General features: G+C 38.3%; 6 protein-coding genes across 9 annotated transcripts in view; 2 read left to right on the top strand and 4 right to left on the bottom strand.

Moving 5' to 3' along the window:
• Positions 1 to 1166, top strand: part of LOC128605536 (E3 ubiquitin-protein ligase MARCHF8) — an 87314-nt gene extending 86148 nt beyond the window's left edge. For all 4 annotated transcript variants that reach the window (XM_053621078.1, XM_053621080.1, XM_053621079.1 and 1 more), the window contains one exon: positions 1 to 1166. This exon is cut by the window's left edge and continues 2059 nt beyond it. The gene's annotated coding sequence lies outside the window, so the exon portion shown is untranslated.
• Positions 1167 to 8753: 7587 nt separating this feature from the next.
• Positions 8754 to 15234, bottom strand: LOC128605538 (creatine kinase B-type). Its single transcript, XM_053621083.1, has 8 exons — positions 15075 to 15234; positions 14350 to 14564; positions 13108 to 13262; positions 12870 to 13002; positions 11850 to 12021; positions 9517 to 9640; positions 9216 to 9405; positions 8754 to 9086 (listed from the first exon to the last, which is right to left on the bottom strand). The coding sequence occupies exons 2-8, from the start codon at positions 14561 to 14563 to the stop codon at positions 8908 to 8910; spliced, it is 1167 nt and encodes a 388-aa protein (XP_053477058.1). The 5' UTR covers position 14564; positions 15075 to 15234; the 3' UTR covers positions 8754 to 8907.
• Positions 15235 to 27480: 12246 nt separating this feature from the next.
• Positions 27481 to 36632, top strand: vdac2 (voltage-dependent anion channel 2). The gene is made up of 9 exons (XM_053621084.1): positions 27481 to 27638; positions 29549 to 29618; positions 29710 to 29759; positions 30096 to 30248; positions 30339 to 30391; positions 34379 to 34606; positions 34859 to 35009; positions 35434 to 35491; positions 35723 to 36632. The coding sequence occupies exons 2-9, from the start codon at positions 29552 to 29554 to the stop codon at positions 35812 to 35814; spliced, it is 852 nt and encodes a 283-aa protein (XP_053477059.1). The 5' UTR covers positions 27481 to 27638; positions 29549 to 29551; the 3' UTR covers positions 35815 to 36632.
• Positions 36633 to 40525: 3893 nt separating this feature from the next.
• On the bottom strand, positions 40526 to 44881 carry LOC128605059 (neurofilament medium polypeptide). The gene is made up of 3 exons (XM_053620170.1): positions 43916 to 44881; positions 42635 to 42759; positions 40526 to 42542 (listed from the first exon to the last, which is right to left on the bottom strand). Exons 1-3 carry the CDS (start codon positions 44879 to 44881, stop codon positions 40526 to 40528), a joined length of 3108 nt encoding a protein of 1035 aa, XP_053476145.1.
• A 3816-nt stretch (positions 44882 to 48697) lies between these two features.
• ifit8 (interferon-induced protein with tetratricopeptide repeats 8) lies at positions 48698 to 53648 on the bottom strand. Its single transcript, XM_053621085.1, has 2 exons — positions 53540 to 53648; positions 48698 to 52804 (listed from the first exon to the last, which is right to left on the bottom strand). The coding sequence occupies exon 2, from the start codon at positions 52798 to 52800 to the stop codon at positions 51502 to 51504; it is 1299 nt and encodes a 432-aa protein (XP_053477060.1). The 5' UTR covers positions 52801 to 52804; positions 53540 to 53648; the 3' UTR covers positions 48698 to 51501.
• Positions 53649 to 56231: 2583 nt separating this feature from the next.
• Positions 56232 to 58977, bottom strand: comtd1 (catechol-O-methyltransferase domain containing 1). The gene is made up of 7 exons (XM_053621086.1): positions 58829 to 58977; positions 58053 to 58165; positions 57685 to 57790; positions 57475 to 57593; positions 56912 to 56966; positions 56680 to 56813; positions 56232 to 56545 (listed from the first exon to the last, which is right to left on the bottom strand). Exons 1-7 carry the CDS (start codon positions 58875 to 58877, stop codon positions 56393 to 56395), a joined length of 729 nt encoding a protein of 242 aa, XP_053477061.1. The 5' UTR covers positions 58878 to 58977; the 3' UTR covers positions 56232 to 56392.
• Between the last annotated feature and the right edge of the window lie 12803 nt (positions 58978 to 71780).

Raw genomic sequence — 71780 nt, forward strand, 5'->3', positions numbered from 1 at the left:
TCGAGAGCGGATCTCAACTATCTATCGCTTTGCTATGTTATGACTGTGGGAATGCCCTTTACAAGCTTGTAAATCCTAACAAGCGCAGTTTTACACAACTGCAGCCTGGCGTCCTGTATGATTTGATTCATTTTACTTTAGAAATCAGTGTACAGATGGATTTTCGTTAGATAAACAGGAGCTGGCTCCTTTAAGTCTCTGGCAGTGTGGGACCGCTGACAATTTATGGAATGAAGTTCAAACTGTAATATTTTTGGACAAGGTATGATTTGGAAAAATGTCTGGATTGTAATACTGCATATGCCTTGTCAGGTGTCAGCTTTGCTGAATTGCTGCACTGCGTCTGCTTTGTTTAGCGTTGCTCTGTTGCAGTAATTGTATTGTTTGTCTCTTGACTCTTCATTGCTGCAGGTTGCTAGTAGTCGAGCTCTGACGATCATGTGATCGATCACGCTTACTAACAAACAGATGACACGTGCTTAAAAAGTGTTTCTTGCAAACTGCAATTTATTACTACTGAATCAACTTGAATGTGGTCAACATGACTGTTTCCTAGCCCTCTCTTATTTCATTCTTCTCTCTGCGATTTTTTTCTTTGAATAGTAAAAGTAGTTTTTCATAATGTTTTTAATGAAATCTTGATGTGCTTTGTTTTCGTTTGATTTCCCATATTTGAGTATATAGACTGTAAAACAACCAAATAAAATGAAGTAAACCTATACATTGTTGCAAATGAGACATTTTTGTTTTTGCCACACTCTGTGCTGCTGTTATAAAGCGGTGGTTCTTTGACACAACACTGCCTAAAGAATTGAAACTGTCATGTTTTTTTTTTTTTGGAATATCCATTTCCTCGGTTTCCACACGGCTACTAAATGTCATCAAGGCCTTTTTGCAAGCACTGTGTCAAACTAGAGAAGCAGTGGACCTGATTGAAAACATTGCCGTGGCTTTCTCAGTAGCTAAATATGGTTTTGTGAATCTGAGAAGACTGTAATTTACATGTATAGTTTTGTATTTTATGTATCTGTACTTTTTTTTCCTCAGTATTATTACGCTTTTAAGACGTTGACTTTAAGTTTCTTAATTGACATGTAAGTGATGTTGTTTCGTGTTTTTAAGGGGAGATTAAATGGAGCAATAAAATAAAACCTTGATGAAGCCAGCAGCTGGTTGCCTATTTAAGATGCTCCTAAAGCTGTTGAACTGCAAAAAAAAAAAACACACACAAAAAAAAAACTGGAAAGCACTGCATTCAAATTCACAGTAGCTTTGGGAGATGTGTATTTTACAGACAACTCTGAAAGATTGATACTTGTTTAATAGCTGCATGAGACTTCAACTAGAAAAAAAAAAACGTCAATTAGACCTTATTTTTATTGGCCTTTGGCTCTCATTTTGGCTTAAACGATGCTGTCAGCCAATCATGCGGCAGCAGCACAATTAAATCATGCAGATACAGGTTAAGAGCTTCAGTTAATGTTCATCAAACATCAGACAGGAAGTCTATGGTAACACTGACAGGAAAGCTGACAGGAAGTCTATGGTAACACAAGTGGCTACTATTTACAACTGTTGTGAGCAAAAAAAAACAGTATCTCCGAATGCTCAGCACATCAAACCTTGAGGTGGATAGCCTACAACAGCAGATCACATCAAGTTCCACTCCTGTCAGCCAAGAACGGGAATCTGAGGCTACAGTGAACACGAGCTCACCAAAAATCTACAGTTGGGATTAGAAAAACATCTTCAGCTGTCCAGTCCAAATCATACCTCAGAGTCTGCAGAATTATACTGATTAATTATTATTATTTTTTTTAAATTACATGCATAGATATGAGTGTAAATCATGGCTCTTTTGTGCCAATCCTAAATTTCAACACAAAATGGAGGATATTTATTTATTTATTCAATAGGATATTTATTTATTTATTCAATATTTATTTATTTGTTTATTTATTCAAGTTTATTTTACAATCTTAAAATAAAACCCCCATGTTTCACCTGTAGAAAGCTATACTAACTCCCCTGGACTTTTGGCGGAAGCTTCCTCTGCTTCAGAAGCATTTTCCACACCTAACACACTGTGTCTGCTGGATATGACCATCGCGCAGGAGTCATGTTGTTCACAGCCCTCAAACATGAGCTGTGATGAAGTGAGAGGCATCTGAAAGTCTTTGCTGAATGCAATGTTTAAAAAAAAAAAAAAGCATCCTCAGCCATAAAGGCATTTACAACCACAGGGATGAAATTGCTGTTCAAATGCTGATAAATGATGATCTACAACTTTAATCTACAGTGGGTTTCTCCTTGTAAGCAGTTTCCAATTGTGCACAGTTTGATTTTGGTTATAGCAGGCTACAACACACAATCTTAACTGTAGCTCCACTGAGGCTTGATGAAGTTCAGGAGCAGCATTTTGTGGGTTTCTCTCAGGAACAGTTTATTTCGTGCAAACCTTCAAAACAACTTCTTGTTATGGAAGTGACGTCTAATCATTTTAAAACTGTGTATCTCATCTACACTCTCGGAACTTGTGACACCATGTAATGACGGTCAATAAATGCATCTGCTGGTTTGGAAATTCAACTAGTTTCACATCCTATAGCTTCAGAAGGTCTTTGCTTGCACAGATGTCTGAAATATCCTGTTTCTCAGGAAATTCTGTGTAACTGCACTACAATCTGCACTCGCTTTCATTCTGATTTGATTTTTATTTTTAAGTACACAGGACCTAGCATATAGAGTGCAGCAAAAATGATCAATTTTTGTTGGCCAACCCGGAAATTAGCCTCACCCCGTTTCCCTCGACAAAAAAGCCAATAGGATTTTCCCCCGGCTTTTGGATAATTGCAGAAAATAAACTCTGTGACCAACAAAAGTTCACAATTCTGATATGTTTTGTACATCAAGATAATCTTTACAACTGAACACAACTTTTATGAATTTTGAAGCCTAAATACAAATTGTCAGAAGTAAAAAGCTAATGTTAGGCTATAAATGAACTACTTCAACGTCAAAACCATTAAGCTTTATAGCACTATAATTTGAAAAAAAAAAGAAAAAAGCAATACAATTGGAAAATACTATAAATTGATCAATCTACAAGCACGAGTATAAACACAATGAGGCTGTAGTAGATGAGTTTTCCTGTTCGGCATGATGTCGTTTAATGTCCCTAACAACCTCTGTACTCCCATTTAGCCACTTGTTAGCAACCGCCTTTTTCAAGACACGTAAAAGCTTAACAAAATCCTGAGTGGGGTATTACTGATTTATTTTATGTGGTAGAATAAAACATGAAATTATTTTGAGCTTGTGTTAACCACAGACCTTATTTCAGGCATTTAACCAAAAACCCCATTCAATAATCCCATTGATTTCGGACGCTGGAACTGGAAATGCAAAAACGCTAACTCATTTTCAGGTTTTAGGACTCATTTTTACAGCACTTTATACACACTCCAATCTTTAGGCATACAGCATTTTAGTGTTAAATCTTCACCAAGTTTTATACATGAGGCCAAAGGAGAGGCCAAACAAAGTGCAGCCTGTAGTGTTTGGACGTGTTGAGCAAGCATCTATTCTAGATCTAGTCTGTTTATGTCTTCCTCTGACAGGCTTGGAAGACTTTCTGTGGGAAAGTGAATAAAGTGAGGATTTCCTGACCACCATGTCATAGTCTAGTACAGGGGTGGGCAATCTTATCCGGAAAAGGCCGGTGTGGGTGCAGGTTTTCATTCCAACTAAGCAGGAGGCCCTTTCCGGAAAAGATTGCCCACCCCTGGTCTAGGTTTACCAGACCACATACTTTCCACCATGGCCAGCTTGACCTGAAGCTTGAGTAACCAGGTCTTGAGTGTAGAGGACAGGGTCTTAAATTTATTTCACTTTTGTATTCTTCTTGTCTCTGAGATTGTGGTCGGCCCCTATGCTGTACAGTCACATTAATTCTACATTGTGAATAGTCTTAGGGAACCGTATACCCTGTAATGACATGCAAATGCACCAGGCCCTAATCACCACAAAAATGACGATTTCCCCATTAAAAAAATAAATTAATAAATTAAACAACTGTATTGTAGGTTTCCTCCTATAATATGTAATTATCCTTTTGAGGGGAAACTGCTTTTTGTTTTCCTAGCCACTCTAATGATATGTGTTAATATCATAATGAGTCTTTGTATATCACATACACATTACAGCACAGCACAATTGTTTTCTTCACATACCCCAGCATGTTAGGAGATTGGGGTCAGCCATGATACATAGCCCCCGGAGCAGAGAGAGAGAGGGTTAAGGGCCCACCAGTGGCAGCCTGGTATAGCTGAGGCTTGAACCCCTGACTTTCTGATCAGTAACCCAGAGCCTTAACCACCAAGCCACCACTGCCTAGCATGTGGTTTGAAATGTATACTGAAAGGTCTGCAACTTATGTCCTGCCTTCTGTGTAGACAATTATAATTTGTTTGTTTTTTTGTTTATATCTCTACAATTTTTTTGTTTGTTCTTTACCTCTGTATTTCAGATGTGCTTTTTATAGCTTACACTGGAATGGCCTGTCATTTAAAGAGCGTCTCAAGCTATGATTTCCAACAGGAAATCAACATGTTCTCCCCAATGTGTATTTATTTTGGAATATTCAACCTCACACAACCAGAAATCCTGTAGTTAGAGCTTCAGAGCATGATCTGATGTTAGTGCCCCTAGCAGGAAGCAGCGCCGTTGTAAAAGAGAGTTGCGACACGCTTTGATTGCGTTGCAGCGAGGTCACGTCGTTCACGTAGCTCTCAATGGTTCCTAATAAGTCCTGTTTGAATGGGTTTAAACGGGACAGACAGCAGCAGAGACTATATCTGCAGCAAGTTTCTGTAAATATTAACAAACAATGTGCTTTTATTACCACATCGACTACATTTATTTATGTATGTATTACATGTATGCATTTTTTTCTGGGGAGTGATGGAGAGACAGAGAATTGATCAGTTCTTCTGTGTTCACTTTTGGACTAAAGGGGGATTGCTCCCATAACATAGTATGTATGCATTTACAGTATGTATGCATTCATATTTTTTTTCGTGCTTCTATGGTCATAATTACTTACATCCTAATGCTATCTTATGTTAAGACATTCACATAAGTGAATATCAATGAAAGCAAGTAACTGCTCAATTTAACCCATGAAAGAAGGTTGGTCAGTAGTGCAAAATAAATAAAGCAAACAACTGCATTCAGCAAAACATTTGATTATATAATATATCCAGGGAGAGGGTAGATAACTATCTCCTTGAATGGACAACCTTCATAGAAACTCATTCGATCTCCGAGAGAGAGAGAGAGAAAGCAGGCCACTTTTATGAAATTCCTGGAAAGTTAGGTTGAAAATTACGGGAGCCCTAAGCGGCCATGCATTATAATTTAAAATTTTTTGGTTTTCTCGTGATCTTGGCATAAAACAAAGTTCTTTTCTCACAATGTAATTTTATACTGGAATAAAGTTGGTTTGACGGACGTGTGATAGTCGCAAATTAAGAGACCGTCTCTAAAGTTACATACATTGTTAAACACGTTTCTAACTTCAATAGCATTTGAAGGGAATGACTTACAGTCATATAACCAACTGGAAAGTGTTCATCTAGGTGTCAGGTATGACACACCTTTTAGTTTTTGATATTTAACAAAATAAGCTATTAAATCTTATGTAAATTGGATATGAATTTCACTACAGCACAAAATATATCATAATTTAGAGCTCAATAGCATTTGAAGGGAATGATGTACAGTAATGAAGCCAACTGTAAAGTGTTCATCTAGGTGTCAGCTTCTGTACATTTGGATATTTTACTCTTCTTCCTTTTCACTTTCATTGCAATCCCTCCTCCTCTCATTTTCCTTTTTCCCCTGCTCTAACCGATGATGTTACACTTAGCTCAAATGTGCTGTCCTTCTCTCCTTCCTTTTTGTTTTCTAATCAAATAACAGAGTCTCAACCGAGTTTGAGAGAAGCGGGAGATTTGAGGGCACAAGGTGAGGAGTTTCTGAGATCCTCTACCCTCCACTTGGTTCATATATGTTTGATCTCTACCTCAATTGTGTCTGACTTGACCCATAGTGTATTATCACATCGTGCTTGAATGGTCATTAATGGGGCCTGTGAGACCTTTGCACTTCTGGAAACAGAACTAGTACAGTCTCATTATGGTCATTTCAATTGCATGTGGCTTTTTATGTACTGGTGTGATTACTGTTTGTTTATTTTGTAATGTGGGTTGTTGTGGGGGTTACGTGCTTAAACAGTTGTGGGTTGCTGTCTAATATATGTATTTAATTTACTGTTCTGTGGATTTACTATCTCCCTTTCCCTTCAAATATGTAATATATCATTTATTACTAGAGGTAGGGCTTGGGTGAAGATATATATATATATATATATATATATATATATATATATATATATATATATATATATATATATATATATATAAACTAATATATATAAACATATATTAGTGTGTGTGTATTTAATTTCTTAGAAAATAAAAAATAAAAATCCCACAATACATTTTGGATTTGGGGAGAAAAATAATATTGACTGATAAACTGATCAACTCATAACACGTAGCACACTGAGCAATAAAAATATATTTTAGTACTGAATGTTTCCCGCTTTTCTGTTACATAATATAAGATTACACAAAATGTCACAGGAGACACTGATTAAAATTTTTTCTAATTATTGTTTTGCTAGCCCATAATGTCATGATTATATTGTATAAAAATGTCTGCACATATTCCAAAAATAATATTGCCATATCACCCAACCCAACCCAACCAATCCTTTTTTCTTTCTTTCCCACCCATTTCTCTTTGCATATTCCCTTCTTACATTGTTCTTTCTTTCTCTAAGTCGCCATGTACCTGGGGATCAGCAAAAAGATGAAGGGAAAGATGGAAAAGACGGGAAACCCACGCTCTCTCCGTTTCACCTGGAGTATGAACACCACCAGCAGCATGGAGCCAGCCGCCATCATGAACGAAATCTGCAAAGTTCTAGACGCCAACAACTGCGACTATGAACAGCGTGAACACTTCCTGCTTCTCTGTGTCCATGATGATGGACATGCTGACAGCCTTGTCCAGTGGGAGATGGAGGTCTGCAACTGCCCCGCCTCTCACTCAACGGTGTCCGTTTTAAGAGGGTCTCTGGGATATCCATCGCTTTTAAAAACATTGCTTCTAAAGTTGCCAGTGAGCTCAAGCTATGAATGTCTATAATCTATTCATGTAGAAGAAAAATGAAACTTAAATCCTATATAGAGAAACAAAGCTGTACAATCACAAACGTAGCAGTTTGCAAAATGTATGGGTTTAACAAACCACTTACTCTATGTATTTCAAGTGTATAGACTTTAACATTGCTAAAAGCAATAATTTAAGTGTCACAAGTTGTTACACACTGTAAAAGAGAATTTATTTGAATCTTTTGCTCAAGAATGTGCACGCCTAGGCACACTCACTCTATATCCCTTACAGAGTGACAATGTCAAGATGTGGCATAAAAATGTAAAACCAGAGATATACTTTATTCCTCTTCAGTGTTAATGCTATAGGTATTTGGTGTTTTGAGCAGCCTGTGTGTAAAGGCTATATAAAATCTTTGAAGAGCCAAAATGCTTTTAAATTGCTTCAGTTATTCTGCACCTCAGTCAGGTTTGTTGTCAAGGTTTTGTGCTTGTACTTGAATGTGATCCAGCAACCCAGTTTGAGTTCACTTTCACTGGGTGAATGCTGCAAGACCGGAGTGAAAAGTTTTATTTATTTTATGTCCATTACCCATTTGTAAATAATGCACCTTTTGATTTTAATTATTACATTGTTGCTATTCCTCATACTCTCAAGAGCTCTAATATTTTAATGAGCTACTTGTAATTGCTCACAGTTATGGATTCTATTAAATCAGCTGTACATGACTGACTTTATTTGCTAGCTTAAATTGCTCTTTCAGTCTACACTCATTACTCATTCATAAACCAGCCTTTCTTCTAAAAAGTGCAGGGGTGTATCCCATAGTTCATCCATCCATCCATCTTCTACCGCTTACTCCTTCTTCAGGGTCACAGGGAACCTGGAGCCAATCCCAGGGAGCATTGGGCACAAGGCGGGGTACACCCTGGACAGGGTGCCAGTCCATCGCAGGGCACAATCACATACACACTCACACACCCATTCATAGACTACGGACACTTTAGACATGCCAATCTGCCTACCATCCATGTCTTTGGACTGGGGGAGGAAACTGGAGTACCCAGAGTAACTGGAGTGAGGAAACCCCCGCAGCACGGGGAGAACATGCAAACTCCGCACACACACGGCCCCGGCGGGAATCGAACCCCGGACCCTGGAGGTGTGAGGCGAACATGCTAACCTCTAAGCCTATCCCATAGTTGTGAATGTAAAATACATGATTTAGCTTGACTTGGTTGTGGGAAGGCAGACAAGCGCACTCAAAGCAAGCGTATACCAAGGGGATTGTTCAACATCGTCCCAGAATGACAAATGTTCTGAACACTTTAGATACCTTATGTTAAATAATTGCTAACGTGAATGCTGATTTATGATAAATACAATTGTGTTTGTTTTATCGTTAACTTTAAAACAATTGCAGATAATAGTTAGATTTTATACCATTTAACAGGTCCATATGTTATGGGTTCAACCACTACTGATTTTTGAGACAATACAATAGACAGGTGTAAACTGGCAGAGCATTTAATTCATTTGTCACCATATTAAGGGCATCTTAAATATAATATACATCCTTTTATTAATCTCATAGGAGTGGGATGTGGTGGGGGGGAATGAAGAGGGTAATTTTGGATGAGTGAAGTAGAAGGATAGTTGCTGGAGTTACTTTTGATCAGGTATGAGGTCATCAATGGCCTGGCCTTTCTCCAATCGCTTCTCCATCTCCACCAGCAGCTTGACTCCATCTACCACCATCTGAACGAGCTCCACCTCAGAGAAGCCCAGCCGGTCAGCATTAGAGATATCAAACACACCGCCCACTGCAGCAGTGTCCACACCACCTGACACATTGAATACAGCATTAGTGCCAGAACAGTCAGCTTATATTCACTACCAACAGCCTATAGAGGGCAGCACTGAGCTTCAGACAAACAGCTTGCCTTGTTATATGGGTCATTTGTAACATTTACCTGTTCCACGCTTCTGCAGACGTAATTTCTTGAGCACCTCCTTAAACTTTTTGTGCTTGCTCATATTCGGGAGTTTGACATGCACACCTCCACGCAGCCCTGTACCCAGGTTAGACGGGCAGGTGAGGATATAGCCCAGGTGCTCGTTCCACATGAACTCATGTCCCTTACTCTTGAACAGCTCCTCAATCTGAAAAGGGTACGAGTCAGTAAGCAGCAGTAATTTACAGCACAGTTCATTAGACTCACAGTTTCTCCTCAACAACTTTAAATCACTCTTGAATGTTGATGAACAGATTACCTTGGTGAGGCCTGTGCAGAAACGAGTAAACACTTCTTTCATGTTGCCACCTTTCTGCATGGAGATGACACGCAAGTGATCCTCCTCATTCACCCACACGAGGAATGTTTTGTTGTCATTGTGCCTGACAAACATTAAAAGGAATGATTAGTTAATGGAACTGCTTGGTCCCAAATTTCTTTTACATTTTTCTTTTTTTTAAAGCCCGAGTTATCAAAAATGATCCAAGTCATGTGGTGTGAATAGTTCTCTGAATAGAGAAATGATATGAACATGACCACTAAACTGGGACAACAAGTTAGCACACAGTCTCCAGTGTGGAAGGGGTTACCAGAAGGCCAAGTAGTATTGCTAAGAACTTGAACAACTTTACTCAATTCATAAATGTAGCTCTAAAACTGTCAGCATGGCTCAAATGTCACTCGTGTTAACATGATTACTGAATTGAACAACCCCCCCACAAGCACCATAAATTCCCAGTGGTATAAACCAGGGCTGCTGCCCTCAGTACCAGTAAGTACTACTGTTCACAGTTTTCAGGGAAGCAGCATTTCCTTTAGGTCACAAGTGTTAGCATCTATACTATTGGTAGAGGCATAGAATCCAGGTAAACCCACTCTATTTGTCATGACACATATTAAATGTAAAGCACAATATTACCACTAACAGACATTTAATATCCACCACTCAGTGGCAATATTCAAATACTATTATTAGTGTCTAATAGTACCTGCATCCTGTCAGAACACACAAGCATACACACAGAAAAAGGCTGTTGAGCTTCACAAAATGGGAAGTGGCTGTAAGAAAATAGCACAAGCATTGAAAATGCCCATTTCCACCATCAGGGCAATAATTAAGAAGTTCCAGTCAACTGGAAATGTTATGAATCAACCTGGAATTGGATGAGTGTATTGTCTCAACACACTGAAGATGTTCAAGTGGTCAAAAAGTCTCCAAGGATCACAGCTGGAGAACTGCAGAAGTTAGTTGCGTCTTGGGGTCAGAGAGTCTCCAAAACTACAATCTAAAATCACCTACATCACCACCAGTTGTTTGGAAGGGTTTCAAGGGGGACAGGAAAAAAAAAAGAAAAAAGAACCCTCTACTCGCATCTAAAAACAAACTCAAGCATCTTCAGTTTGCCAGACACTACTGGAACTTCAAATGGGATCGGGTTCTATGATCAGATGAAACCAAAATAAAGCTTTTTGGCAATAAAGACCAGATGTGGTTTTGCTGCACACAGAGGGAGCCATATGGAAAAGTACCTCATGCCCACCGTTAAATATAGTGGTGGATCTTTAATGTTTTGGGCTGTTTTTCTGCCAGAGGACCTGGATATTTTGTTAGGATACATGGCATCATGGACTCTATCAAATATGAAAAATGAAAACCTGACTGCCTCTCCAGAAAGCTTAAAATAGGCCGTGGTTGGATCTTCCAGCAGAACAATGATCCAAAACATACATCAAGATCAACACAAATAATTTACTGCCCAAAAAATCAAGGTCCTGCCATGGCCATCCCAGTCCCCCAACGTGAAACCCATAGAAAACCTGTGGGGTGAACTGAAGAGGAGAGACCACCAACGTGGACCTGGAAATTTGAAGGATCTGGAGAGATTCTGTATGGAGGAATGGTCTCAGATCCCTTGCCATGTATTCTCCAACCTCATCAGGGATTATAGGAGAAGACTCAGAGCTGTTGTCTTGGCAAAGGGAGGTAGCACAAAGTATTGAAAAAGGGTGCCAATAATTGTTGCACACTTTTTTTTGGATAAAACTGCAATTGCAATTGTTTGATATCCATGAGTGTTTTATTTATTTATTTATTTATTTAACCAAAATGTTAAACAATAAAGACAATTTTTCACAGCCTTCTTTGCTCATATTTACCAAGGGTGCCAATATTAGTGGAGGGAACCGTGTGTGTAGTGTAGTTATATATATAAATAAAATATTTGTAAAAATTATTATATCTCATTTTGCGGCTCATTGATAATTCTTTGCCTAAACAGAACTAAACATCTGATCAACTAATTATTATATTATATAATTTAAAATTTTTTTTAAACAGTGTCTGTATTCTCTGTAAACATGAGCCCTCAATTTTATGAGCAATCAATGCACAATTTCATTAAAATGTAGGATTTTTTTACTTAAATCTCACACGGTCATACTTCCATACATAAATGTAGAATTAAATACTAGGTGTGCGCAGATATGTTTATAGGATATAAAGCATATTAGTGTAGGTTTTGGCAATTCTACCTTCACATAAGTGGTGGAACCCCAGTACAAATGCTGTATTGTGGGTGCTCCAACACTTACCATATTCCCCTGGCATCAGGCCAATCACGGGCCATTCCAGAGGCCAACAGCAGGGGAGACACAGGCTTGTCAAAGAGGAAGTGGTCATCAATCAGCTGCTGCTGTTCTGCTTCTGACATATTTTTCAGAGCATAGTATTTACCTTTCAGATCACCACTCAGGGCACCTAAAGCTACAAAACAGACAGAAAAATTCAGTGCATGGTCAATTTTAAACCTTTCCCTTTTGCTACTATTACAGCAATGGGTATGCATTACTATCTTTTACAGCAACAATCTTTTTAAAATAAATCAATAAATTAAAAAGCATGCTGGGAAAAGTAAGAGATTATACACATTCTGTAGCTTAATCACCACAACAGATTTAAAAAAATGTTAGTTGCAAAAGATGTGGTTTAGTATCCCCAATAAATACTGACATTTAATTTTTAGTCAGGTGGTTTTAGTTGTAAGCATCATTCATGACCGCTTGGTAAATAAAGCTCCAAATACATAAAATTCACAGAAACCCGATTTGGTCTATGCAATATCTCAACTCAAGAGCACTGCAACAATCACAAGGGGAGAACTGGAAAAATAAATAAATTAATACAAAAATAAAAATAAAATAAAAATAAAATAAAAACCAGCAACCACTGGGGTTGCAATCAGAAGCAAAGTGAAGGTTAAATTAGTAACTGATTGATGGTTGTGCCAGTTTTTAAAATGGGTCTTAGCATACCCAGATGAATTTGTAGGTTTATGCTCAAAATGATGGAATGGTAAGAAAGTGGTCCATATGTACCATTAAAAATTTGAATCTAGCAGTTTGTTTATTCATAGAAATTTCAGATACTCACTGTGGATAGCACTTGAAGTGCAACAATGAAAGTAACTTGGATTAGTGCCACTATTTCCACATTTCATTCTTAGAATTGCTACAACCTCTGAAAGTTCTCAAATCATAACTTGCACCCTTAGCTCCCCCACATGCCCAGAAGATTGCCACTAGATGGAGTCCTGCCCTGCTGTAGAACTATACCTTCCACAGAGAGTTTTTCAACAGCTCTCCTCTCGCCACGACTGCAGTGTGGTGGCAGGCAAAATCCACGAATGCTCCGGCCTGTTCGCACACGAGAACTCAACACGTAGTTGGGATCCAGATCATCCCCACCCTTCACAAAAAAATTAATTAGCGTGAATACTTCAACTAGTAAAGCCTATAATCAAGAAGATTGCACATATTGCAGTAGCCGGCACACTGCAAGTCATAACTGTACCTTGAGGTTGGCTGGGTTCAGGTCAGTTTTGTGTTTATCAGTGGGTTTGTATCCACCATGTCTGTCCTTGATAACAGGGTCCAGCAGCTCCTTAAACACCTCATAGGTCTCCTCATCTCCCGCCACACAGCCCACAGTCATAATGAAGGGGTGGCCTAGGATGGAGAAATGGATAAAATCAGCTCTACGCGCAAATAGATGTCGTTTCACTACAAAAAAAACCTAGAGTACACAAGGCACAATTACACCAATATGAAAAATATTATGACTGGAAAAAACATTTTCTTGCTAATCTAATTTAAGCTTTCACTGGAAGAAAAAACAAAAAACAACAACCCTCTTCACTGAAGATGAAATTCAGTCCTGGACTCTGATTCACTTCTTTTTGTGAAAACAGAAAGACTTATTCTAACCGGAGAGTGTTCTACCAGGATTATCTACACCAGTTTGAATGGCTATGTATGGTGAAGCCACTGGGAGTGGAATGCTCTTGGAGCTTTTTGTACACATATCCAGTGTCAAAACTTTGGCCCATATGGCTGCTGTGCTGGCTGAAGTTTGGGCATTCATCCTCAGCAGAGAGTTTATTGATAGTAAGAGCTAATTTTTTTTTTTTTTTTTTTGCTGGCTACACAACTACAAGACAAAACACAAGAACACAATTTAGGGAGAAGTCATCTGGAATTCATCTCACAATACAGAGTATAATCACCCTGGATTCATAAAAAGTGTTTGTTACTATAACTCAATCAGCTTTTATCTGCAACACTCTACTACTGTTGGAGAGCCAAGACTAATAATAAGGCCTTTACTCTTGTCTTTATTATTTATTTATTTATTTAAACTCAGCCAGGTTCCAGTACAGCATGCCTTTTATGGATTTAGTAGTTATAGATCTGTTATAGATCATCATCAATTTGTATTCACAATCTGAAACCGGCCAGCTAAGCCTGGCTCTAAAACAAACTATTTGAAGTGTTCGGCCAACATGCCACCGGGAAAACCAACTTTAATATTAGAGTTGAATCTTTTTGGATTTTGTAATGCAAGACACTGGTTTCCAACTCCAGTAACTTTCCCTACTCCCTACACACCTGAAGATCTCAATCTATTGGGCTGAACCTGGTTTACTGGGATAAAAGACCTAATAAGGGAGTTATGCACTCTTTATTAAACTGTGATGATTTGGAGCAGATGATTTCAGCTTTGTGTTCCGGTAAAAAGACATTTAAGCAGCTTTACCTGGGTTATCGACTCCAGTCTGAATCACATCATCCAGCGTGAAGCCACTCGGTGTCTGTTCGCTGCGCAGGCGCTCGTATAAATCAGGGGTGAGCACTTTGGCCATGTGGTTGTTGTGCTTGGTCAGGTCGGGATACTCTGCTTCAGACGAGTACTTCATCTTCAGCTGGTTGTGAGTGTTTCCGGAAGGCATGGTGGAGACTCCGGAACCCATACTAAAACACGTCAGTTTTTCCACACAAACCGGACAATACAATCATCCAAACAAGGACTTGATTCTGTTTAATAAATAATGCCGACAGTTTACCGCTATAAAAATTCAACGCACATTACGAGGGTACAGCCTATTGTTCGTTTATTAAAATAGAATAAACTTAGCTTGACTCAATATATTATAAATATAAACGCCATGAATGTATTGATTACACAGACGGCTGAATGATTGCGTGTTTATTAGATATCAAATACTCCTTACCGTAAAGTCAGATTAAACACGCATCCTGTAACATTTGGCCAGACGCGAAAAACAAAACAAAACAAAAAACCTCCCCGAATACTAAGCCGCGAATGCATTGTTAAAACAAGCTTAAATGTACAGTCTGGATAAAGGATGATGGACAGCATGCTTTCTGTAAAGTCGTCTAGTCAAGTTAGAAATATGTAACTTCACAGAAAACAATGTGTGGTTTTAACACTTGGACATTAGGGCAGTTGTCTATACTTACGTTGCAGGATAAATTTGACTTCTAGAAGTAAATGGGAAGCAGGAAAAGTTGCTCGCTGTAAACTGATAAACCAAGACTCAGTACAGTTACACAGTTTGTGTATAGACATACACTTTTTTCCGTGTTAACCTTGTCCTCGAATGTTTCTTGGAACATAGAATTCGAATAATAACGGGTATTCGCGCATATGCGGAAATTAAGGGACCGTCTCTAAAGTTACATACGACATTGTTAAACACGTTTCTAACTTCAATAGCATTTGAAGGGAATGACTTACAGTCATATAACCCACTGTAATGTGTTCATCTAGGTGTCAGGTAAGACGCACATATCAAAAATCTAAAAAATCTAAAAGGTGTGCGTCATACCTGACACCCAGTCGAACACTGTACAGTCGGTTTTTGTGACTGTACGTCGTTCCCTTCAAATGCTATTGAGCCTTAAATTATGGTATATTTTGTGTATGGGCCTGTTCAGTAGTGAAATTCATGTCACATTTACATATGAGTTAATAGCTTATTTTGTTATATATAAAAAATGTAAAAGGTACATATCACATATCAAAAATATAAAAAATCTAAAAGGTATGCGTCATACCTGACACCTAGTCGAACATTTTACAGTTGGTTGTGTGACTGTGTCATTCCCTTCAATTGCTATTGAAGTTAGAATCGTGTTTAACAATGTCGTATGTAACTTTAGATACGGTCCCTTAATTTCCGCATATGGAACGTCCAATGTCAAGCCAACTTTATGACAGTTAATTTTATCCTGAGAAAATCTGGCTCTTTGTGAATGCGGCTGGTGTTACATGCACGTTGGCATTATCGCCATCATAAATGTAATAACTGCTCGCTGTAGAGATGGAGTATCTCTGCATTATGAGAGACAGGTGTCCCCTTCTCAAGTGTCAAACACTAACGTGGAAGTCGTCAATCCTGCAGGGATGAGGTATTTTTGTAGGCCACCCTGGAAGTTAGCATCACCTTGATTCCCTCGACAAAAATCCAACAGGATTTTTCCATTATCTTTTGGATTATTGCAGAAAATAAACTCTATGACAAACAAAAGTTTGTGATTCTTCCATGTTTTGTTCATTAAGACAAGATTCATAAGATTTTGAAGCCTAAATACAATCGCCAGAAGTAAAAGCTAATGTTAGGCTATAAATGAACTACGCGATGTCGCATGACTTCAACGTCACCACCACTAAGTTTCCTCAAGCTTTATAAAAACAAAAACAAACAAAAAACAATACAATTGGAAAATACTATAAATTGATAAATCTGCAAGTTGGAAAGTTTGAGTTGCAAGAGCGCGAGTATTAACACAATGAGGCTGTAGTAGACGAGAATTCCTGTTCGGCATGATGAAGTTTAATGTCCCCGACAAGCTCTGTGGTCACATTTAGCCATGTGTTAGCAACCGTCTTTTTCATATAAAAGCGTCGTCTTCTTTTATTTTTGTAAAATCCTGAGTTGGGTATTACTGATGTATTTTATGGCGTAGTATAAAACGTGAACATGTCTTGAGCTTGTGTTAACCACAGACCTTATTTTAGGCATTTAAGCAAAAAACCCATTCAAAAACCCCACTGACTTCGGGATGATGTCCAGTACACAGGAAAATTAAGTCTGATATGTGTAGAGGCGTGTGTGTGGTTATGTTTTATTATTTGCCTGTATTGAATAAATAAAAGAAAATAATAATAATAATAATAATAATAATAATAATAATAATAATAAAAGAAGAAGAAGATTAAGAAGAAAACAATAAGAAGTATAATAATAATAATAATAATAATAATAATAATAAGAAGAAGAAGAAGAAGAAGAAGAAAATCCCATCTGTTCAACAGCTGGAACTTGAGATTTACTGAATCACTGACTATTGGGATATCTCTTGCTTTACACGTCTCTATCACCTCCCAAAAGAGAGACAAATAAGGTGTTATATTAAGATAATGTAAAATTAAAAGTCATCCAAATACTTTGATGTTGGTCCAATAAGTACACTGTAATGTTCTCTTGAGGTTGCATGCAACAAAATCTTTATATAAACATATAAAATGTTTCATCAGTCTCATCAAAGTTGGGCTGCAGAAGAACCAGAAGAACAGAGCATCAACAAAGCAGGAAAGATAGATATATAGAATTTAATATATGTCATGGTATGTAATATTCTGTTACACAGGACTGTATCGCTTATTGCCTGCATTGTAGCAGAATTGATGACAGACCTACAGCTGCCGTTCTTCTTCTATATATTTTACTGTGCAACAGTAATTTTTTAAAAATAAATAAATAAATAAATCCTTATCTGTTGAGTCATTTCTGTTGCTTGAGTAATGCATTTACTTACAAAGCAGTTCCCTGAACATATCTTTATCTATTGAGAACTAGATCCCCCCACCCCCACATACAGTATATCCACCATAAGTGCTGTAGTTTTTCTAAATTTTGCATCTACCTCCAAGGTGGCATTGCATTCAGAAGGGGTTTTCCACAGCATTTGTCTGGAAAATCACCTTAGCCAAAGTAAAAATCTCTCAGAGTCAAAGGGTTTAATGCCAAAAATCAGACTTTTATTAAAGAATCATAAAAGTCTACAGATCATCTGATGAGTACAATCAATGTTCATGCTTTTATACAATGCTTAAACAATGATCTCATTAGGTGGGGGTTTTCCCATATTTGATCACACTTCTGATGGCAATTACGTTTCTTTCTTCATATCTTATTTATAATAGTGACGTTAGTTCAATCAGTTTAATTTCTAAGAAGCTTTTATTTTACTGACTTATATCATGGATTTTAACAACACATCTTAAGAAATCACTTTACATCAAACTGGTAACTTAAAAAGAAAGTAGAAATGCATTGTCTTCAAAGATACAGACTTAAAAAGATAGAGTACAAACTGTGTTTTATATACAGGTGCAGGTGATTTTTCTGAGAAATAACAGAGCAAGCCTACAAGAAAAGATACATTTGTAACTGAAGAATGGGCGCTCAGTGATATCAATGGTTTTAGCTTCTTTGATAAACAAATTCTCTCTTATGATCTCATATATTACACATGATTGGATCTTACTTTTGATTGCTTAACCTTAACATACTGATCTATTCAATGATTTCTTTAATATATAACATTAACATACTGATTTATTCAGTGATTTCTTTAATATATACCATTAACATACTGATTTATTCAGTGATTTCTTTAACATATACCATTTGCTTTAAAAAATATACCATACATTCACACTGGGAAATCTTGCCACAGAGCCCACTGCTTCATCGCTGTAAGACATGAGTATGTATGTTTACACCAGTTGTATGGATGGTTACATTTTATACTTTGGTCAGTGTCCCTTTAATGAATTTAGATAATACTACATTAGCCCACAAAAATACACAAGAACACATTTACTTATAGTGAAGCTAGGTTTGTGTGATGTAAGTATACATCACACAATGTATAATGTAATGTATAGTAGGAATGCACTAACTGCAAATCCAATGAAATGTATTTATGCAGTCTTACTTTGTTTTGTGTGTATTGCTGCTCTTGAATATATTTCACCTATTCTACAATTTGACCCTTTGACCAGTAGATGGCAAGCGAGTTTTCTGATGAGTAGTTCTATTTTTAACAGCAGACAGACAGCCATGTGACGATTTTCATTTCCGGTGGGGAATACCAGCCTCCCAAACAGATGTTTTAGGAACTGGTGCTTCACATTTCTTATTTCCTTTCCTCGCTTCCTTTCCTTGCATCTTAGCTCCACCCCCTTTGGATATGAGGGAAGGATGCAAGGATGAGATGTGAGGAGAGAGAAATCGAAGCAAATGGAATATCCTCGCTCTCTTAAGCGTCACTTAAAAGCGATGTCAATTAATGATGACTGTGCTCAGCTGGATGACCTCACTGCGCTTCAGGGATCTGCTGTTGTGCTTATTTTTGATGTGCTGTTATGTTGTTTGAGCTTGGTTAATAACAACATTCTTAATAAAGCAAAATGCTTTGCTAGTATGTGAAATGGCTGGGTTATTCAACAACGAATGAATAAACAATACATAAATTATTGCATATTTTGTACAGTTTTGCATATCCAAACATGCAAGGATCAATTAATTACAATACTCATTGTAAGTATATTATTATTATTTAATTATATTTCACACAAAATAACATCACATCATCAAAGGACCTTTTGTTTGAGATTGTGGCAGATGTAAAGCAGGAGGGGAGGTTTTTCAGCAAGAAACACTTTTGCATAGGATACACCTGTGTATCCTCATTCCTAGCTCCTCTGGAAGCTTCCTCGCTCCTCACCTCCTTGTGGTGCAATTAGCGAATTCATATGTCCTTCAAGATGGCTGACATAGCATTTCTGGGTCGATTTCTGGGTCACGGGCTGGAGGACGGAGGAAAGAGGAAACAATTTGAGTCAATTAATCAATTAGGTCAATTTGAGTATTGAGAAGCACTCAGTTAGTATAGATGCTCCCTAGTTTTTGTGGTGCACTGTGGCATTTTTTTAGGGAGCGAACGTTCCAGTACATTGGAAGGATTTTGCAACTGAGACAGCCCTAAAAATGTCAGACTCCCCAATCAGTGCCCTGACTACTGAACTAGAGAACTGGTTGAGACATACCCTTAGACTAAACAAATAAATAGCCTTCCACTTATGGAAGGGGGGGGGGTATCAATCATTTTGTTGTTGTATCTGATGAATAGCTGGTATCTGCCAACAAAAAAGGGATGATCATCATTCACTAACCCCTAGCTAATAAATGAGCTTTGATGCAGTCAGTGCATTTAGGAATCCTGGACACCAAACACATCCCTAGGTGTATCATCTTTACCAGAACATAATCATATTTGACATCTTCATACCTTCTTGTCAAGTCCAATCTGAGAGCTAATTTAGCTGATTCACTCCCTCAAAACTTCACACGTCCCAGTTCAGTCAGTCAAAAAAAAAAAAACAACTACAAAAAAACACTCAATTGAAAATTGCTATTCTATTCATAATTTATTTATTTTAAGTAGTGTGCTTTTTCCCCCCACATGCAGATATTTGTGATTATCAGTCACAGGCTCAACTCAAAGCATGTGCAGCATGCAAAAAAAAAAAAAAAAAAAAATGTGTGGAGGAAGTGTGTTCTGCATCCACCTGCATCAGTTACACACCTGAAACAATTTTGAACAAATCTAATGTTCAATAACTAATTTTTGCTTTCTTCCAGTGCTGATTGTAGAACTTACCTTCTCATTGGGCAGCCTGTCTATATGTGTTGACATGAACACACTCATTGCACAAAAAGGCTACTGAGACCTGACAGAGCATAATAAACAATTAGCCAACTTCACAAGGAGCTTTTTGTCCAAATTGTTATATTATTCTAAAACACAACTTGAAACACAACAGTACCTCTACAGAAAGAATGTTTTATACATAATTTGCTTTATTATTTATAAATAAGCTATATTGCCAAAAGTTTGTGGACACCTGACCATGTCATTCTTCCCCAAACTGTTGTTACAAAGTTGGAAACATACAATTCTGTAGGATGTCTCTGCATGCTGTAGCATTACAATTTCCCTTCACTGCTACTAAGGGAACTAAGGAGCCAAAATGTTTCAGTGTGACAATGCCCCTGTGCAAGAAGCGAGGTCCATGAAGACATGGATGGCCAAGGTTGGAGTGGAAGAACTCACATGACCTGGAAAAAACCCTGATCTCAATCAAAAAATACTGATCTCCTCTGGTATGAAATGTAATACTAACTGTCCCCCAGGCCTCCTCACCCAACACCCTGATCTCACTAATGCTCTTACGGCTCAGTGGGTCCAAATCCCCACAGACATGCTCCAAAATCTAGTGGAAAGCCTTCCCAGAAATGTGGAAGTTATTATAACAGCTAAAGGGGATTAAATCTGGAATGGGATGTTCAACAAGCACATATGGGTGTGATGGTCAGGTGTCCACAAACGTTTGGCCACATAGTGAATATAGCTTGAAATAGTAGGCTACAAACTGTATACAATGTAGGTTGCATTTGTGAATAATGTATTTAGAATAATAATAATAGTAAAAGCAATACAGATAGAAGTTCAACTACTGTAGCTGAAAGTATTTCAGCTATAAGACAAAATGATTATTAGACTGTCTATTATTAAACTGTCTTGAAAATCACGATTGAAAATACTAGTGTTGGGTCCGTGTCCACCTTTGTCGAGTTCGAGTCGAGACCAAGTCTTTAACCAGTCGAGTCCAAGTCCAAAAGGGGTCGAATCTGAGTTGAGTCCAGCAAGTAATTAAATTGAAAAAGATTTGAAATTGCAATTGTAAACTCAACACTGAGCTGTTAAATTATATAAAAAATATTGTAACCTTCACAAACCAATGGCAACATAAATGTAAAAAAAAAAAAAAAAAAAAGACTATTACAACTTGCCTTTGAATATTTTTATTTCATGTCATTAGCACCTCAACTAGTTTCCTATCAAAAATGGTTTCAAAGGAAAAAAAAAGGGATATAGAGGTATATGTACAATGTTTATTATATTATAGTGTATGAAAATACAAATTAACCTGTTTTGTTATTGTATCACACTATATTGTCCATATATTATTTCCGCAAACGTCTACGTCACAGCGTGAACTATCAGCATAATCCCGCCCAAAGGCAACCATGAAGAAAGAAGGCGGGGCTTCAGGTGCCATGTCGTGGAGAAGCTTTGTGTTTCGGTGCGAAAGCAATAACCCTTTGTTTGGCCTTCTGAAAACGGATTAAATTAGGAATCGGTGGCTACTGTTTATTTATAACGTTGTTCCTGAGCAGTACAACCCAAATGTTTGCTTGTGCACAATGCATTTTACGGAGGACAGCTTCCTGAACCTGGGCAAGAACAACGCAGGCCACACACAAAGGCTACTCCTGAAAAGTTGGGCGATTCCCACTTTTCCCAAACAATCTTGTGCTTCTGAATTAGAACCTGTATGTTTGATTATTTTATGAAGCATCTGCTATTGACTTTTCAAATGCAGAGTTTTGTGTTGTGGCCCAGGGCTCAGCTGTAGACCTTTGCTAATGTGCTAGCTAATGTTTGCTAAGTTGCCTCAAGTGTTTTTTTTTATATGTTGGTGGTCTGACAGAGACGTTGATTGTAGCTGCTGTTGTGATTGTATCTTGAAACGGTTTGTATCAATTGAATCACAAGAATCTTAGGTTTCCAAAGATATATTGCATGAGTATCTATCTACACACAGAGGCTGTGTACATAGCATAGATTTGCAGTTAACAACGAGACGGCCCGCCAGTGGGCCGTCGGAATTTACATCGTATCTGAAAGGTAAGAGAGTTACAAAATAAAAATTTACCACTGTGAAGTCAAGTTGTGTTTGCAAAGTTGGTTCCTCTCGATCATCTGCATTTTCTGAATCTGACTCGGGCTTAAACTGATATGGTAAAACCAACGACATGTTGCTTAGGGGCTTAGAATTGATTTTAGGAGCCTTGGAGGCTGAAGCTAACCCAAGGGGCATTATATTTCCGACACACTTGAGGTTTTTGGCCAATCACAACGCAACGGGTCAGTTGGCCAATCAGAGCACTTTGGGCTTTTCGGAAAGAGGGGCTTTGGAGAAATCTGAGCGTTTCAGGCAGCCTGGGAATAAAAGTACTGCAATATATACAGTAAGTGACAAATAATGTGTTTTTTGAACATTAAATCATGCTAACCTATTCTATTACACTCAAAAACCAAAATAATGAACATTTAAAAATGTTTAAAAATCATGATATGACCCCTTTAATGATAGCAACAGGTTTATTATAGTAGACTGCTGACACTTTAAGACCTAATGCACAGATCCAATATACTGTATTGACACACCTCCGATTTTCCACCCAACTGATTACATTCATTTAAGACATAACCGACTGTGTTTGCATGAATACTCGGCCAGACCAAGTGTTATAAGCCGCTAAAGAGTACTCAGTTTGGTACTTTCTGTGCTCACACACTTGAAGCATGCACACGCTGGTCAGGCAGGGAGATATTCATTAATTTCTTGCTATCTTAATCTTTATGTTATTTATTTTTTATCTTTCTTGTCATGTTACACATGACATGGACTTGACTGTACTTGGAAATAGTCCAAAATGTTCGAGTCCGTGTCAAGTCCGAGTACAAATTTACCCGAGTGCGTGACAAGTCTGAGTTCGTTCATAATCGGACTTGAGTCTGGGATCGAGTACCCCAACTCTAGAAAATACTATACAAATCAAATCTGAAATCAAGTTAGAATGACTGTGATGTATCAAACAGTTTTGTTCATTACCAAATACATACATAAATACCAAATATCCTACAACAGTAAATGAGTATATGTGGCACAGTGGTGCAGTGGGTAGCATTGCTGCCTCACAGCTCCAGGGATAGTTCAATCCTGAGATCAGGTTACAGTCTGTGTGGAGTTTCACATGTTCTCCCTGTACATTCCAGAACATGTGCAACAAACATATTTCAGACTCAGCAGTTTCAAACCCATGTCTGTAGAGTTATTTGTTGCGTAATTGCTGACTATTTGTGCACTCCACTTCTGTTGCATTCTGTCTAATAGTATGATAAAGTCCAACATCAAGACCACCTATTACAATATGAGTCATAATATTCATAGATAACATTATACAGTTTTTCTTAATGGTGTATTAAAATATGTAATTTCCTTAAACACTTATCTCACATAATATTACACACACACACATTATATATACATATATACATATATATATATATATATATATATATATATATATATATATATATATATATATTACACACACACACATTATATATACATATATACATATATATATATATATATATATATATATTACACACACACACATTATATATACATATATACATATATATATATATATATATATATATACATATATACATATATATACATACATATATATATATATATATATATATATATATATATATATATATATATATATATATATATATATATATATATATACACAGTATCTCACAAAAGTGAGTACACCCCTCACATTTTTGTAAATATTTGATTATATCTTTTCATGTGACAACACTGAAGAAATGACACTTTGCTACAATGTAAAGTAGTGAGTGTACAGCTTGTGTAACAGTGTAAATTTGCTGTCCCCTCAAAATAACTCAACACACAGCCATTGATGTCTAAACCGCTGGCAACAAAAGTGAGTACACCCCTAAGTGAAAATATCCAAATTGGGCCCAAAGTGTCAATATTTTGTGTGGCCACCATTATTTTCCAGCACTTAACCCTCTTGGGCATGGAGTTCACCAGAGCTTCACAGGTTGCCACTGGAGTCCTCTTCCACTCCTCCATGACGACATCACAGAGCTGGTGGATGTTAGAGACCTTGTTCTCCTCCATCTTCCGTTTGAGGATGCCCCACAGATGCTCAATAGGGTTTAGGTCTGGAGACATGCTTGGCCAGTCCATCACCTTCACCCTCAGCTTCTGTACAAGGCAATGTCGTCTTGGAGGTGTGTTTGGGGTCGTTATCATGCTGGAATAAGGCCCAGTCTCCGAAGGGAGGGGATCATGCTCTGCATCAGTATGTCACAGTACATGTTGGCATTCATGGTTCCCTCAATGAACTGTAGCTCCCCAGTGCCAGCGGCACTCATGCAGCCCCAGGCCATGACACTCCCACCACCATGCTTGACTGTAGGCAAGACACACTTGTCTTTGTACTCCTCACCCGGTTGCTGCCACACACGCTTGATACCATCTGAACCAAATAAGTTTATCTTGGTCTCATCAGACAACAGGACATGGTTCCAGTAATCCATGTCCTTAGTCTGCTGCTGCTTGTCTTCAGCAAACTGTTTGCGGGCTTTCTTGTGCATCATTTTTAGAAGAGGCTTCCTTCCGGGACGACAGCCATGCAGCTCAATCTGATGCAGTGTGCGGCGTATGGTCTGAGCACTGACAGGCTGACCACCCACCCCTTCAACCTCTGCAGCAATGCTGGCAGCACTCATACGTCTATTTCCCAAAGACAACCTCTGGATATGACGCTGAGCATGTGCACTCAACTTCTTTGGTCGACCATGGCGAGGCCTGTTCTGAGTGGAACCTGTCCTGTTAAACCGCTGTATGGTCTTGGCCACCGTTCTGCAGCTCAGTGTCAGGGTCTTGGCAATCTTCTTATAGCCTAGGCCATCTTTATGTACAGCAACAATTCTTTTTTTCAGATCCTCAGAGAGTTCTTTGCCATGAGGTGCCATGTTGAACTTCCAGTGACCAGTATGAGGGAGTGTGAGCGCTATGACACCAAATTTAACACACCTGCTCTCCATTCACACCTGAGACCTTGTAACACTAACAAGTTACATGACACCGGGGAGGGAAAATGGCTAATTGGGCCCAATTTGGACATTTTCCCTTAGGGGTGTACTCACTTTTGTTGCCAGCGGTTTAGACATTAATGGCTGTGTGTTGAGTTATTTTGAGGGGACAGCAAATTTACACTGTTACACAAGCTGTACACTCACTACTTTACATTGTAGCAAAGTGTCATTTCTTCAGTGTTGTCACATGAAAAGATATAATCAAATATTTACAAAAATGTGAGGGGTGTACTCACTTTTGTGAGATACTGTGTATATATATATATATATATATATATATATATATATATATATATATATATATATACACACACACACACACACACACACACACACACACACATATATATATATATATAAAATAAAGGATAGCTGTGAGAATGAATAGTCCAGTTCACTAACACAAATAGTTCACATTCATATTAGTAATGAGTTCCCATGTTAGGAATTGTAACAAGTGGTGCATAAATATGAGGGGGAATATGAAGCTGTACACATTTAAAAACTCTTTGTAATCAGTTATTATGAGAAAAAAAACTTTCATATTAAAAGAGACAGATGGTTGTTGACTTACACAAACCAGTTAATGGATATTTTTTTTTTTAAAAAATGCATAAAAATAATTAGAGCAATAACAAAAACTTCCACATGTCTGAAACAGTTGTAAATTTGCCAGGACCCATGACAAAAGAGTCAATTTACACAATTTAGTTTATTCTTGTGGTAGTCAAGTTTCAAAACCAACTGTTAAATACTGCTAATTATTTATCTATTTTGAAGCTTTGTAGGAACGGAGCCCTTCCTGATATTATCTCACAAAAGGCATCGTGATTACAACTACAGTTGGCATCGTATGTAGTGATCAGATAAGACCAAAATATAACTTTTTGGTCGAGCACATCATCATCGTGCTTGGTGTCAAAAGTGGACAGCATACAAGGAAAAGCACCTGATATCTGCTGTAACATATAGAGGTAGATCACTGAGGTTTTGGGATTGTTTTGTGGCTGGTGGTTCAGGGGCTCTTGTGAAGATTGATGTCATCATGAATTCTGCAGAGTATGAGGATATTTCAGCCTAAAACTTGGTTGCCTCTGCCAAGAGGTTCCGACTTGGTCATAGATAGAGCTTTGAACAAGATGATAAAACAAACATACTTCCCACTCTACACATAAATATTTTGCAACGACAATCTCAGACTTTGGATTTGAACCCTACTGAAAACCTGCAGTCTGAATTAATTAGAGAGAAGTCCACATACACAAACCTAAGAAAATAAAGGAGCTTAAAATGTTCTGGATGGAGGAGTGGTCCAAGATCACATTATAAGTGTCTCTAACACTGTTAGACATTACAGGAAGTGACTCAGTAGTATTGTGCTTTATAGGGCAGGCATGACAAAGTATTATTTTTAAGGGGGCAGAGAATTTTGTAGAAAAAAACAAACTATCATCCAATTTCCCTCTTTGAGCTCAAAATGTCACTTATTAAATACTGTTCTTTTGAGATATAGATTGTTGCTCATTATCATGAAGAGTGCCAATACTTCTGGAGGGTCAAGTCAGTTATACTTCATGCCTGTTATAATTACAAACTATGTCCTGATCTAGTTTGGTGTTCTTCTTAATATGCACGATTAGTATTAGTTTACATGCTGAAAATAGCATAGACTACCTATACTCAATACTAATTTATAATAAAATATGTATATACTAGCAGGCACAAACGCGATGGCTGACAGAATAGGTCCATGAAGGGTGAAAGGTTTGGAAACTTCCCTTGCGTTTCAAATAGCTCTTTATTCCCTATATAAGTGCACTATATAGGCAAGGAAATAAAGGTCTGTTCACGTTATGTAGTGCACTATTAAGGAGCGGTTTGGAATTCAGCCATATGCGCTGCTGCCTGGTTTGTACTACGCATGCGTGCTAACGTTACGCATGCGCAATTCCAATTGGGCAGGGGAGGCATATCGGGTAGCGACAGATCTCTGCGCTGTACAGTCTCCTTCAGTTCGCCCTCCAATCCTTTCGGTTCACCACGGCCGTTTAGTCCTGGGGTTAAGTTGGTTAAACTTATTTTAAGTTAATCCACACATCCATTTATTAGCAGGTAAGTTATATGAGCGAAGTAAAATCTCAGATATGCCATGTATTTCCATGTGGATGGTTTCGGAACTTGTATAACCCTGCTTTCCACTTTGTTAGCATGCTCGCACTAGTTTGCTGGATAGCTTAGCTAGCTCTGTCTAAATGGCAGCTCGTGCTCTGTCGCTCTTAGGGTAATGTAGCTATGATAGCAAACTGTTTAGAGTTCCAGTGAAGCTAGCACGCGTTAGTCTGTCAGAGTCCGTGTGTGTGTTGAGAGAGAAAGAGAGAGATGTGGATTAGAGCTCATGTGCGGATATACCGGCGCGGTGAGAGCAGCTCGTGGCTGTAGCCCGGTCAATGACAGGCTAACGTGACTGAATCCACCCTGTTACAGGAGGAGCAGCGGCGGTTTCGTGGATTCCAGCACACGCGCAGGAAGCTTGTGTACGGGGATGCCTCCGCCTGTTTTTCTGATTTAACAGTGCTGGTGAGAATGAAGTGAAAGTACACCGTGCAGAAGATCCGGTTATGCGGATTTTTTTTTAATTCGCTAGATAACTGTTAGCAAGCAAGCAAGCAAGCTAGCAGCATAGCTGCTGAATGGTGGCACAATGCTCCCGAAAGCTGTTTGCCTAACCGCATCAGCTGTATAACCCAGTAAACGTGATTTTCGTGTCCTAAACGTGTGAGCATGGGGTACTTGGTTGTAAATCAGAGCGGTTTTGAAAGGTCTTGATTAGCCAGTGAAAGCGCATGCTCAGGGGGTGGGGATCTGCCGGTGAGTAACCGCATCATGTCAGTGTGAGCAGACGGTCTCTGGCCAAGATGGCTTCCACTTTTAACCTTGTCCATATCTCCTCAGTATTCTCGCTTTTTATGGTTATTTAACTTCATTGCCAAGGCATTTGTGCTTTTAGTACTTAGCAACCTGGTCAATAGGACGTTTAATAAGTGGAGCAGTGATCTCTAAGGAGCACCCTGTTCTCTCAAAGACATTTCTCCCCTAAATCGATTGGACAATCATCAGTTAAACACAGAGTGCTGGCTGTTTGTGGTTTAATGCTACAACAGAAGCTATTGCAAAGGTATGATTTGAAAGGCTGGACATTTCTCTCACGTGGTCACCATGAAGGGCAAGGACAAGATGGGTCATGCAGGCCTTGAGTCTATAATAAATACAGGGTGTCCTAAAAGTCTCCATACATGGGGGACTATGTTTGCCTGCACCACGTCGGTTGTGCTTTCATCAGTGGATGTTTGTGAACGTCCGCTTCTGGTTTGGTAACACTTCCGGTCTTTTTGAATTTGTTAATAAGTTTGGCAGCTGTGTGTGTGAGAGAGAGAGATGTACTTGCCTTGTTTCCTGTTAAAATCCATCACAATCTTGCGTCAGCTTCCCGATCCAGCCATGAGAACGATTTCAATGCGTCCTTCTTTTGTCAAAGGTGTTCTTAAAGTCTGTGTGAAAAAAATAAATCTATAATATAAACTAAGTGAGAGAATTTTGGACAAATTTTTGCCCAAAAGTGTTAATTTCCTCTTTGTATGGGGACTTTTGGGACACCCTGTGTATACACCTGCTCACATAGGAGTCATGTCAGAAATATTCCAGTACAATAGACTGTCCTGGAATGCAGCGCAGCATATTTGATTGTTCACTTTCTCATGAAGGACTCCTAAAGGTGTGGCCTGATGTCATGTCTGATTAGCTCACCCGTCTGTGTGCAGCAAGCTAATAGGACTATACCTTTGAGAGGAAATATGGCAAACCAGAGATAATCTTCTGTGGGCGTTTATTCACACCCTTTTCACATATGACTTTTGCACTTGTGCCAGTTAGCAGTTGCTGTGTTTCAGTCGTGTGTGTTTTTGCTCTGAATTACTAGTGAGTGATGTTTATTTACTTGACCACTGTTTCTTTGTACTTCACAGACAATGGCAGTCCCCCCAGCATATGCTGATCTTGGAAAATCTGCCAAGGACATCTTCAACAAAGGATATGGTAATGCGACTGGCTAATAGAACAGACAAATCAATTACCATTTTTTGTGGGTGTGTGTTCCTTGTTGTTAACTTGCTTTATTTTCTGAAAGGCTTTGGTCTGGTGAAACTTGATGTCAAGACAAAATCAGCCAGTGGAGTGGTAAGTAGATGATGTTTCAAGTCTGATAACCAGATAATTCTGGTTTTAATGATCATATTAAAAGTTCTGTTTGTTTTCTACTTGTATTACCCTGAGACAACGTGGTGTTTTTAATTGTAATTGTATTTAGAATAAATTAACCAGGATTAATGCAATTGATGTTTAAATTTTTTCCTGTCTTTTGCATTAATATGGATTGTCTAAGCTTAACAGTGTTCTCTTGTGTGTGTGTGTGTATATTGTCTTTTATTTAACAAATTAAGCAGTTGTGCTTGTCGATTGCTGTGGAATTTGAACCTGTGATGTAAAATGTTGCGCTTTGTCTTCCCTCTGCAGGAGTTCAAGACTTCAGGTTCCTCCAACACTGACACCAGCAAAGTGGTGGGCAGTCTGGAAACTAAGTACAAGAGGTCTGAGTATGGCTTGACCTTTACAGAGAAGTGGAACACTGACAACACTCTAGGGACAGAGATCACCATTGAAGACCAGGTCTGACTGCTGAGACAGAATCAAAAAAGATTTGTGTGATGGCTTTATGTGGAGCGTTGCACTTAATAGCATTTCTGGCTGTCTTTTTAGATTGCGAAAGGGCTGAAGCTGACTTTTGATACAACCTTCTCACCAAACACAGGGTAAATATCTTAATCTGTTGAAGCTTTGATTGATTATGAACTTCTAGTTTTCTGAAGGAGGTATACGCTTGAGCTCTGTGTATGTCTCAGTGGCAACTTGAAGACGAGTTAAAGACACCTTTGTCTTATATAGAAACATCTGTTGACTCCTGCAGAGCATGAGGGTAGTTGCAACCCGATACCATATAGAGCAAATCCTATGTTGTCTTGTTTTAGCAGAAAAATGGTGGATGTGTAGATCAGCCAGGGAGGAGCATGTCCAGGCCCTACATAGTTTGAGTTAAGTAAAGCCCAAAGTATGCTTCACTTTTTATGCGTACACTAGGAACAGTGTACAGTACACGTGACACAAATTTCATCATCAGCAGAGTAAGCGTGCCGCCAGATTTGTTTAACCGTGCATACTTTGTACGCACAGGTCTCACATGTGCATTTAATTCTTCTGCTCTATTTAGTTGTTCCACAAGGTGGCAACAGTGACCCAGGGCCGCTGATTCTCAAGGTAGTCGAAGAGAAAATGGAAGCGAGTGACAGTTAGAACGATAATAGATGAGAGCTTGTGCGAGGAGGTTACAGAGTACCTGCATTTGTATAATTCTAGCCTTAAAGAGTATAAGGATTTGTTAACTCATGGCAAGATTGCCCAAGCACTGGGCAAGGACGACACATTCTGCAGACAGAGGTGGAAATGACTTCGTGACAGATATGTTAGGGCTACAAAGGAGTTAAGGGAAGGAGCAGAGATGCTGGGGGCAAAAAAAAAAAGAGAAAAGATTGTGGTTTTGCTTGGCTGTTAGAGTGGATTAACATATCCCTATCACCTTGCAATATTTGAGTGGCCCGTGGGTAGCCTTGTTGTTTGCAAAATAAATTTTTCATATTTATTGAGTTTCAGACTCTGCCAAGTAATTTGACACCAATTTTGCAAAAATCCTAGGACTAGTTCACAAACGTAGGTTTAGCATATATTACGAAAATGATCATAAATTTTAATTGGCTGTGTTACGTTTGCAAAATGGCATCATAGGCCACAGCTTCAACAGACAAAAGTACACTAAAGATCACAGTACACTATTTTACAAGACATGCTTCTTTTTAAATGCATAACCATAAATGGTGTCCCCTAATGAAAAGTTTTGTGGCGATAGCGTAGTGACGACCCTCTTTTATAGCTGTTTGAGTAAATTAAGTGCTGCAGTGATTGGCATGGGGTGTCCATGTTGTTTACAAATCTCAACATCTTTTTGAGAATTATTGAGGTTCACATTTTGCTGTGAGAGATACTTGTTTTTATGTGCAAAAACATGAAAAGTAAAAAGGCAATAAAGGTAATAAAGTGATCAAAAATACAGAAATGGGTTCGGGTAAGAGAATTGCAACAGCTAATCAATAAAATCGATAATAATCGATTATGAAAATCGTTGTCAATGAATCTCATTATCAATTAGTTGGTCTGCGCGTGGTACATTTACTCATTACGTTACTTCTGCTCCGAAAACACACTTCAGAGACTAAATACTAAAGTTGTCTCAAATGACTTATTGTCCACTTACACTATGCACAATATACTCTACCACCTAGTGGAGTGTTTCTGTGGAACCCTAGTGGTCAGTGGTGTAATTGCAGGGGGTCTATAGGAAAGTTTTAAAAATGTTTATATAATAATATATTATATTCGTTAGTTGTAGCCCTAAGGGTAAGAATGAAAGTGTATAAACCGCTACTTTTTGTAAATAAGATCTTATTTATTTTAAGAATGTATATCTATATATACATGTTTATATATATATTTTTATATATATATATATATATATATATATATATATATATATATATATATATATATATATATATATATATATATAAAAATTATTATTTTGGCTCTGCAGAGTTGGAGTCCTCCATCTGCTCCTTGAATTGCATTTGATGTAACTTCAAACAGGCATTATTTTTGCTCCGTGTACTCATTTTGGACAGCGCCCTCGCCATCATCTTACCAAAATGCAAATGTTCCTTGTCAGTCCCCCCTCTCTTCATCATACTTGCTCAAGCATTCAAAAATTTCTTCTTGCACTGGCATAAGCTGGTCCCTCTTCTTCCGCTTCTTTACACTAAACTCGTTCTGAAATAATAACAATAAGTCAGAAATGAATGGTACAGACAGCATAGCATAGTTAAAACGGCACATTCGGTTAACTTACCAGTTTTCGACGTTGGAGTCTGTCTCCCTTTTCTGGTTGAGTGGTCGCACAGACTATTTTCTTTCTCTTTTTTAAAAATTTCTTCTTCCTCTAGTAACAAGTGAAGCAGCATGTCTTTCTCCTCTATTATTCTTCGTGTTGATGTGTTGTCCTTCACGCCAGAAGACCTGCTTTACTGCTCTGTACTGACTCTTGTAGGCCTGGAAGGGTAGTGCAAGTTGTCGTAATGCGCATGCGTTGACCGCCTGTGTACGCATACATGTCAATTGGAGTATACTTTGGAATGCTGTGCACATACACTAGCATACGTGCAAAAAAAAAAAAAGTATACTTTGGGCTTAACTGGCCTATATGGGCCTTACACTGACATTACCTTCTCTAAGCCAGGAATTCACTTGTTTCCAAAGTTTTTAAAAAGGTGGCCAGATTAGACCTCAAAGTACTCAAGCGTCATATCATTCTACTGATTGATTAAATTGCAGGTGTACTCAGAGGGAGGAAAAGGGCTCATGCGTTTTAGCTATTCTGCTGCCATAGTCATGTGAAAGGAAAAATTTCAACGTGTTTGCCATTGGGCCACCTATCATACATTCCGAGAGAGAAGCTGCGGGCCATTTAACATCTGATTGTGGGCCCCATTCGGCTCTGGGGTCGGATTTCTACACCCCTACTCTAAGCAACAGCTGTACATCAAGACCTGTGTTTTTAGTAACAGTGGCACAAGTACTTGCTGTCTGGCTTCTTTTGCCACAGACCCAGTGAATTCTATGCCGCACTGTTTCAAGGTACAATGGTGATTTTCTTTTTCTTTTTTTGGGTCCCTACTTGTACAAATAACCTGGAACATGGTTTGAAAAAAGCAGGGGGTTAGCAAAATCATATTAATTTGCTTAGAAAACCCAGACTCGGAAATCTGATATTCTGTCCGAGATGCTTGTTCGTGGTGTTTGTCCTCCTGTCAGTCATTTTGTAGACACCACGGGACACCTAAGATCCTGGCGTAGCTTCATGAACATGGACGGGAATCAGTCAATAGTTAAAACCATTAGAGTCGTAATCTTGAAAAAATAACCCATCAGTTATGTTGTGAGGCCAACACTGTAGTCTAATGTAAACCGTTTGGAGGAAGTTTTAATTTGATTGTACCATTTCCTCTGTTGTAACATTTTCTGCCTTTTTCCATCAAATACCTTTTTATTGTATATATGAAGTAACCTACTACATGCCAGTGTGCTTCATAACCGAAGATGAAGTTTGTTGCAGACTGTTTTTACTATTTTAATGATGGATTTGAATGATAATAGCTTCAATACTAATTAAAAATACATTTTTGTTGATTAATTGTTGTGAGCTTAATGGTGACACTTTGTGTCGTGCAATAATGTGGAAGTAATATTTATTAAGAAATACAAACCCAGCATTTTTCCAATGGTTTGATTATTTTTAACATTGTCCTGCTAAAATAGCAGTATTTATGCTGACCACAAGCAAATACAAGGCCTGATTTATAGTGCAGCTTGAGGGATCCATTTATTCTCTTCACCAGCACCAGTGTTTAAAACCTTATTTTTAGTTATTGCTGAGGTGTATATGGAGTTATATTCTGCAGTGGGGCTAGTGAGTTTACTACAACACTTCTCCTGAATTCGTAGTACTGTTGTTAATCCCTGCTTGACCTACATTGTTTGTACAGGATTGCTTTTAGAGGTTTAGCTCTTGCTTGCCTTGGAGAACAGTCCATGTTTTAAAATGCTCACCTAACCGCTACCATTGACCTTGTTAATAGCAAGAAGAGTGGAAAAGTCAAGACGGCCTACAAACGGGAATATGTCAACTTGGGCTGCGATGTTGACTTTGACTTTGCTGGTCCAACTATCCATGCTGCTGCTGTGGTTGGTTATGAGGGATGGCTTGCTGGTTACCAGATGTCCTTCGACACAGCCAAGTCCAAGATGACCCAGAACAACTTTGCTGTAGGATACAAGACCGGTGACTTCCAGCTGCACACCAATGTGTAAGTACAGATGTGTACAGGTGTTTGGTCTTTGATGTTGTCGGGGAGTTTAATTTGCGTTTGCATTTCATTTAGTACCGTTTCTTTGAGAATAAACGATGTAGGTGACATTTTGAGACGGAAATGTCCGTAGTGATGGAACGTGGTACTGGATATCGTTATATCTGTATCATTGTATTCTGGAGTATTCAGGTAGATATGAAAATACTTCCTGAGAGAACTTCCTGTTGACTGTTCTTCTGCTCTCTGCAGCAATGATGGTGCAGAGTTTGGTGGCTCGATCTATCAGAAAGTGAGTGATAAGCTGGAGACAGCCGTGAACCTGGCCTGGACTGCAGGTAGTAACAGCACACGCTTTGGCATCGCTGCTAAGTACCAGCTGGACAAGGACGCCTCCATTAGTGTGAGTGCATGGACTCTTTACTCTGTGAATATTCTAAAGTAACCCAGGTGATTAATTATATCATATAATTTTATATTGTGCCTTGTATAATGCAGTTTATATAGTACAAACCATCAATATTCATTTTTGTAGGTATATAGGTATGCAGTTTAGTGACTCTATGCAGCAAGACACATTCCCATTGATTACTTCAGCATTTAGCGCTGGTGTTGTTTTGCCTTCATGATCATAATTCGTAACAAGAACATGTTCCTAATTAATTAACCATTCTCTTAACAACTATAATGCAATTAAATACAAAAGGTAGCCAAAGCATCAGATTTGCATAGTTGTGACTGTAGCAATGTAATTTCAAGGGTAAATGCTGTGAACATTATGAATGAAGTTATTCAGTTTCTGCATTTAAATATCACCTCCCTTGCAGGCCAAAGTGAACAATACCAGCCTTGTTGGTGTTGGATACACACAAACTCTGAGACCAGGTATGGTTTTGTTCTTTCTATCAGCCAAGTATTTGTTATGCAGGAGTTTTTACTTGCATATTAGCACATTATATATTATATTACATTATATTATGGAAGTGATAATACACACAGACATACATATATCATACAGAAGAGACTTCACTTTCACATCGTGTAAAATATTTAACGTATTTTGGTTAAAGCTAACCTGGGGCCTGCTTGTAACCATGCTGTAATGGTTTTGTGCAGGCGTGAAGCTGACCCTGTCTGCCCTGGTTGATGGAAAGAGCATCAATTCAGGTGGCCATAAGCTGGGTTTGGGGCTGGAGCTGGAGGCCTAATGTCCTGCACTTGCACTCGATCAGGGACAAGGGAATATCAGAGGAATCTGGCCTTAAATCTTAACCAGCAGGGGAATTCTGGATGGGAAGGGATGTGTTCAAAGACTCCAACAAATACGACCATTTTTAGTAACCATTGCTGTGGTGTTCATTCTTTTCCCCGTGGTGTCTTTTTGGTTAGTGGTACTCTTAAACACTTTTGGTTCTGCTGCAAATTTGATTTCTTATCTGAATCTCACACTCCTTTGACAGTTTAATGCTCTCCAGTGGTGGGTGTCTAATCTACATTGTTGCATTTCCTCTGTAGTAAGGTATTGATGGTATTTGGGAGAATGATGATTTATTATTTTTTCACCTATTTCTATCACCTGATATTCCTTAGTCATCTGAAATGAATGTGTGCAACCATTAACTACATTTTAAAGCTCATATCTGCTTCTATTTAAATGTTCTTTTCCATACACATAAGAAGAAACTTGCTCCATAATACAATTCCCCCTCGGTCAGCCATTAGGATTTGAAACACAGTTGTACTTGAAACCTGCCCTTAAGCTAAGCAGTTTTTGGGTGGCCTAAATGGATGAATGAAAGCAATTGAACCTGTTTGGGAGAGTATGGCTATCATTTTGTTTTTTAATATTCTGCAGAGATGACTAGGTGAAGCTTAGGATAATGCCAAAATGGATGTGTTTTGAGTTCTGTACCTAAAGCTTTCAATGTCGCAATTACAAACCTGACTTGCTGAGGTTGTGCTTTCACAAAACCTTGAAGGTCCTCATGTGTATGTGTAAACTTTTCAGTAAAGTCTTTGAACCCCATGTGATTGCTTGAGTACTGTTTTTATTTTAATGAATTAACTGTGTAATAAGCAGCTTTATTACCACATTCTACATTCACGAGGGGAAAAAAGTTTCTTCTAGAACCACAAAAATATTCTTTGAGTTGTCAAACATTTATATGGAGACTGCAAAACCATATTCAATGTGATTTTCTCTGGAGAAAAGGTTTCACCCCTGGAAGAACATTAGTTTTTAATTGTTGGCTATGGACTTGTGTATGTTTTATAGAGGGTGATTCTGCAGGTGTTTGTTACTTGGGTCTGGTTACACATGGACCACATCATGTCTCTCAACTAGTTCTGTGAACTGTCTTAAGCGTTTTATACCAGAGCTGTTAAATTCTTTACTCTGATTTGTCAGAAGGTGTCAATTAAAAGCTGTAATCGAGAATTACAATAGTTCCTGCTATTACAGGTTTGTGCACTCATTCTGATACATTTCTATAAAAAAAAAAAACAACGGCTAATTCACAGAAACCTGTATTGACTGGTGCTCCACGTGAATGGATTTTTTTTTAAATAAAAATAAATCGATATAGTGAAGCTTTCTTTGAGGAGGCTGTTTAACATTTTTGGAAGGAGTCTCCAGTGTCCACACTTTGTAACTTATATTTCAGCCACATGAAAATATCTCCAGAATGGAGGGCTTTGCAGCATCTTAACATGACATGGTGAGGTTTTTTTTTTTTTTGGTCTTATTTACTTCCAGAGAAGAAAAAATTGAGGCTGGAGAGGAAACTACTGCTTGACAGTGACCATGTTTAAATCTACAGTTCCCTCCAGTAATATTGGCACCCTTGGTAAATATGAGCAAAGAAGGCTGTGAAAAGTTGTCTTTATTGTTCAACCTTTTGATCTTTTGTTCAAAAAAATTCACAAAAATACTCTGCTTTAATGGATATCAAACAACTGCAAATACAACAGATTTATCAAAAACAATATCTTTGTTAAATATAGGTGTGTGTAACAATTATTGGCATCTTTGTTAAATATGGGTGTGTGTAACAATTATTGGCACCTCTGATTTCATAGGAGAAAAATATATTTGAATTATATTCCCACTGATATTTGACATTTTTTTTAGTACACCTGGGTGACTAGGAACAGGAAATTGTTCAACCATGACTTCCTGTTTCACAGGGGTATAAATATTAGGTAACACATAGGTGAAATTCCCTTAGTCATTCATAACACTGGGTAAGACCAAAGAATATAGCTGTGATGTGCGGCAAAAGGTTGTTGAGCTTCACAAAAAGGGAAGTGACTATAAGAAAATAGCACAAGCATTGAAAATGGCCATTTCTACCATCAGAGCAATAATGAAGTTCCAGTCAACTGGAATTGTTATGAATCAACCTGGAATTGGATGTGTGTCTATTGTCTCAACACACTGTGAAGAGGATGGTTCGAGTGGCCAAAAAATCTCCAACAGACCTACATAAAGACACTACAAAGTGAATCTCATAGTTTTTTCAGTATTTTTAGCGCGCGTCAATATATGACATAATCAGAAAAAGTTGGATTTATCATAAAACTTGTCTCAGGGGTTGTCACTGTTTGTAGGACTACCAGACTAATAAAATATAAAACATTTCTAACTAGACTAGTTTGGTGTTGCTAGCCAAGGGGAGGCACAGCCAAGCATTATCTGGGTTTAGCTGCTACAGTGCCATGCAGTCCATTATATTTCCTTATGCTCTGCTCATATCATGTTCATGTAAACTGCAACTCATAATGACATTTAGACCTTGTTTTCATGCTCAGCAGCAGAGGATGTTACTGTTTCAGTTTAACCCATTTACTGCTTAAAAAATAAATCAGCGTATATCCATTTGTCCTCACACTGACTGTGAGCTAACGTTTGGCAGAATTGAGAGCTGTCAGCCAATAAGACACAACTATTTCCACATATTTTCCTGTAAACTCTGTCTGACTGATCTCGCCTCCATTCACTGAAGATATAAAATTACACGTGGTCTTCTTTTACTGACGTTCGGTTACGTAGTGACAAACCGCTCCAATTGGAGAATTATTCAGGGCTAAATGTGATTTAGTTTAAAATGCATTTTACTTAATATTGTTTTCTTAACAATAAATTTGTAATGCAAGTAACAATTTTACTGACATCAGTAAATGTAATCAAATTACATAAATTTAAAATGTAACGTGTTACATTACTGTATTATCAGAAAAAGTCATTAGATTACAGTAACACATTACTATGTAACACTTTATACCAACTCTGATAACCACAAGTTGTTTGGAAGGGTTTCAAGAAAAAAGCCTCTACTCTTATCTAAAAACAAGCTCGAGCATCTTCAGTTTGCCAGACACTACTGGAACTTCAAATGAGATCAGGTTCTATGATCAGATGAAACCGAAATAGAGCCCTTTGGCAATAAACGTCATATGTAGCCATATGGAAAAGTACCTCATGCCCGAGGACCTGGACATTTTGTTAGGATACAAGGCATCATGGACTCTATCAAATATCAACAGATATTAAATGAAAACCTGACTGCCTCTCCAGAAAACTTAAAATAGGCCGTGGTTGGATCTTCCAGCAGGACAATGATGCAAAACATACAGCAAAATCAACACAAAAATGGCTTACTGACCATAAAATCAAGGTCCTGCCATGATCATCCCAATCCCCTGACTTGAACCCACAGAAAACCTGTGGGGTGAACTGAAGAGGAGAGACCACCAGCGTGGACCTGGAAATGTGAAGGATCTGGAGAGATTCTGTATGGAGGATTGGTCTCAGATCCCTTGCCATGTATTCTCCAACCTCATCAGGCATTATAGGAGAAGACTCAGAGCTGTTATCTTGGGAAAGTGAAGTAGCACAAAGTATTGACTAAAAGGGTGCCAATAATTGTTGCACACCTATATTTAACAAATCTATATTTTTATAAACCTGTGTTGTCTTTGCAATTGTTTGATATTGATGTGAGCAGAATATATATATATATATATATATATATATATATATATATATATATATATATATATATATATATATATATATATATATATATATATATATATTTTAACAAAAACAATAAAGACAATTTTCCCCAGATTTCTTTGCTCATATTTACCAAGGGTGCCAATATTAGTGGAGGGAACTGTAACTATACATGGATAAAATGTATTGTTCTGTAATCAATATAAAAATATTACTCTTGGCAACTTGCTGTGGTTTAAGAAGAACAAAACATATGCATAATGCACCCCATGAACCTGCATTTGCAACTCAAATGCTTAACATGTGTATGATTCTCCACAAAGGGAAACTAAGAACACTCAAATAACCCTTGTGGGGATTTTTGGGGATGATTACCCCAAAATCACCAGCAGTGCTACAGTATGTTACAGTTACACTATGCATCCATAGAATCATACTTTCACATTTTATATTAGCTGTAACTATGTTTGTTCTGGAGTTCTGCTACACAGGTGGGAGAGAAAAGTAATGGCAGACCAAAACCAGATCGATATGCTGAAATAATATTTATTCTGCTGATATTAATAATACTTGTTTTAAATATACACATTCATCTAACAAGCAGTTGTGGTATAGCAAAATATTTTCATTCAAACATAGCCTATACATTCTATTTTATTACTTTTTTTTTTTATTTAAATTCATCAGCCTAGATGTAACCTAGATATCAGCATACATGCATACATCAGCTCTTAAGTTGCATGTAGGTTAACACTGCAGTTATTTGTTGTTTCATGCAGTTATTTAGCTGTTCATGCAGTTTTTTAAAGCATTTATGCAACATTCAGGTGATTTATCTAAACCACTAGTTACTTGTACACTTTGCATTACTAATACTGCCTACGAAGCTGTCAAAAATTCATTCATATATTTACTCCATTCTCAGTTACTGCTGGCGCGTCTCTCTCTGCTTTGGTGCTGCTCTCCTGCCCTTTCTCAGATGAAACTTGTCCTTTCTCTGTAGGCTCAAGTTTTTTGGAATCTTTCAGGGGTGCAGGATCCTTCTCAAGATCCTTCTCTTTACTTTTTGTCATGTCCATCTTGGTACTGTCCTGCTTTTCCTCGCTGCTATCAGTCTTGTCTGATTTCTCGATTTTTGTGTCCTTGATTGCATGAGAGTCTTTGTCTGTGCTTGTCTGGTCTGTACTTTGCTCTTTTTCTGGTGAGGTCTTCGGAACACTTTGTTCAGGCCGTACATCTTTAGAGGTTTTAGTGTTTATCTCTTGTCCCTTAGGCTTGATTACATCCATCTCTTTAATGTCCTCAGAAGTCTCCTTGGAACCTTTTTTCTCTGGTTTTTGCTCATGTTTTGTTTCCTTTTCTGTAGATTTTGGCTCTTTGTCCTTCTGAATGTCTTCTTTCTGTATTTCAGAGGATTTTGTTGTTATATTTTCCTCTGTTTTAAGACTGTCTACCATGTCTTCTGTAGTGCCATTTGCATTTTTCTGAGTCTGCTCCTCTGATTTAGTCTCTATCCCTGTACCTTTTGGCTGTTCTTTGAGTTGCATTTGATCAACCTCTTTCTCTGTTTTCTTTGATTCAATACTTTCCTCCTTTTTTTCACTGTCCATCAAGTCCTTTGTTTGAATCTCCTTTCTTTCAGATGTTTCAACTTCTGTTTGTTTGGCAGCAGTTTTGGAGACATCCTGCAGTGTTTTCAGTGCCTCTGTAGACTGGGCACTTTCTCCCTTTTCTGGTTTCACAGTTTCTGCATCAGCCTCTGGTTTGCTGTCCACTTTTTTCTCCTCCTCAGATTTGATTTCTTTTACTTCACTTTTTAGCGGTGCCTCTGTCTTTACGTTCTCTGCCAGCTCTTTTTGCACCTCAGCTGCATTATCCTGTGCACTCGCTGCTTTTGTAGTATCGAGGGCATCAGTTTGGGATGTTTCTACACTCTGCTTTGAATCTGCTTCGCTGTTAGGACGTGTCTCTTGTCCTGCCTCAGCTTTTTGAGATACTCGCTGTGGGTCAGCAGTGGATGTGTCCACCTCCACAGATTTGACCTCACTGGTTTCTCTGTCTTTCGCCGTAGTTTTTCCAGTAGAGGAATCTTCAAGCTCAGCTATATGTTGTGTATCTTTTTTTGCCTTTTCGTTCTCTGATTTTGTAGAAATCTCTTCCATGGCACTTTTTCCTGGCTCTGTAACAGCCTCCTGTGTTACTGTTTGCTCTGTCGGCTTTGGATGTTTAATACTGGCTTGGTCTATTTCTTTTGCTATGTCTTGTTTCTCTTTTTCAGTGTCGAGAGCTACTTTTTCTACATCCTCATCGCCACTTATATCTGCTTGTGGTTTTTCTGTTTTTGTATCTAAATCTGTTTCCTTGCTTTTGGAGTCGGTGTCATCATCTTTGTTGTAATTGTTATCCGTATCTTTCTCTCCAGTTTGTTCTGATGCAGTTAAATCGTTTTGTGCTAGTTCAGTGTTCATGTCGCCTTCCTTGAGGTCCATAGAAACATCTGTAGACTTTGTTAGTGATTGATCTTCATTTTCTGTTGCTTTTACTTTATTATCCAATTGTTCTGCAGTGGGGCTGCCTGCGTTATCCTCTACGTCTGATTCTTGGGTCTTTTTTTCCTCTAAGTGCACGTCACTTCCTGCTACTTCACCTGCATTCTCTTCTTTGCTGCACACTTTATCACCCTCCCTTTGTTCTTCAGCATCATCAGACCCCGTGTCTGATATCTCAATGTCTTCCCTAGTTGTCTCTGTAATAATCTCCTCCACAAACTTGTACTGCGGCTCTGCTTTCCGAGTCACTCCCCCCACCCTCGGGACACTAGGCAGAGTATAGATGGGTGACTGCCTGTACACATAAGGCACTGGTATCTGTGCATCAGAAAGAGTGGAGTATCTTGACTCCTCACCCTCCAGCAATTTTCTGTAGGGGGACATAAGTACAACATGATTTTATACAGCTGTTTAATAATGTTTTTATATTAACTGAAACCATGATGATATTGTGACCTTCACCTGTATGAATAGATTTCAGCGTCCAAGGCCATCTTCACATTTAGCAGATCGTGATACTCTTGCACATGGCTACTCATGTCGTATTTGGTATTTTTCAGCTCCTGTTCCAGCTCTCTAATGGTGTCCTGTAAACAGACATCCAAAGAATAAACTGAGGGTGTTTTTTAATTAGAAACAGGAAAACCAATACAGATCAGATCAGGTCAGGAGCGACCAGATCCTGCTTCTGAAGCGCAAAAATTCTGCAGTGTTCAACTAACACATGGTTATTTAATACACTCCTGGGCAAAATAATGGACCAAGCCCCAAATGGTAAAATACTGAGCTTTACTGGTCTTAAAAACAATTCATTGGTCAACAAATTAGCAAGATTTCAACAAATAGATAAGTTACTTAGTATGGGATAGCTTTTCCCTTTGACTTCTTTAAATGTTTAATCTGTGGGTAAACTTGCAGACAGCTATTTAATTTAATAAAATAAAATAAAATAAATAATAATTATATATATATATATATATATATATATATATATATATATATATATATATATATATATATACACATATACATATAAAATGTATAATTGTATAATAATGTATAATAACATGTAAAATTCAAACTAACACATGGCTACAAAATTAAAATGAAGTAAAAGTCATATATATATATGACTTTATATATATATATATATATATATATATATGATTTTTACTTCATTTTAATTTTGTAGCCATGTGTTAGTTTGAATTTTACATCAAACATTGTAATCATTATCATGATTTTACTTTTGCGTACAAGAAAACTATATATAAGTGAGTTTCCTGTTTCTCAAACAGCTTTTCCTCAAACACTTCACTGCAGCAAATGTAAACGAGCATATGCTGGCGCAGTCGGTCCCAGGAGTGCATTTGTTTAATTCATGCTCATTTTCTGATCAATGATTTGTTGTTTAGACCATTAAAAGCTTCATAATTTACCATTTTGGGCTTGGCCCAGTTTTTGTTGCCCAGGAGTGTCAGGATTAAGACTGGACCTAAACTAAATTATCCAGTTTCTACAGCATGATATTTACAGTTTAGAGCAGTGTTCCTGGTGATCTACCTTCCTGAAGACTTTAGGTCCATCCATGATCTAGTCACTGCCTTCAACTAAAAATCAACCAAAAGTAAAAGTGTGTAAGATTTTGGATGGAGATGAAACCTACAGAAAGGTAGATCTTGAGGAAAAGGGTTGGTGACCACTGGTTTACACTGACCTTCCAGGTGTGATCGGAAAACTGACCTGGTAGTGATGGATTTCGGCGGTGTGTCGCTGCTCGAGGTCATACAGCTGCCTCTCCAGAGCTTCTCTCATCCCTCTGACTGAATCCAGCTCGACGTTCTTGGTCTGCAGCTGCCTCCTGTATTGGCTGATTTCAGCTTTGGTGGCTATCAGAGCCTCTCTGTCGGTCTCGGCAGCTTTGGTGAGTTTGGCCAGCTGATTGCTGAAGTGCTGTTCTGTCTGGGTGTCGGGACAGAAAGCGCGACCTTCCAGCTGTGTCCTGATGTCCCTGAGCGCTGCGGTCAGCTCGCCTTTTCCGAAGCCGCTCACTGGTGCACAAACCCGGGTCTCCTTCATTTGCGTCAAAATATCGCTCACTTCAGCCTCGTGGCTTCTCTTCAGGAACTCGATCTCGTCTGCAAGAGCGTTCGCCTTGCTGTCCATCTCTTGTTTGATTAAATACGCGTGGTCAATGTATTTCTTCAGCGCAGAAATGCTCTCCTCAGCTTCAGCTCTGCTGCGCGCCTCGTCTTCGCATTTCTCCGTCAGCGCGTTAAACTCGTCCTCCACGCGCTTCTGCTCCAGCTCGATCTTCTGCTTCTGCACTGCCATTTCACGCACCTGCCTCCTCAGGTCCTGCAGCTCAGGCTCGTACTGCTTGGCTAGAGACGTGGACGACTTTGCTTTCAGTCGAATGTCCTCGATTTCCCGTTCCAGGGCTCTGTTTTGGCTTTCCAGACGATGCACCTTCTCGATAAAGCCTGCGAATCGGTCGTTCAGGCCGCGAAGTGATTCTTTCTCGTTCGTCGTGTTTAGAGGCATTTCAGGAGAAAACTGGCGCGAGCTGTGGCCTGGTGTCGGAGCTGATGCCCCGCTTCCGCTGGCTCTGCTGAGCGCAGGTGTCCTTGCTATGCGCTGTGATGATGGAGGTGGCTGATAGCGCTGCTCTTCCCGTCTCCAGCCTGGTCCATTTAGCAGACGCTCCATGCTGAGAGTCGTACGTATTTTTCGCTTTGCAGAGTTGTCGGGGTTTTATATTCTGCGCGATGTGTTAAGCTTGCAGAACTGAGGTGTCAGTAACGCACAGAACGAGCAACTCAGCAACAGTAGCAGCAGCAGCGGCGCCGGGCACGCGCACTCAGTCTGACGTCATAAAATCCACACACATACACCTTTTACTGTAGAAAAAAGAAAAAAGGCCAAATACTTGACTAGTCGAAATGTATCAGTTATAACGGGAAAAGTTTTGGTTTCCACCTTGCAACAAAGTGGCCAGGCTCTGAGAAAATATGATGTATAACTACTTTGTTCTGACTACAAGCATGCCCTAAAGCAACTGAACCAGGTGTGTTAGATTTTGGTTGGAGATTAAACCTGCAGGGGCCCTGTGTGTGCGGAGTTTGCATGTTCTCCCTGTGCTGCGGGGGTTTCCTCCAGGTACTCCGGTTTCTTCCCCCAGTCCAAAGACATGCATGGTAGGCTGAGTGGCGTGTCTAAAGTGTCCGTAGTGTATTAATGGGTGTGTGAATGTGTATGTGAGTGTGCCCTGCGATGGATTGGCACCCTGTCCAGGGTGTACCCCGCCTTGTGCCCGATGCTCCCTGGGATAGACTCCAGGATTCCCCGTGACCCTGAGAAGGATAAAGCAGTATAGAGGATGGATGGATGGATGGATGAAACCTGCATGAAGAAGGTTGGTGACCACTGCCCTAAGGATTAGTGTTCTACCTTAAATCAGCACAAGTTCTGGGGACCCATTACCCTGAAGCACTTGATATTTTCCTTAGTGCTGATGTTTCTTTTAGCTTATCAGCAAATCAACTTTTTCCCGTTTCATCAGGTGTGATGATAAGGAAATCCTCTCCTGCTTTGATTCTACAGCATGTAGAATTAAAAAAAAATTAAAAAGTGTAATACAATATTCCTGAACTGCAGTAAGTCACCCTGACAATCCTGTAACAGTAATTCATAGTCAGTGCTGTGTCAGGGGTGTTGGTTAGAATTGGTGGGAAAATTGTTCGTGTACATCGTAAACCATGCAACCACTAAAGAAGTCTGACTATACTGTGACAAGCGACAGTCTCCATGCAATAAGCAGAGAGAAAGAGCGTAAGCGAAAGAGTCCAATATACTCAATAAGAGGAAAATGGATTCAGGTGGCTTAGTGGTTAGCACATTTGCCTCACACCTCAGAGGTTGGGGGTATGAATCCCGCCTCTGCCCTGTGTGCACTGTGTTTGCATGTTCTCCCATTGCTTTGGGGGTTTTCTCCAGGTACTCCGGTTTCCTCCCCATTCTAAAGAATGTAGGGTGTAGGCTGACTGGCATTTCTAAGTTGTCCATAGTGTGTGAATGTGTGTGTGAATGTGCCCTGCGATGGGTTGAGTCCCCATCCAGGGTATACCTTGTGCCCCGAGTTCTCTGGGATAGGCTCCAGGATCCCTGTGACCCTGTGTAGGATAAGCGGTATGGAAAATGGATGGAATTACAGAGTGTTATCTGTATTTTTGCTGAATATGTAAGCCATTTAAATTGTTCTCTAGTTTGGTAGGGTTCTAGTGAGTATCATTACCCAGCTGTGAAGTTGTCTTAGCTAAAGAGATAACAACAGCCAGATGGTGAATGAATTGTGTTTGGTGTGTTTGTATTTTTACTTCAAACACAGTTATATCTCAACTATGTGTATTCAATCTGTGTTGTTTGGTGGCCAGATGTGATAGTATTGTTTTCTACACTGTATGTAGCTAGCTAGAGATAGTGGACTAGTACCCTAACACCCACTGGCCTTGGACAAAACCTTTAAATACACCCTACAGTCCAGTGCTGAGCAATATACTGGGAGATGACAGTAGAGAAACTTACATATTAGCTAACTAGCTAACAGCAAATGCCTTGTTTATTTTGTAGGTTATGTGCAGTTTATGATACTGCTTAATAAGCGCAATTACTCTGCAACAGCTCCGTGAGGAATGAACACTGCTGCTGAACAGGACAGAGCTAACCCTCTAAGATCAAAGACCAGCTCTTGTTGAATAAGATGTTTAGCTCTTTTACTTAATACTCAGCAACTGTAACAGTCATGTTGATGTGTAAAATAAACTTTTTATTCTCATAAAACTTCTGTAATACCAGATTTATTTATATTTATTTAAAGCTTCGCTAATACTTGGACACAAACCATATTCTACTGTACTAAATAGTGTGTCAGTACACCTTTGGTGTCCTATTTAGGCATACTATTGCACAATGTGCTGTTTGGAACACTGCCTTGAATTGTCTCTAGATGTATGTTGACCTGGTGCTTACAGCCATGAGATTAATCTGTGCAGCGGCCATCAACGCTGAACAACAATAAGTTATGAAACTTTCTTCCGCAAATAGCTTGCAATACCATTTTCCCACTGCAATCTTACATTCATCAGCGTTATATATAAATATACACTGCATTCACTTTCCCAGTTTAAAGGCACATACTAAAAATATCAAAGACAAACCCTTGAAGGTTCCACCCTAGTGACAAACAATGATACAGTTCAGTACTTTTTTTTTCAGAGACAATACATTTCAGCAATGTAATGTGATACAATCCCTTTGACATTGCTGTTTTTATTATTATTATTATTATTATTATTTTTTAAAGCTTTACTCAGATGTATATACTCGCTCATGATCATCTTTGGCCCAAGGTAGAATCAATGATTTATAGGATCCATGAAGTCTTTTTGTAATATTCGTACTGACATTCTGACAGCTGTCAATAAAAAAAATCTGCTCAGAGGAGAAATTTTCTGTGGCACTCCAAATCCTGTGAAAAGAATGATGTGTGCAACGAACATTCAGTGAATCAGGACAAGGATGTGTTTCCTCTTGGCTATCAATTATATTGCTTGTCAGTTCAGAAAGGCTCTGATCTTGCCCTAGCATTCAGTTGCTCTAGCCTTGGCAGCATGTGTTTATTGTGTTTTGGGGGGTGTGGCTTCAGGTGACCACAGAAGGGAGAGACTGTATGTGTTTGAATTTTGAGTTTCAGTAGAGCTAGTTTCATCCATTCATGCATTTTCTATACCGCTTATCCTACTGGGTCACGGGGAACCTGGAGCCTATCCCAGGAAGCATCGTGCATGAGGTGGGGTACACCCTGGACAGGGTGCCAATCCATTGCAGGGCACAATCACATACACATTCACACACCCATTCATAAACTACGGACACTTTGGACATGCCAATCAGCCTACCATGCATGTCTTTGGACTGGGGGAGGAAATCGGAGGAAACCCCCACAGCACAGGGAGAACATGCAAACTCCGCACACACAGGGCCATGGAGGGAATCAAGCCCCCAACCCTGGAGGTGCGCACTAGAGCCGTTTATTAATTAAACTTTTTTAACTATCCACACACCAAGTGATACAAAGATTCATCTTGGGTTCCCCATATGAGCCGCAATGTTTGTCCTGTAATTATTTGACTAGTTTTAACATTTTAATATGTATAACTGTGTACAGTATTAATGCCAATCAAAAAATGAAGAGAGAAAATCCTACAGTACTTAAAAACTAAGGCAGGCTGTTGTCACTGTAGCTATGGCACTCTACATTAGTTTTCCTGTAGCTCTGGCTATAGTGACTATAGTCTGCCTGGGAATTACTCTGAAATTGACATTTACATTATACTGAATGTATCACCAACTGTTGGTTTAAAATTGATTGTTAAGGATATAATACATCATATAAACATTAATTATGGTGTAAAAATCCTCTCAGAAATCCTCTTAGTTTAATTCATTTTAGTTTACTGGCTGGTGTTAGCAGTGAAGATGGCAATATAGAAATTAGTGCAGCTTGCCTTTTGTATGGATCTATAGCTTTAACTCAGCTTCAATATCAGCCAATAATGATAAAACACTGCATAGTTTTAATGCTGCCTTAAACAGCTTAAACTACAACAAATTGAGCTTGTGTAGGCTGTTTTGAGAAGGCCATCATAGCCCTAATCTGAATTAGACATTTTTCTGTAGTGTACATATTCCTTTAGAACAGGAGCTTCAGCCCTAGAGACCCAATGTTAATTTTTTTTGTCCCAGCACTTTCGATCATGCCCATGAAGGGTCTAATAATAAGCAGTCAGATCAGGTGTAGTAAGCAAAATGCTACAGGGCACAAGGTCCCCAGGACGGGTCTTGGAAACCTCTGTTTTAGGCTACATATACACATTTTCATTCACCACAAGCATTCTAAACATTTCCTTTATTTGTATAAGCAGCAGAAAATAATTGGCCTGATTTGCAGTTTCAATCATGCTGATCAGTGAGAGCGTGTGAAATTGAGTGACACACACGCACACACGCACACACGCATAGCAGCAAGTTAACTGAAGGATTTGGATAATCATGTGCGGTTTATTCAGGTCCTTCAGTTAACTTGCTGTTACCAAATGGTTTTCCCTTTAACAATGCTGTGCAAAAGTTTAGATAATCTAAGATTAAACTAAAACCAAAATACTGTTAATACGTATACAGGAAAGGAAAGACCTACATAAAATTATTTTTAAATGAGTTCAAATATTTCCAGACAGGTGTATTCCGTGATATAGTTTAACACAGTTTACAACCACCTTTGCTCTGTGGTATATATAAAAATACTGAGAAGCCCAGCTGACTTCAATTTTAGGTCATGGTGGCAAGAAGAAAATGAGCTTCAATTATAAAAAGGCTGTTCTGCTGACTCATTGTCAGAGAAAGATCTTTAGATCTATACTTGTGCACTAGTGCAATATGTAAGAGAAAACAGACCAATATATGTACATACAGTGGTGCATGAAAGTTTGTGAACCCTTTAAAATTTTCTATATATCTGCATAAATATGACCTAAAACAGATTTTCACAGAGGTCCTAAAAATAGACAAAGAGAACCCAATTAAACAAACGAGACAAAAATGTTATATTTGGTCATTTATTTATTAAGGAAAATGATCAATAAATAAATATTACTTATATATGAGTGGCAAAAGTATGTGAACCTCTAGGATTAGCAGTTTAATTTGAAGGTGAAATTAGAGTCAGGTGTTTTCAATCAATGGGATGACAATCAGGTGAGTGTGAGTGCCCTGTTTTATTTAAAGAAGAGTCTGATCTTCACAACACATGTTTGTGGAAGTGTATCATGGCATGAACAAAGGAGATTTCTGAGGGCCGCAGAAAAAGAGTTGTTGATGCTCATCATGTTGGAAAAGGTTACAAAATCTCTAAATAGTTTGGATTCCACCAAACCACAGTCAGACGGATTGTGTACAAATGGAGGAAATTCAAGACCATTGTTACTCTCTCTAGGAGTGGACAACCAACGAAGATCACTCCAAGTATCATGGTTTGGGTCTGTTTTGTTGCATCTGGGCCTGCACGACTTGTCATCGTTGATGGAACAATGAATTCTAAAGTATACCAGAAAATATTCTAAAGGAAAATGTCAGGATATCTGTCTATGAACTGAATCTCAAGAGAAAGTGAGTCATGCAGCAAGACAATGTCCCTAAGCACACAAGTCGTTCTACCAAAAAATGGTTAAAGAAGAATAAAGTTAATATTTCGGAATGGCCAAGTCAGAGTCCTGACCTTAATCCAATAGAAATGTTGTGGAAGAACCTGCAGCAAGTAGTTCATGTGAGGAAACCCACCAACATCCCAGAGTCGAAGCTGCTCTATACTGAGCAATGGGCTAAAATTCCTCCAAGCCGATGTGCAGGACTGATCAACTGTTACTGGAAATGTTTAGTTGCAGTTATTGCTGCACAAGGGGGTCACACCTGATACTGAAAGCAAAGGTTCACATACTTTTGCCACAGATAGTGTAATACTAGATCATTTCCCTCAATATATAAATGACCAAGTATAATATTTTTGTCTCCTTTGTTTAACTTGGTTCTCTTTATCTACTTTGAGGACTTGTGTGAAAATCTGATGTTTTAGGTCATATTTATGCAGAAATGTAGAAAATTCTAAAGGGTTCTGAAACTTTCAAGCACCACTGTATATAGGAAAAACCAACATAGCATGCATTTTTAATGTAATTACACCACCATGAGCCACCAGAACAGCTTCAACACACCTAGATACCGATTCTACAAGTATCTAGAACTGTACTGGAGGGATGAACACCATTCTTCCAAAAGAAGACTGGCAGCGTAGGTGTTTTGGTGTTCTGATGATGGTCGTGGAGAGTGATAGTCTAAATTCTCCATACAGTAGGTGTTCAGTTGGGTTGATATGTAATTGAGGAAGACTTGATGATCATGCTCATCAATCCATTCAGTGAGTTCTGGTGATTTTGGTGCTTGAAGGGAGCACTCCAATCAGGATAGAAATGTTTCATCATAGGGTAAAGGCACTTCTCTCTAAAGGGACAAAACATGGCAGCAAAATTCCTCCACACCATAACAAAACCATTTTTAAAAAATGTCACCCATCGCAACAGATAAAAAGAAAATCATGTTAAGATCATATGGTAAGCAGTGCTCTTGTAGTAATATACTTGACATTAATCATGATTAATGAAAATTCAATGTGATTTGATAACAAGTTACACATTTTTTTTGGACAACCGAATACTAATCTAATTCTCCGTACGCTCATTATTTTCTCTTAAAGATTTCATGAACTCTCGAATCTGGTACACATCATTTCTAGTATTGTGAAGGACTTTGTGGAGTCTGTTTTTGCAGGTCCTCCATTCAGTGGATACTTTTTGCAGTGCCATGCCCTCTTTGTAATGCTTAACTGCTGTTGCCTCTGAGCCTAGACGGTACATATTGAAGTCTCCATAGATGCGATGCCAAGCCTGGAGATCGGCCAGCTGCAGGTTCGGGCGTGTAAACAACTCTTCGAACTTTTGCTTTGCTTCAGTGTAGTTCCCAACTTCAGCATACCTGAGTGCTAACTCAATCTGTGGGTAGATGAAATCTGGATTCAGGCGGGCTCCCTCTTCTAAATGGTGTATGCAATGGCTTAGGAGCTTTGGGTTGTGCACGTCTCTCAACTGCATGGCTTTCCAGCGGTAATTATTGGCGATTTCATGATGCAAACGTGAGGAGTCCGGAGCTTTCTCCAACATTTTTTTCAGCACTCCCAGTGCCATGTCATAGCACTGCTCCTTCTTCATGAATTTAGCAACACTCAGGACAACACTCAGGTCATATGGAGCCATGTCTAGCGCTTGCTTCATGTGCCCCCATGCCTCTGAATTTCTATTGTTCTTGTTGCACTTGAGGCCCATGAAGACATGGATCATGGCATTGTCTGGATCAAGTTTTAGGGCTCTCTTTAGCTGGCTCACTGCAGGAGACTCTTCAAAAGGTATGCGTTTGTCCTCCCTGATCTCCAAGCCCTCCAGGTGAAACAGAGCAAAGGCATAGCCAGTATTCCACTCCTTGTCTTCTGGTTCTTTCTCTAGAACCTCCTGAAAGACCTCTTTTGCCTTGATATAGTGCTTTTTGGAGAAACGTAGAAAAGACCACGCCTTTTCACTCAGGACCTCACGGTGCAACCCTTCTGCTGGACTAGGGAATGCTCCAGAGATTTGTGCCAATTTCTCCAAATACACTCTGGCCATGGTATCATCAGCCATGTGATGGTGCAACCAGGCTAAATTTCCATACGTGACTATATTGTATGAATGATCATTTTGCACTTCCTTTGCTTTTTCCAAACACTCACGTGCCTTGTCACTGAAGCCCTGCAAGTGATGGATGTAGGCACAAAAATTTAATTCTCTCTGTCTGAAATTCCCTTTATGATCACTTTGGACTGACAGACTCTCAGTGAATTTGATCTCTAGGTAATTAAGATCTGCATCTTCCTTCTGTAAGTCCCAAGTGAAGTGGCACTCCAGTTTCTTAAGTTCCTCCTCAAACATCTTCCTGTAAAGCGAATAAGGGAGAATGCTGCAGCATGTTATTTTGCTAAATTATTTCAGAAATGTAATAAAGTGTTAGAAGGACTAAACATCCAACATTACTTTATTTGTTTCCTGCTGGAAAAAAATAACAATAGAAATCGTAACAGAAATTCATCAGCTAACCACTAAAACTATTACTTTTACCATTATTGGTGCTTAATGGTATAAACTAGACATAACATCCCTGCTGAAAAAAACAAACAAACAATAGAAACCATCACAGAAATTCTAATGGTATCCACTATACATAACATGCCATGAATAGAAGGCAACAAATTACTAGTAGAGACCTACAGGGTCCATTACATTTTCCATTAAAACCAATACAATTCCCATTATGACCATTACAAATTTTATGAGGGTTTCTATTGTTGTTGTTTAGGTTTTTTTTTCTTTCCATTGGGGATATCATCAATAAAAGGCAACAAATTAGCAATAGAGAAGCACAGGGACCATTAAACCAGTCTCCATTAAATAAATACAATTCCCATTATAACCATTAAAACCATTACAATTTCTATGAGGGTTTATATATTTTTTTACAGCAGGCTTTACATGTGTATAAAACTGGTTTAGCTTTTTTTTTTTTTTATCACTTTCATTCTAAAGGTATGTGTCATGTCGTGCCATATTAAGACAAAAAATAAAAACTTGACAGGACAAATATATTAAAATGATGTAAAGCAAAGCCACTCACTGTCTGATGGTCTGCACTGCAAAGTCTCTGACGGCTTCTCTTATGATATCTGAACCGAACGATATCTGAATAGTTAGTAGTGTAGAACCAGTGCTAGGGATCTCACTTAAGTTTCACTTTCAATTTCTTTTCCAAATCAAGTTAAACGAAACCTAGCGCTGGTGCTGTAAGCTGCTTTTGGCGAATAAACTAACCGTTTCCCTGTGAAGCATGAAGCCTGTCACAGCCCAGAATTTCAGTGAAGCCTGGAGATAGTCGTGAAGAATAATTAACTAAAGACTAATAAGTGGACGTGATTATAAGTGGACGTGATATTGTTTTCAAACTGAGTCTCTCCTCATACTGATTTTGTTGACAATTTCTATCAATGTTTCTTATAATGGTTAAAAACTAATTCTGTTGAACGTCGCCAGACAAGTTACAAGAAAGGACTGCTGGCGCCATCTAGCGGCCATCACATGCTATTACGATTCCTTAAACACAAAAACATTCCCTATTTAATGTAAATGCAATACCAAGCAACAAACACGTGACCATTTTCAAGTAACGCAAACAGTAAATAAGACGACAGAGGAACAATTAAAAAAGTATGTAACACATAAAAGCATCATATGTATAATTCTGCTGAAAAAATAAACAATAGAAACCATCAGGGAAATTCTAATGTTTTCCATTACAAATACCATTACGAACCATCAGCTAACCATTAAAACCTTTACCATTACCATTATTGGTCCTCAATGGTATCCACTAGACATGACATGCCACCAATAGAAGGCAACAAGTTACCAGTAGAGACCCACAGGGACAACTACAGTTTCCATTAAAACCAATACCATTCCCATTATAACCATTAAAACCATCCCAAATTCTGTGAGAATTTCTATAGTTTTTAAAATTTTTTTATTTTATTTTATTTTTTTTAATCAGGGGAATACATAAGATGCCTTTATGAGAGTTACACCTTTAGGCTTCTCGTGTTCAACAAGAAAAGCTTATGAGTGAGGCAAAGTCAATTTCCATCATTGTGAAAAATTGCATATCCAATAAACTCATACCATTCCCAGTGTCCTCAGTATCAGAATCTTTGTGAAAAAATAACATATAACATAACATAACATAACTTAACATAACATATAACATAACATAATAACATAACAGTTAAAAATAGCATTTGATTAGATTTTTGAAGTCTAACCAAAAGACAATTCACAAAAAGATGAAGTACTGACTCACACTCCACTTGACAGAAGCTATAGTTACACTCGCATTTTCCATGGTCGTTTTTGGGGGTACATATTGTGTAGAATCTTCAAATGTTTTTCTCTGGATTTACTGGGAATGCATAATCTGTAATGGGTAAAAGCCATGTTTCCCCCCAGTTTTGTAATATTCATGATGAACACAACTCAAAATAATTTTCCTCTGGGCATATTGTTTCTGTTGAGGTTTTACAGTAGAAATACCTGGACATCATCTTGGAGTAAGAATATAACCACAAAGAAATATTGATGAACCATTTTTATAACCAGGTGTCCAAAATAAAAACAGTAACACTGACTAATGCAAAAAGTAAAGGATCAGTGCTTTCTTTTTCCAACTGGATTCAAACTGCAGGTACAAGCAACTTAGGAATCCAGCAAAGTAAAAATCTCTACATTGAGTCAAAAGTAGCATATGTTTGTTTTTGTCATATTAAGTAGCATTTGTCATTATGGCCTATGTGCAGACTTTATATTTAGGTACTATGCACATTACCTTTCCAAACAAAGTAATTGCATGTGCATTCCATATTCTTAATATTTTATAAAAAGTCAGTAATATGGTACCCTGTTAATGGCCTGTTGAAAAAGTAGAAGACAAGGAATGTGTCATTCACACAGCAACAAATAATTTTTGCACCCACTGCACTATTTTGGCATTATTGTTGACGAGGAGGGAAATACCAGAGTTACCAGAAGGACCAGAATAATGTAATATACAATTTATTACATTTATACATCTACAGTAATTATGGAAGCTTTGCCCTGTCCAATTATTTCTCTTTCCTCTCTCTTTTGTTTTGGGCTCCATTATTACATTGATAATCTAAAAACATTCTGATACCTTTGCCAAAGTATGCTGGTGGGTTGCTGCACTGTTAAAAACGAATAACGTCAAATTAAGGAAAGCAACGTATTTTCACTGACCATTAGCAACTTCTAAATCATCTGATGAAATTAAATTTATCCTATTAGATGTGCATTTCTGACACCGTCCAGATTTCTACAAAATTGGTAAAAACAAAGAGTGCAATATTTAATGAGGTAAAGTGTGAGTTGAAAGTAAAATAATGCACTATGTATAATAGACATTGCCGCAGAGAATTAGATTTATTTGGCTGTCATGATCTACTTTTAAAAGCTAAATGATGTAATTTAATGTTGGATAATGGCATAATCCATACATAAGTTTGAAGTAAGCAATTAGCCACATAGTGGAATCTAGTGCACTGGCTGCTAGTTCTACCCATGAAGGCTTTTGTCGGTCCTTCAAATAGGTCCATAAGAAGGAAATGGAAGTATTTGAACTCTGTTACTCTTCAATACTTTATTATACAGACATCCAGCTACAATTATACTGTAGTGGGCTATAAAATTCACTCAGATTGTGTTTAAGAAATCTGTGTTCAAAAAATAGGGTGTAAACAGACTCTGAATTTTTCAATTTATTCAACATTTCTCAAGACAGGAAGTAAAAATGATCAGTGAGTTGTTGAATAATATCTATGCCTTTAATAAACAATCACATAATATATGATTAAGTTGTACTTATTTATCAATATCAATTATACAAGGGCTATTTAGGAAAGGATTATAATTTAATAGCCAGTGTTAAGCCGTCACCCACAGTGAGCATGCTCAGATCCACTCGCTGGTCTTTGTGGAGTTTCTTATTCAGCCGGTCAGTGGTCTGGGAGATGACATCATCCTTGTCAGGATTTATGACTTTCCCTCCCCAAAGGACCTGAGGAGTGCAGGGATGCCAGATCAGAATGTGTGCCATCTCAGTGAGGACATGTTTATCTGTGATGGCTTGTTAAATATGTGGTTATATAAAACATTTCCAGGTACCTACAGTTATTAATCTGTCATACTTACATTATCAATAGCTATTATGCCACCTTTACGAATAAGCTGGAGGGATTTCTCATAGTAATTTTCATTGTTTGTCTTGTCTGCATCAATGAATACAAAGTCATAGGTTTCAGCTTCACCAGCCTCAAGGAGTTCATCTGTAAAGAGGCCAAAACATTGACAAGTTGTAGGTATATAGATATCAACTTACATTGAAAGAGATTGAATGCATAAAGCTAAAATATATCAACAATACCCAAGGTTTTAAGTGCAATTTGCTGGTGGATGTCAATTTTCTTTTCTACTCCAGCCTAAAAAAAAAAGAAAGAATTGCACCGGTCATTTCTGCTCTTGAATTGTGTCATGGTGTGTGGTGCAGTAACTGCCCTTCTGCCCTTGGGATACAAAAACACAGATAAAGCAAAGTACTGTGATGCTTGACTTTGCAAGCTGTGTCGACACTGACACCGAAGCTGACATCAACAACTACTTCAGTCAGCATTCTCTCATCTCTGATAGACATTTCTGCGTCTCTTCAATTTCCAGGTAATTAGGCTACATGCTGTCCATCCACCGGGGGATTGGAGCAAATCAATCTTTAAAATGTAGCTAGCTACCTTGCAGTTCTCTTAAATAGAGCAAGAGGTCCTTGAATATATGGAAAAAAAAAAGAAAAGAAAAAAAAAAGTGATGAAGTGATGTTCTCCTTTAAACCCATCTAGTCTTTCTCTGGCAGACCCTTTATGCACTTTTAACTGATATTTTGAATTGACTATTTAAAACATACTTAGGAGATTTATTTAGCTTATGTTTACAAACCTCTTTAAAGAATGGCTTGGCTATCTGCACATAATCATCGCTGATTTCACAGGCCACCACTCGGCCATCCTCAGGAATGACCAAAGCCATACTCAAGGTGTTGTATCCTGTATACATGCCTGAGAAAAGAAAGCACAATCACTTTTTCAGAGCCATGCATCTGTTCTTCACTGGAATGTACAGACATCTTAATAGAACTTGCATTCTCACCTACTTCAATGGTTTTGTTGCCTTTAATAAGTTTTATTAGATTAGCCATGAACTGAGCTTGTTCTGGAGCCACCATCATATTGTTCCTTGAATCTTCCATTGTTCTCTGTGAATTAGAAATATACTTTAGCATGCATTATAGATTCAGATGCGATTTTTATCAATGTTTTGTTTGCCATCTTTTGTTCATATGCTAGATTTTACTGACCTCTAGTGTCTGGAATATCAAATAGGCTTGTAGAATTAAGCATGTATGTACTGTACATCTGCCTTAATAATTTTTATCTTAGTGATTTTTTTTTTGTTATTTTGTCAGATTTGTGAATGGGAAAGATGTGGTTGGAGTATATGCTTGTGAGTGCATGTACCAGGCGCAGTTTAGTCAGGACTGGATGCTCCCTTAAAGAGTTATTCACCACATAATTGAGCAGAGGATTGTCTCCTTTGTGACTCTTCCCAATAAGACTTATTGTTCCAGCTCCTTAAGACACAATAAAGTTCAAGTAATTATAGCTGGAGAAATGAATGCTACCCACCTTTTTGCAAGAGCCTAAATATGAAAATGAATAATCAGATATTATTTGCCAGTGATTTGGCTGGAATAATCTGTAATTCAAAAATTTTGAAAAAATACCATTTTCCCTAAATAATCTCTTATCTCTTATGATTACACACCCTCACGGGTAACACGTTATTACTTCACAGTCAGTTAAGTTTTGAGTATGAGCCAGCAAAATATGTAGTGCAAATGCCACTGGTCAAATATTTTAGTGCAAAACCAAAACAATGTAACTAAATTTAACTGAAAATGACTGGCAGGTTCTTGGTAATATAAAGAAAATAACATAATAAAATACCTCCATTTGCAATACTATACTCTTTATGTTAATGTTTTATTGAATTATAATTAATTGAATATCATAAATTTACTCACAACACATTGACATATACGGATGTATTTTTAGTGACATAGTATGGGCCTAGTAAATCTTTTTAATTGTTGCATTTGTTGTAAGTCTGTAATAGACAAGTTCATACTGTATACGGTATACAACTACAACTGTAAATGTCCTGCAGTTATCAAAAATTCAGTTAAAAGAATTAGATGTGTGCCTGTTCTAATTATCATGTGAAAGTACTTTACCTGACAGTGCTAGAAAAAGAAAAACAGAGAAAATAATCCTGAAAATCATTGTGATGCCTCTTTCAGTGTTTTCAGCAGGTGCTCAAGTCCATGTGTTATTTAAGTCAGTGCGTGCGCGCGCACACACACACACACACACACACACACACACACACACACACACACACATATACACAGGAGGGAAAGTCCATTGTATGTTTATTCTACTCAGGGTAAACAGGATCTTCTGATTTCTTAAATGTTTACTTTTGATGCAACTGCATAATTTTGGAATAATTTTTGGTGATGCTGAAATAATTGTCAGGAACTATTCAGATTCATAATATTCCATCAAACAGACAAATAAACATGTGTATACAAGCATCTGAACTGTTATAATGGATAACAGTGGCACTTATTATTGCAATTGTTGCAGCGCTGTCGTGTGTGTGCTGTTAGAGTGCTAAATAAGTATACCATGCTCGATACTGATTAAGACTTTCCACAGTTTAGACATTAACCTTTACATTACATTTAGTCATTTTGGGCATTCCAGTGCATGTGTTATTTCTATATGAGAGACATTTAGGACATTCCAGGACTGAGGCCCTGTTATGACTGAGTGGGTAAAAACCAGCAGTGTTGCCAGCAGTACTAGATGGAGCTGAAATCAGTGCAAACTTTACACTTACTTACATCACATCAAAGACCACCCCCCCAATTTATACCACCCAGGCAGGGTGAAGCCAGCTGACGGCACGTTTTCAAACTGCTGCTTATGCAACGTCAGGGGGCAGCGTAACACACTCGGAAGCGCTATCTACTCACTTCTGCATGCATGAGCTCACAGATACTTGTGATTGGCTAGTACTACTGTGATTGATAGGAAAGCGAGAGTACGCCACCTCTCCCTCCCTGAACACACGGCCAGTTTTGCTCTATTGGGCTCCCGGGCATGGGTGGCTGTGGCATCATTGAGATTCGAATTTGTGATCTCTGGATTATAGGGCAAATCTGATGATAGGGCAATGATAAGGTGAATCTGATTGGTCAGAAGGTGCTGATTAATTTTCTATAACATCACTGCTCTGACAATAAATCACAGGTTTATATCAATCTAATCTGACAGATCATTGTTTCTATAGGAACAACTGATTCACAAGGACTTGTGTATCTAAGTCTAATAATTATGGGTTAAAGAACATGTTATTTAACAACAAATTGCATAATTAAGCAATATCACATGCCATTTATACAACAGTTTTATAAATAAGAAATTAATATCGAGTAACTGATATTTTGGACACGATATGGTCAAATAATTAGTTTCTTTTTGCTCTGCAAACAGACATAGATACCAAGGAAGCTACACTCACTGATGGCTGGCTAGCTAGCTCACAATGATTTGTACATTTCCATTAAAGGTGCTTTTGGTGAAATTGGTTTCCCTTCTTCGTTTTCATCTGCTTCTGATGTGCTTTCATATTTTAAGTCAGAAGTTATATTCATGAAAAATATATTGTTTGACATGTCCGCTGATGATGTCACTAACTCAACTGTACTGAAATGGTATTTTATGTGGTGAGCACAGTCATGTGGCGTGATATAAACTGTGAAACGTTCCATACTAAATATTAGCAGCCTTGGAACGCCACTCATCCAATCAAATTAGTTGAGTGGAACTAACTGTTATGTAATTGCTAATATGGCAAAGATTCACTGTAGAAAAAGCTGTACATTGACTATTTTATTATTTTACATGATTGTACTGGAAATGATTGGGCATTTAGAGCAGTGCAGAAATGAAATATCATAAAGCACAATGCCTAGTGGGATATCCAGTGTTTTATGTTGGACTAAGAATAGTAAATGTTCTATCTGACATCTGCAAATTAGTGGATCTTATTTGTGTCCTTTATTTTAGTGAATATTTTAGGTGAACACAAACCCCTTTATATGGTTTATATGCTAGTAAACACCTTTGTTTGGTAAAGCACTGAAATTTATCTTTTAGTGTGAGTTAATTCAACTATACAGGTGGTTGAATCAGTGCAAGTTAGTTGAGGAAAGAGGGAGCTCAGTGATTAAGGCTTTGGGCTACACATTAGAAGCTCAGTACCTGCTTAGGGAGTGCAGGTGGAACCTGTCTTATTTATACCCAGGGTTGGGAGGGTTACTTTAAAAATGTGTTCCGTTACAGTTACAAATTACTTCATAAAAAATGTAATCACTAACGTAATCCAAGTATCACAATATAAAAGTAATTTTGGATTACTTCAAGGTCACATATGTAAATAAAGTCAAGAGAAAAGCAATATAACCTAAAATACTTTTATTTAGAGCTTATTTTAGAGCTTAAAGACATGTTCAATGTTTAGCTTTGTTTTAATATAATAAAATAAACAAAGAGCACTGTCCTTGATGCATCACAAAATCATTTCAGAGAACAATTTGTGTTCATTTCTACCAGCATTAACTTTGCACAAAATTTATTTGCACATGCACCAGGAGGTTGCTCATGTGAGCCACGACTTGCAAGAGAGAACCAGAACTATAATCAAGCAGCTGTCTATACTGTGTTATGTCAAAAGATTCATTTCTTTGGTTTGAAAGATTGCTTTGATTTTTGACGTAGCTGTAACGAATTACAGTTACCAGTTTTTTGTATCTGCATTATGTAATGCTGTTACATGTATTCATTTACTCCCCAAGCCTGTTTATACCCCTCTCATATCTAGTGTCTGGTGTTCCTTTTGTTACTGAGGTGTGTGGTGTCATCATGACCTAAAGAGTGTGTGGATGTGGATGCCTATGAATCTGGCAAGGGATTTAAAAAGATCTCCAAATTATTTGAAATACATCATTCCACTGTAAGGAAAATCATCTACAAATGGCGCAGATTTCAAACGACTGCCAATTGTCCAGGACTGTCCGTCCCAGCAAATTCAGCTCAAAAGCAGACCGTCTGGTGCAAAAAACCTCCAAGAACCCCAAATTTCATCACAGGATCTGCTAGTAAGTTTTGCAACTGTTGGTGTCAAAGTGCAAGCTTCTACAATCAGAAAGAGATTGCATAAATTTGACCTGCATGGGAAGCGTGCCAGGAAAAAGTCTGTGCAAGACTACAGTTTGCCAATGAGTATGTAAGCAAAGACCAGGCCTTTTGGAATAATGTGCTCTGGACAGACGAATCAAAGACCGAGTTGTTTGGCCACAGTAACAGCAGACATGTTTGGCGCGGACCAAAGACAGCTTTTCAGGCAAGCACCTCATACCAACTGTGAGGCACGGTGGTGGAAATGTTATGGTTTGGGGTTGCTTTGCTGCCTTTGAGGCCATCTGTCCAAAAATTGACGTTGAACCAAAAGTGAACCTTTTAACAGGATAATGATCCTAAGTACACTAGCAAATCCACCAAGAAATGGCTGAGAAATAAGAAATGGAGGGTTATGGAAAGCCCTAGTCAAAGCCCGGATTTGAATCCCATTGAAATGTTATGGGGGGATTTTAAATGGGCAGTACGTGCAAGAAAACCCTCAAACATCTTGCAACTGAAAGAATATTGCATGGAGGAGTGGTCAAAAATTCCTACAAGCCTGCTGGACAGTGATGCAAAACATACAAGAAGTTATTCCTGCTACAGGGGGCAATACTAGCTTCTAAGGCCACAGAAGAATATAACATATATCAATATTTCTGTTGAATAAATGATTGAAAAGCAAATTTTCCTTGTGGTTTTGTTCAAGTACATCAACTTCATTAATAGGCACTGTGTCAAAGATGATCAAATTTTTGCTTGTCCAAATATGTCAAAAAAGCCAACAATTTCCATGGGGTGTACTTATTCTCTCACATGACTATATATATATATATATATATATATATATATATATATATATATATATATATATATATATATATATATCTCAAAACTTACAGTAATACTGAAAGAATGTACAGTACAGTCAAGAAAGAGACACGTTTTTTGTGTTATTAACATCATTAAGCTGCTTTATTGTAAGCAATAACATGAACTAATTTGTTTCTGCAATTTCCCACCTAGGATTTATAAAGTGTTGTCTTATTTTGGTTCCTGGACATTCCATAATGTTAAATGTAACTATAACTAAATAACAGTCCAAAAGTATGACATATTGTTCACTGATAAATGAATATTGTTGGCATTGTAATTGACATCGTAATTGCTGTGGTATAAGAGGAATTAAACACTGCAGACATGCTGTTATAAGTAAGGTCTTTAATTATTTTCCTATAACAGCACATTCTGACACGTTTCATTCCTAACATACTTCCATTTCATCATATCCCATTAAGTCCAATAATTTACATCCCAAAATCTAATCAAAGTATGACTGATGAATGGAATGCTGTGTAGATTACCAACAGAGCTAAAAAAAAATCTGTAAAGTTCTTCTGGGATTCTTTTTTAAAATCAGGGTGCAGAATAAATAATGTATAATATCAGCAGAAGAATTACAATGACTCTGGACTGATTTTCTCTTGTTGAACAGATGTGTATAGATCATCATCTCTGTCAGGATCCAATGCCATCAAACTACCGAAAAATAAACTACACACTGCGTAATTTGTGGTTGTTCTGTGCCACAGAAAACCCACTGCTGTCAGAGTAGATTTCTTCTGGCAGGACAAATGTAGTCTACAGACCTGAATTTGGAGCTCAGACTATTGATGTGTGCTTGGAATCTTTATAAGTCGTGAGCTATATTGCATTCTACTGCCCTCTAATGGACAAGGCCTATCTGTTGCATGCATGGTAAATAATGAGGATTTCTCAGGGTTTTATTCACTTCCCAGTTCCACCTAATGACTGCCTCTAAATAATTCATCTGTTTACAGATTTGATTACAATTTTACTGTCTTTGCTAAACTGAAGACTCTTCCTAAAGTGCCTTTAATTTATTAGCACAATGTAATATTGCCCAAAGATACAATCCTGCTTGTGTATCAGCCTCCCACATACAGCAGTGAAGTTCTTGCTGTCAGTCTCCAAAGTGTGTGCACCTCCATGAAAAGTTGTTTACTCCGTCTCATTACTCGCAGTCCAAAACAAGCTAAGACTGTGTGTGCGCGACTCAGAGTTCGTCTGCGTGTGAGTCTGTGTGCGAAAGCAGGAGCGGGATGTCAGAAAAATATTCCCACTGTTGGAGGTGGGATGGTGGGGCACTCTCGGAGGAGCGGCACACTTCCTTCACCGCTTCTCTAATTAGGTATGCGCGGATGCAAACAAATCCCCCTGCCCACACGTAGGTATCAGTGAAATGAGCCGTGACTGCTGCTGTCTCTAAAACTTGCCCGTGCCTCCTATGATGATGAGGGGGAAGGGGGGGATGGAGCTGCCACTGTATGTGTGTGTGTCGCTCACGTCCGCTGGGTGAAAATAAGATGCTGTGTTTTCACATCCTCTCTCCCTCTTCTTCCTTGCTGCTCCGGGCTGCTTATGTGACGCTAATTGTTTCTGCTCTTTGTTCCAAGTAGCTAGTGTTCAGTGGCACATTGTATAGATATGGTCTGGTCCATGTGTTCCTTTACAGACCTCTTTAAGGCCTGAAGACGTGATCTTGCCATCTGTGGAGCATGTCTTCCTTTCTAATCCATTACCTAATCCTGCTTGGTTTGGCATTGACTGTTGCCTGTCAAGGTGCCACACTCATATAGCCTACAATAAACCTAGATGAGCAAGTTGTAAAATAAATAATTATCTCTTTTTTATTATATACATATAAATGATTGATTTTGAAAAGTGTTCATCTCTGATAGTTTATATGAATTTAATCTTCATATCAATGTGTATCAGAAAACAGTGGTTAGAGTTATACATGTCCTTCAGACAACTTGACATTTTTTCGATTCCTTCAGTAGTTTGAGTAGGATTAATCTTATGGTTTGTCTTTAGAGCATGTATAATGCAGGATAATGTGCATCCTTACTAAATAAACTAAGTAGACATGAATATAAGGTAAATAAAGTTAATCAAAAAAGCATTCATCCTACTAAAATTGTCACATGGAAAATTATTTTTCTGTGTTAAAGCACTGTGTATTCTGTTGTGTATACTTATGCATTACTGTTAAACAGCTTTCACTTTTACAGTACTTAAATGTTTTATAAAAGCTTTCTGCGGTTTGGTTTTTCTCACCTGGTTTGAAAATTTCATACATATTTTTTCCCCCCTCAGCAGCTTGCAGAGCAACATAAGCACATTCTAATTCAATCATATACCTAATAGAGGAACAAACACAATGCACATATTCTTTAAGCTGATTTTGTATTACTGAGGAAAAATGTTTTGTTTGTTTTTTCTTGTTATCATTAAAAAAATGTTTATTTTGCATATAATCACACTACCTACATAAACAGTAACAAATATAAGAATGCAATTAAATTACATTAGTGTGTGATTATATATTATATACATATGTATATCTGTCATGCTCTTTGTTCTTGTTTTTCTTGATTAATATGTCAAGGATTTCATTCAGAAATTATATTTTTTACCTTTGATTTATTTCATTTCTAAAAAAAAAATATTATTGTTTATGACAGGGATCCTATATTAACATTAAACTACTGCCAGATGTCCAAAAGTGTAAAAGCCTAGAAAAGCTGATTGACGAATAGTACAAGAAGAATGTATGTATATTCATATGAAGGATGAGGCAGAGGAGAATGTTCTCTTTAAGAGAAGAGAAAATGCTTTTCTTGTTGTTTTGCACCAAGTGGCAGTGTTGTCTACAGAATATCACAGTTAAGACTACAGTTGATCTGCAGTTCCATAACACCATTACTGTTTGAGAGCTGTTTTTGTTGAGCTTCATGCATAAATAAAATGTGTGTATATATATATATATATATATATATATATATATATATATATATATATATATATATATATAATTGTAATGTTATGAGTATAAATACTTAAGAGTCATTTTGTGCAGTATGTATAGACATGTTTAAAAGATTACCAAAAATACCGTGTTATTAAAAATAAATAAATAAATAGAAGTACAATTTAATAAACCTTGTTATTATTCAACACTGAAAATGGAAATTTATTAGTAACTGCTTATTTTATTTTTGGAAATAGGATGGAATGCTGGCTTTATAATAGTTTGATCGTCTGTTTTATGATACAGTTTGTTATCCTGCCTTTATACCTCTCCTCTCTTGTACAGCTGCACTGCACTTGTCTGCATAAAATTTACATTAGACTGGCAGGTGCACTTAGGCATCTTTTTCTATTAACCTTGTGTGAAAATAAACACAGATTTCAATTTCTATGGAGTCACACGAAGAAATGACACTCCTCAAAATATCAAATAAGGTGCTGCGGGGCAATCATGCCATTGCAAGCCCTCTAATCTGAGAGGCACTGACACCTGAAGCAAGGTGCAAAAAAGACAAACGTCATTTTTTCAGAAACAATTAGGGAGGAAAGGAAGCTTTCCACTGCTATGTTGTGTCTATCTCAGGCTGTCTGCTTGGCAGTGCTGTGGCAGTGCGTGTATATCACTCACTACTGACGGCTGCCTGTTCCTGTCAGTCACAGCTCTACAGTACACACACACACACACACACACACACACACACACACACACACACAAATCTCTCTACTAAACAATGTCTGATTTTGTTTTTTGATTTTTAAAACTTAATGTAAACACTTCCACCTACATAGTAAGCATAAAATATTTTTCACTAGTTTTCCGTCTTCTTCGGTAGCTGAAGTGATTTAGTGTGAATTTGACAGTCAGAATTTCATGCACAGATATTCAGCTAAGGTGACTGGTCGAAAATGAGAAAAAAAAAATCATGCACTCATTTGTATACTGATGGATTGTGCAGCATACCCACAGGGAGAGAGAAGCTGACACACGTGATGGGATGTTTCAGTTCTTTTATCTCCATACTGCTGACACCAGGGCTATTTACACCACCCAGTGTGTCTGAAATGGATGTCCTTTTGTGCAAAGTCACTTCATTTTTCCTTCCCTATTCTTTTTTTCTCTGCTTGTGAATGTCCTATAATTGCCATACTTGAAGCGCTAATGATAATGTTATAACTTGGATCAATTTGCTATGGCAATTGGACCTACTTAATTGAGTCGATTATCAAGCCTGTGTGTCCTGAAGCTTACAGAGACAGAGAGAGAGGGCAGGACACACACACACACACACACACACACACACACACAAACACAAACACACACACACACACACACACACACACACACACACACACACACACACACACACACACAGAGATAGAGAGAGAGAGAGGTGGTGGTGGTGGTGGTGGTGGGGGGTCTTCTCAGACTCTTTTTGCATTTGTATGTGAGTCCGAAGTATTTTAGTTTAAGGATGAGGGCTGGAATATAGAAGAGGAGGTTTATACACTCAGACACTTGTCAGATCTGGAGTTAATCCAATAATAAAGAAACGCCTTATTTTCATCTGCTCCAGACGCACAAGCATAAGGTCAAGAGCAGCTTGTATTAGCAGAATGAACTCAGAGTGGTGTAGATAATTAACTTCCAGTGTGTTTGAGATGGGCTTCAATAGCCAGTCAGCCATATGTAACACAAACTTTCCTTTCTTTTTAATGTAAGGCCACTTCTAGGAAGAAACTTCAGTAAAGCAACGTATCTCCTCGCTCATTCTTTCCTATCTGGAGGTCCGGGCAGTCTTGTTGAATAATCTCAAAAAGCAAGAATGCCGTCATTTCTCCGAGCCGAGATGCTGCCAAAGTGCTTATCCAGAATGCAGGTCTTTGACATGTTAGGGATTTGACAGTTGGGGATTATCACTTTGGAATACATTAATAATATTAACATTACTGCAGCAACTAAGTATTTGATCGCCATGATTTCTCTAAATTTGGGAGAAGGCACAGTGCAGCTGCTTTAAGTACTAGTGTATGTTGTAGAAAAGGTCATCCTAACAATCTCCCTTCATTTTTAGACTGAAATATTAATGAAAGCACAGGTTCAATCCGTTGAAAATGGTTTTAGTGAATTGTGATGTGGCATGATTTATGAATGGAATAACACATCTATTTTGTGACACAACACTGTATTCCAAAAAGCTACGCTCTGAAATAAATGTTTCATGGCCTATTTACAGCTGTGCTATTCACAAGAGTGAAAAAAATAATTCTTTAAAGGAACCATTTTGGTGTTTTTCTTCGCCCCCTCCCTTACTGCAGTGTGTATCAGCAGTTGAGGCGCAGGACTTTGTAGGGAAAACAGAAATCCGACTAATGTTCCATGAAGACCATGGTGAATTTATATTGATAGGAGTGTTGACTCTGAACCACATAGCCATGATTTTTTTCATAAGCCACCGGGAACAAGTCAGTCAGCTGACAGGTGTTAACACTGAGAATAGCGTCATGAATAAGAAAAGGGACACGCATAAGAGCGTAGTTGGATTTTCTCTTGCAGAACGTTTTCAGAACTTGTGCGCCTCACCCTGTTAAGTGTATAGCTGGAGGTTTTACTGGGACTCTGTAAACACCACAATGCATGTCAAATATGATGAGTCTTGATAGCTGTAAAACATACCCAAGGACTGTTCCTCACTTATTATCTGTAGCCGTGCCCTGGAGCCATGTCTGTATCCTCACTTGCTCGTCAGCTCCGCCGGGCCGCTCGGGAAGCCATTGATTATTTTGGCATGAGATGGGGAGAGGGAGAGGTGTGATTTTTTTTGTTGTGCTTTTCAGTTGAAAGAAATAGGGGGAAAAATCAAGAAAAAATAAATATTTGTATGTGCACGTGAGACGGGGAGAGAATAAAGTTGATGCATCCTCTGGGTCGTATGTGTGTGTGTGTGTGTGTGTGAGAGAGAGAAAGTGTGTTTGCAAGGAGTGTCGCAGCGCTTCTCCTCAGAGGAACAGTCTGCCAACCCCAGGCTGTGCGGCATTCTCACCAGTCAACTTTACTGCCTTTATTTGGGCTCATGAATGGCTGCCTGACTTATCAGCTCCTGCAGGCTGTAGTGGGTCTCAGGAGCTCTGTGGAGCCGCTGCTGGCCCAGCACACTTGCGCTGTATTAACTTTGCCTGGGTTCAGCACTGAGGGGAGGTGGAGAACACTGCATGGCTCCAGCGAGTGGACTTATGTGGCTCCGGGGATCAGACTTCCTGCATCTGCTCAGGCCTTCGTTCCCAGTGCTTTGCTCAGCGCACATACATCAGACAGATATTACAGTAATCCAAAGGTAATACATTAGCTAGTGTGCTATGGGGACACTGTTCTTGGAATAGATGCCTCAACCACTCACCCCTTTTGTCAGGCCCGAGTCTACATCTCCTGGAGAAAACTCTAACATTTTATTTATTTATTTTATTTTATTCTTTTAAAAATTATTATTATTATTTTTTTTGCTATGTCAGTACTGGAATTTATTCAGAAGTAATGTGCTCAGTATTTTATTCCTAATCACACTGCCCAAAGGATCGGAGGCATATTTCCAAAAAAGCAAATACATCTTGTATGCTCTTATGAAAGCAATATATTACTTAAGCACTTAGCATCCCAGAGTGGAGGAATGAAGCTAGCCACACGTGTAGTCTGTTTATAAGGCTATATTACTAGCAGAGAGTCCCTCTGGGCTTTAGGACATCTATTATGGCAAATACTGCATCTTTATCTGCGTTGTTTTAGCTTCAGGTTATTATAGCATGGATTTGTTTAACGCAATTTAGTATTCAATGTGTTTTATGATGCACTCTCGGTAAAACCGTCTCAGACGTGCTCCCTGGATTAGTTATATTGCTGAAAGAGATGTTCGGAAAAAGAAAATTACAAATATACTTATGCAGGCAGAAAGCAAACCTCATCAATGTTTAGAGATAACAAATCAGATAACGCAGGCAGGGGATTGGGGGTGGCTCCTTATTGACTGTAGTTCATAAAGTCAGCTACAGAGAGAAACCTGTCAGGAGGAGCATGGAACGAGACACCTCTGACATCCTCGCATATGGAGAGCCATATGTTTGCTTGATAGACAGTACTTAGACAGGGCAAGAAAAACAGAAACAAGATCTTGACAGTCGGAGCACTCAAGCTCTCGCTCAAAAGGAAATAAAAGAGCATCAGTCTCTCGTGTCTCTGGCGTCTGGCTGATAGAGCAAACAAATGTATTGCTAAAGGCTGTATTCTAATCGGCAACTCATCCTGATTGATATTATGACAACAAAGACTATATTACACCTTGAAATGACTCGTTTTCATTATTATACTCAGCGTGCTCCTTTGACGACTGCTACTGCCTAGCAAAACTAAACCACAGGGTACTGGAGTGAAGGTGGAGGCAGCTGGATCAATATCATCTTTCCAAAAGTTTATCAGCTTTAGGGCTTTGTACAGAAGTAAGGTTGTGTGTTGGTGTAAATGGGGGATGTGTGGATCTGCTCCCATCCCCATGTTAGCCGTTGTCAGTGGAACCTTAGATAGCTGTCTGTCTGGGAGACTGACAGGCCTGCTGATGAGATGATGGCATCAGAAAGAACCGGCTGACAGCTGCTGCTTGACAGGCTTCATGTCTGCCTCCACAGCAGCTCCCTGCTCTACTCCGCTCTCCTTCCGTGCTGTTGAGAGCACTCACACACACACACACACACACACACACACACACACACACACACACACTTGTCCCTGGTTGAGGGGTGGAGTGAGGCTGTCATCAGCAAATCTGTTTTTTTTTTTTTTTTTGGTTATGATGGAACTAGAATGTTAATCGTGGTAGACTCAGAGATGTAGACGAGTACTTGTGTGTGTGTTAAAGGGAGATGTAAAGTTAGTCAAATTATAGTCTGAAATGTGACTACATCTAGCTAAGAATTTCCTTTCCTTGCCTTTTTTTCATGGCTGAAATTGTCTTTAAACATAGAACATTATGGGTAACTTGTTTGTTTTTTGTGGTAATTATTAATTATTTAGGTTTACATATTCATTTGAATGTTTATGTGCAGTATAATGGCATGAGTTTCTCCTTTTGAACAGCTCTGTGATTGAGCACTGTTTGTCGGCATCTCACTGCAATGCTTAAAAGTGACAGGCCCATAGTGAGAACAAATATGTCAATCATGAGGCTGTCAGTGCTAACTGATACTCCAAAAACAAATACTTTCTATTCAAAATGCTTCTGCGTGTACAACACAGCGCTAGTCTTTTTTTTTTTTTTTGAAAACCCCCACAAAAAAACCTAGCATCTAAAATTGCATCTAATGTACAGTATGTTTGTGCTACAGAGCCTCTGAGGTGACATGGTGGTAATTTGTTAATAGGGCATGGCCACCCCAATTCCAAAAAAGTTGGGATGCTTTGTAACATTTAGTTAATGTAAATAAAAACAGAATGCAATGTTTTGCAAATCTCATAAACCCACATGTTATTCACTATAGAACATAGAAAACACATCAAATGTTTAAACTGAGGAAATGTACCATTTTAAGAAAAAAAACAAGGTAATTTTTTATCTGATGGCCGCAACATGTCTCAAAAAAGTTGGGACAGAGGCAACAAAAGGCCAGAAAAGTAAGTGCTACTGAAAAGAAACAGCTGGAGGAATATTTTGGAACTAATTAGGTTAATTGGAAACAGGTCAGTAACATGATTGGGTATAAAAAGAGTATCTTAGAGAGCCAGAGTCTGTCAGAAGTAAAGATTGCCATAATATAATATATCCATCCATCCATCTTCTATACCGCTTAATACTTTTGCAGGGTCATGGGGAAACCTGGAGCCTATCCTAGGGAGCATCGGGCACGAGGCGGGGCACACTAACATACACATTCACATACCCATTCATACACTATGGACACTTTGGACATGCCAATCAGCCTACCATGCATGTCTTTGGACTGGGGGAGGAAACGGAGTACCCGGAGGAAACCCCCGCAGCATGGGGAGAACATGCAAACTCC

Source organism: Ictalurus furcatus, chromosome 3 (genome assembly GCF_023375685.1).
Source record: "Ictalurus furcatus strain D&B chromosome 3, Billie_1.0, whole genome shotgun sequence".
NCBI lineage: Eukaryota > Metazoa > Chordata > Actinopteri > Siluriformes > Ictaluridae > Ictalurus > Ictalurus furcatus.

Excerpts from the sequence above, each read along its gene's own strand:
- ifit8 (XM_053621085.1), bottom strand. The coding sequence starts at position 52,800 with ATGTTTGAGGAGGAACTTAAGAAACTGGAGTGCCACTTCACTTGGGAC.
- LOC128605538 (XM_053621083.1), bottom strand. The coding sequence starts at position 14,563 with ATGGGTTCCGGAGTCTCCACCATGCCTTCCGGAAACACTCACAACCAG. Across the intron at positions 13,003-13,107 it reads TGAACCCAGCCAACCTCAAG|GGTGGGGATGATCTGGATCC; the intron begins GTACAGTTATGA and ends TTTTTTGTGAAG. Across the intron at positions 12,022-12,869 it reads TGAAAAACTCTCTGTGGAAG|CTTTAGGTGCCCTGAGTGGT; the intron begins GTATAGTTCTAC and ends TCTGTTTTGTAG.
- LOC128605059 (XM_053620170.1), bottom strand. The coding sequence starts at position 44,881 with ATGGAGCGTCTGCTAAATGGACCAGGCTGGAGACGGGAAGAGCAGCGC. Across the intron at positions 42,760-43,915 it reads CCGAAATCCATCACTACCAG|GACACCATTAGAGAGCTGGA; the intron begins GTCAGTTTTCCG and ends GTCTGTTTACAG. Across the intron at positions 42,543-42,634 it reads GCTGAAATCTATTCATACAG|AAAATTGCTGGAGGGTGAGG; the intron begins GTGAAGGTCACA and ends GTCCCCCTACAG.
- comtd1 (XM_053621086.1), bottom strand. The coding sequence starts at position 58,877 with ATGATTTTCAGGATTATTTTCTCTGTTTTTCTTTTTCTAGCACTGTCA. Across the intron at positions 57,594-57,684 it reads CAACAAAACCATTGAAGTAG|GCATGTATACAGGATACAAC; the intron begins GTGAGAATGCAA and ends TTCTTTTCTCAG. Across the intron at positions 56,814-56,911 it reads AATTGCACTTAAAACCTTGG|ATGAACTCCTTGAGGCTGGT; the intron begins GTATTGTTGATA and ends GCCTCTTTACAG.
- vdac2 (XM_053621084.1), top strand. The coding sequence starts at position 29,552 with ATGGCAGTCCCCCCAGCATATGCTGATCTTGGAAAATCTGCCAAGGAC. Across the intron at positions 29,619-29,709 it reads CATCTTCAACAAAGGATATG|GCTTTGGTCTGGTGAAACTT; the intron begins GTAATGCGACTG and ends ATTTTCTGAAAG. Across the intron at positions 30,392-34,378 it reads ACCTTCTCACCAAACACAGG|CAAGAAGAGTGGAAAAGTCA; the intron begins GTAAATATCTTA and ends CCTTGTTAATAG.